The sequence below is a fragment of the Pyrus communis genome, chromosome 4, assembly GCF_963583255.1.
Source record: "Pyrus communis chromosome 4, drPyrComm1.1, whole genome shotgun sequence".
NCBI lineage: Eukaryota > Viridiplantae > Streptophyta > Magnoliopsida > Rosales > Rosaceae > Pyrus > Pyrus communis.
This window is the reverse complement of record NC_084806.1, coordinates 25,687,961-25,760,049: the sequence shown is the minus strand read 5'-3', so window position 1 is coordinate 25,760,049 and position 72,089 is coordinate 25,687,961. Positions and strand designations below refer to the sequence as shown.

The window sequence follows — 72,089 nt, the reverse complement described above, 5'->3', positions numbered from 1 at the left end:
AGAATATATTAGACCGTATTCATGAATATCAGCAAAACAAGACAGAAAAAAATTAAGTCGGATACCTTGCAGCGGTGTTCGTAACACCACATCATGACATCGTTAAGATAGGTACGAGCTCCTTTAAAGTTAGCAGGGGCAATAGTGGTTTCGAGTAATGTACGGGCGTAATCCGTAGTTCGAAGACTACTGGCATTTAAAGGGAGAGCAATTTGGTCATTTGAAGGTCGGATCATAAGAAGAGGATGGGTTGTCTACTCAATTGAGGAACCGAAGAAGCAAAATGGGATTCCATACTTGCGGAGGATGGTGTTGTCCCATTCATCAGCATTGGAGGAAACAAGGAAATTGAAAAAGGCAGTTCATCAACCACTAATGCAGGGGCAGAGACATTGGGAGGTGGTAATGCGAGAGCAACTGTGCATCATCTTCTCCAAAGAGGGATTTCTTCTTCCTCTCTAAGACCTTCGGAGGGCATGTCGCTAATTATCAGTTGATGCTGAGGAGTTGCAATAATTGGATAAGAAGAAGAGCTCCTATGATATTTTTGCTTTTTTGGGACAGGTGATAAACTGCCGCTGGATTTAAGGAACGAGTCAGTTTGTGGGCATTGCTAGCGTCAACCCACTCTGGATCCTTTAAATGAAACTTAGAACAATGAAAAACATCAATGTCTTTCCCCTAGTCTGAAGCGTCCAGTAGAGAATATACATTTATAGTTATGACAGATAGCCAGAATTTTCATTGCTCGACGAATCAAATTTGGATGGCTCACTCCAATATCAGGCAATTCATCTTTGAAGTTAGAAATAGTCGAATGGCCAGAATGGATCCGAACTCCGCTAATGTCTCATTTTCATGCTCCGTCAACAACTAATATGTCCTCAGACCAATCTTTATTGTGACAGAGGATGTCCTGAATATAAGTTTTCCAAGCAAGACTAGCTCTGGCCATGAAATAGTAATGGTTGTCTGAACTCGACCTAATACTATGCAGTATCCTAAACTCAAAGGTATCTAAATCACCTCGAACTACTGATTTAATAACTCGAAGCAGGTAAGGAGCGTGAAGGCGGCACGAGAAAGATTAAAAATGGCAATATTGTAACACAGCAAAATGCCCTTCATAAAAGTAGAAAGGGGAAAACACAGGCCCAAGTTCAAAAACTAAGGGTAGATTCTGGTACAGGGATGACTGGGATCAGACAACGATGGTATATCAGCGTAAATATTATGTCCAAGTTCCCACCAAACATTGTAATCGCCCAGAATGTCGTGGTGCATGTCGACGAAATATTCACCCTTTTCTTGGTTGTGAACTCTTGGTAGAGGAAAGTTGTATGGAGAAACCTTGATCGATTTGGATTTCTTACTCGAAGATGTCATAGAAGAATTATTCAAAAAGGTTGAAGAATTTTGAAATAGGTACGAATAAAGATTGGAGCCTTTTTTGACGATGAGGGTTTATGTTAGAAGAATGAAGAAGGATTTAAAGATATATAAGCATCGTTTGGAGAAATCATTTGACTGTTGAATTCTGAATCGACTTGTTTTAAGTTAACTTATTTGACGGTTAAGATAGACAACATATCAAAAGAAATCTCTTGTATCCAGTGCGCAGACATCAGACACGACATTTCATCATTGCAAATTTTATGGCACACTGCATAAAGGTACACACCTGATCTGAAATGGTGTCACATCAAAGTTAATAGTCACCTCGCATTCATGAAGACCAAACGGTACGTATTCTAACTTACTCTGAAAGGCATGGCCTTTGGTAACAATCCATCCTTAAGGGAAACAAGTTGCCTCTCAGACGGGTTATTAGGGGCAATTGTGGAACTATGATTTTTCAAGGTCGGAGTAAGGTTGATCTAAATACTACTGCCTCAGAAGTTTGATCATAGACTTCCCATCTTTAGGGGAAATTGTATCAGGCGGAATAGAATGCCATCATCATTCTGTTTTGAGGCACTAGGTAGAGCTTAAGCAACTCTGTTAGATGACCATGCTTGTTCCACAAGACACCTGATTTGATCCGAATACGGACTCAATCAAATCATCTAAATCTTGGAGTCCTTACACCCTAAGGATAGGCGTGCACCAATAGTAATCACACTCTTAAGAGAATGCAATATTTACTTATTAGATATCCTCTCGGATTCTCCCAGCTTAGAACAAGGATTATATCCTAAAAATGTCTATCTCCCACGGTATAAATACACCCATCTATGGTTCATCTACGGTAACACAATCTATACACTTCAATTCTCTTGGCCACTACTTGATCTCAAATCATTCATTAACTTAACCCCCCGACCAAAAGTTTGGTTACAGTTGTTTATTGTTTTACAGGTTGTTCCAGACTACACGGATATGTGCTCAACCACCACTTACAAAGGTGTACAGATTTGGTTCCAACACTCAAAAGTCTGGTCGTGGACTCAACAACTTCGGGTGGAGATGGATTAGATAGATCATCAATACCACCATCACCCTATTCTAGGGTAATAGACGAAGTTCGAGCGACTTCGTTGGATTGACCATGCTTGTTCAGCAAGACACATAATCTAATGGATATGGACACGATCAGATCCTTTATGTCTTGGACATTCTGCTATCTAGGAATTGACGTGCACCGCAAGTAACCACAACTCCTAAAATGGTGTAATATCTACTTATACATACATATCCTTTTGGATTCTCCCAGACTAGAACGAAGATTCTATCCTAAAAAGATCAAACCTTTGAAGACATAAGCAATTAAGACTAGCCGGACTTGGTTAGCTCTGAATGACGTAAGCAGTTCAAAGGCCATTTCGAAGAAGTTATTTTGGGATAATCCACTCATGGTCCATTGGTAACTATCCATCTTCAAAGTAGAGTACACTTTTAGAAGCATATTTAAGGGTAATTGTGTGACCATGATTTTCTGGGCCCAAGACAAGTGGTATCTTAGGTGGCAAGAAAGACCGAAATGCCTATAGCATGTGATAATTAGGTGAATAAGCTGAGAGGCCTGAAGTAGATCAGAATAGGTTAATTTTATAATAGAGAAAACTAGCCTTAGTCAGATATGAGTAGCCTCAATCAGATCTAAGCAGCCCTAGTCAAGTCGAAATGGCTTTAGTCAGCTTGGAATAGCCTTAGTCAGATCGGAGTAGCCTTAGTCAAATTGAACTAGCCTTAGGTAGACGAGGTTAGAATACCAAGCGAAGTTAGACGAGGTCAAAATACCAAGCGAAGTCAAACATACTAGGTTTAAACTCATTGAGGACATTGTCTCTCAAGTAAGGAAACACTAATTAAAGTCAAATTAGGATATCTTAGGGATTAGGCAACATAATTAAGATTCTAGTAAGATTGTGTATCTTTATCCAAGATTTCCTCCAAGATAGTCTCTTGATTTAATGGAGATTGCTCTCCCTACAAGGACTCTCAAAATCCTTATCAATACACTGGCTTGGGTATTTATCAGCATATGATCACTTTATTCTCGACAAGACTACCATAGACAGACATATCTCCCTTTACCTATCTTTCTCTCAGACATATACACACTTATGATTGTAGCATGTTTGTTTTCTTTTGCATGAATTCGTTGTTGTGCTTGACGTGTTGCATGGAAAAAGTTCACTAAGTCACTCAAACTTGGCATAAATCAAGAACATAGTGATGCATCATAGATGAATGAGGGATCATGAGTGTATCGAAAAATTAGCCCCCATGTCCCTAGCATTTCCACAACTATTATGAGTTTTTTGTGGATCCTTCCGGCATGAAATGTATACATCATTAGTGGCGAACATTGATGTTTCACCTATCATCATACTTGGTTTAGTTCGGCAATTTAATGGTGCTTGCTAATAAAGATTTATTATGCTAGCATGAGCATTATAAACTTTAGGCACCAACTAATGTACCTAGAATTGTATTTTAATAAAACTATGTGAGCGAACGGAAACCATCCTACTATGCAATTTAGGCTTTCCATGTGATCATGTGTAAATATATGCAAGCATATATATGACAAATGCCATGTTACTAATATATGCAAGCATATATATGACAAATCCAAGTAAATATATGCAAAAAATTAGCTTTGCCTAATACAGTGTCATTTAAGCATGTTATCTCTAATTTCTTGAATAGGATAATAGAATGATTTCCCAAGATTGTTGCATTGAGCAACAGGTAGAGTCATTTAAAGTACCTAGCCTTTTCAAGATGGATAACCAATACGCTTATGTAGTGTTCCATAACAAGCTAACAAAATATAGGCAAACATAAAAACATAACAGTTTAAAATAGCATGGCAAGGAAATTAATTGATCTTGGATGAGATGAGAGAAAATCATATCTTGCTTGTCCAACCTGAATGGTGGAAAATAGTAGGCATAAGCTTTAGTACCGTTGCCTAGACTCTAGCGGTGATACAGCAAACGTCGAGCATGGGCAGTTGCATGGTGGTGTCAACCTCTTGGAAAGAAACCCCAAGCATGTGAACAAAAATGACTAAGGAAATGAGGATGATGGTGTCCTTATATCTTGCTGTGGAAAGTGAATTAACCATGGTGACTCTTTTTTTTCTTTACATGCATGAAATCCCCAAGTTGCTGGATATGCAACCAAATCTAGGAACTTTCTATAGAATTTTCCGACATCCAAGTTCCATGAGTTCTAAAGCCACTAAAAGGACTTGTCACAAAATTTGTATTGCTTGAGGGTAGACATCTAAAGCTTAAACCATAGAAAATGGTAAATAATATTCATTCATAGTTGTTTGACAGAAAGTATACGCAAAATAAAATTTGAGAGAAAAATCTTATCTTTCAATTCTTTTTTGCAGCTTATCAAAAGTCTATGAAGGTAGGAAACCCCAAGTTGCTAGATCTTGTAGTTTGTCACTCAAATGACGTTTTCCATTACCTCAATACAAGGCATATTTGTTTTTCTTCAGCCCATGTGGGCTTTCTTGTAAAATTTTGTTTGCCTAAGGATGAGCTTTCACTACACCAATAAAGGGAAAATAATAAGCAATGTTTGTGTATCATTATTTTGACTAGAAAATGACCAAAATGAAACTGAAGAAAGGATGTTCTTATCCTTAGTTTCCTTGGCATCTTGTGCATCTGAAATTTTTGAAAGCAAGGAGCCACTGCAAAAGTAATAACCTAGTCCCTAGTGAAGTCGCCATTTATGTTTAGGAGGGTTGTGTTGAAGGGATTTGATAGGCTTGTGTTGTAAAGAGATGAGCTAAAACCCTCACATCCCCTATTTCTGAGTTAGTGAGGTCTAGGCCCAAAGCATTCTGAAGGAAAAGCAAGTCCTAGGGAATGCTTTGTTGGCCTTCTAGCAACTCCTAGGTGCTTGGTCTAGCTGGAGTTGTGTTGAGTTCTTCTAGCATTGATGAAGTGTCTCCCTAGGTAGTCAGATGTTTCATTTATTGATGATGTCTTTCCCTCGGCACTACTGGAGTGTTTCCTTAGGCGCTGATTGAGTGTTCCTGCAATAATTTTAGTGACTTTGAGGAGTATTTGTCATACTAAAAGACACTAGGAACAACTATGTAATCACAATAAGTAATGACTCATATGAATGATGCGTGGAAGCTAAAAGCCCACTAGTTTGGCATGGGAGAGAGGTTGTTCTTAGCTGTATGGTTTCGAAGTAGCTGATCTAGGGTTTCTAATGGTTTTATGGTTTTGTAGAAGTTAAAGAAGCTTATTGAAAGGCTCAAGATGAAAGTAAAGTGTTGGAACAAAATTCGCGCACCACCGTGTGTGGAAGAAGTGCTTTGAAGTAGATTACCTACAAAATGGTAAACAACCATGAGCAAACCTAAGACCCGATATGCCAGCCAAAAGCTCTCTGAAGGTCGAGTTAATGAACAGTTTTAAACTCAAGCAGTGGCCAAAAGAATTCAAGTGTTTAGGTTGCGTTACTAGAGATGAACCCTAGACGAGTGTATTTATACCATGCGAAGAGAGACCTTTTTAGGATATAATCCTCGTTCTAAGCTAATAGATTCCCAGAAGATATCTAGAAGTATATATTGCATCCTCTTAGGAGTTATGTTTACTTGCAGCGTACGCTAATTCCTAGATTGTAGGAGCTCGAAGACTTAAAGGATCTATTTATGTCCATATTGCGTATCTTGTGGAACAAGCATGGTCATCTAGTGAAGTCCCTAGGACTTCTCCTTTTGCCCCAGAACAGGATGATGGTGGCACTACTGCTCTATTTGATCCAACTCCGCTCAGAGTTAGTGAGTCCATGACTGGACTTTTAAGGTATTTGTATTCAGACCAAGCTTACTTCAGCCCAAGAAAATCATGATCCACATTTGCCCCTAACTAAACATCTACAAGGCAACTTGTTCCCCTCGAGTATGGATTGTTATCTAAAGGCCATGCCTTTCAGAGTAAGCTAGAATACATACCGTTTAATTTTCTACTTTTTTATATGATCCGACTTTTGGCATTAAAATGGTGGAGTTTCGGATCTAGATGTGCACCCCCAAGTACTATGCCAAATCCCCCAAATTTTTTCCTATAACTTTCCACTAAAACCAGGAGAAAAGCCAGACCTTCATTGAAAATCATCAAGATCTTTTGGGCTAATGTGGAGTATGGTGGGAATTAGGTCAAGATATTCACGCTGCACTGTAATAACATTTGATCCTTAATATCTCTGCACCAGGATTTATCCTTAGTTCTTGGACTTGGGTCTTCGTTTCCTTCTATATGATTTCTTGAAAAGCATATAGTTGTGCTACGACATAGCCATTTGTAATCATTCCCCAGTGTTATTCAAAGTTATCACCTGCTTCGGATTACTAAATCAATGGTATGGAGTTGAGCTGGGTATTTAAGAATTCAGAATGCTGCACCACCTCATGATAGGTTTTGACGATCACTACCACTCCTTTGCCAGACCTAGCCTCGTCTAAGAATCATACATTCAGGATGTTCTTTTTCAAGACAAAAACTGGTTTAGGGACATCCTGGTTATTAATGGGAATTGGGAGAGATAGATAGATGGAGTTAGGGTCAGAGTTCTTTATTCTCGCAATTTGGAATATAGCAACTAGGTGGAAGACATCCAGGTATGCCATCCAAAATTGATCCATCGTGAAATGCAAATTCCTGCCACATGTAGCAACTGGAAGTGGCTGCTCTCACCTAGACACTTAACCAATATAGGAAATGATCCTACCATCAATCACTACTTAAAATTCCCTATACTGAACCTAGACTGGGTCGAAACCCAGGATGTCCAAAGATGAAATCGATCCTCCCAACCGAAGATTGCTTCGTCTTCTAGCCTAAAAAAGTGGAAACAACCCAAGAGCTCCTCTTCACAACTTTGGTTGTTCCTTCACAACCTCAGTTACTGATCAGGGAAACAGTGCCCGAAGGCCTCGAAGAAGAGGAAGAAGTCATCATTCGAAAGAAAAAACGCACAGCGTTTCCCACCTCTGCAATTTTCAGGACATCTGCTTCATTACCCTTGGTGAGCGAACCACTAGCTTCATCTTCCTTTCTTTTAAAGCCAGCACCACTGTAGTCACTTGAGCACAAACCTAAACTTTTGTCCTCAACGTTTCCACTACCACAGTTAAGTAGAGTCGCCACTTCTACTCCTACATCATCATTTGCCCCTGTCCTTTCATTAAAAATATTGTTGAAGGTTCTTTCACAAAATAATAACTCTTCACCTATAGCCCCCAAAGAGGTCTGAAAGAACGGCATAACCTCCTCTTGTGATTTGGTGTTCGGTTGATCATGTTGCCCTTCCTTCTGGTGCTAGAGGCCTCCAAAATATAGACTACACTCGAGCCCCTCTTAGAGCTGCAATTTTCCATATGGACTATAAAGAAATATGCATGTCTCTCAGGGACGTCTGATGCGATGCTATGGAAGTCGCTATGAGGTGATTTTTCGTTCCTTTGTTTCCTTTTCATGAGTATATTTTAGTATAACTATCTTTCCTTATAACTTATATTTATTAGGCTAATGTATTGATGTAAGTAACCCTATTTCATCAAGTGGGGCGAATCTAAGAGCTTGAATGGACATCATGTTAAGAGATGGAGGTAAGGTTGGAGTTGGAGCAGCGATTGTCGTCCTTATTATAAGAGCTTAAGAGGATGCAAGCCAACCAGCAAGATTGAAGGATGCCCACTAGGCAAAAATACATAAATACATCGATGTTGTTATGTTTGAGGAAATGAAGGCCATGAACTACTAAGAAGACCTTATGAAGGTGAATGACGAATTGAGATTGAAGCAGCAAGCTAGGGCTAAACTGGACCGGGCCTTGGCGGGTTTGAGGGATGAATTAGAGCATGTACAGACTTTAGGGCAAAGTGTTTGGGCTACGGAGTAGACTGCTGTTCAGTTGGAACTTAAATACCATCGTCATGAGGTTAACTAGAAAGAAAACACTCGCATCGAGGACCTTCAACAGCTCACTGACGTGCACATCTCTAAAATGTCAATTCTCCAGGAAAACCACCAGAATGGGTATCTTATTAGTTATGCTCGATGAGATCACCTTAAGGGTTGAGACCTTTTCAAGATCTTGGATGAGATAAAACACATGGATTTTCTTGTTCTAGAACATCCGTTGAACGAAATTTTGGACTTAGAAGCAGAATAAGAGGAATAGTCTGATTTTGATGACGATCCAGCACCCGATGCACCTATAGATTTTTCAACCCCTACTGAGGGAAAGGAAGTGGCAAAAGAAGACCAGCCTTGAAGTTTCCTAGTCAAGATATAGGTTTGTCCCTTCTGTGATTCAAGCTTTGTTTTTCATCCAATATACATTTTATAGAAAAGTCCCAATCCGATAAATTTATCTAAAGTAAATGAAGTTTATAAGAGAAATGAGTGACGAAGCGGAATTGAGTAAACTTGTGGGCTCGAAACAGAGCTCAAAGGCCCCCCGACAATGTTGATTCGGAAAAACGTTAACCTCCCAAACTTATCATTCATAAAATATTTTCATTGCGATTTCTGGTTACCAGGAATTAGACATCAAACCCATGAGAAAACTTATGCTCTGCACTCATTGAAACACATTTATTGGATTCAGAGTTTTGAATTGTACCTGAAATTTACTCGTAGATAGGGGTTAATTATTCTATGCCTTGCCCCAGTTCTTGGGCCAAAGGCTTCAATACTTGTAATATGGTGCCAAGGAAAGGGGTCTTCTCTAGCCCGAGTTGCGTGTCTATTTCTAGTTAATCTTAAACAAAAATTCTTTGCAGGCTTGGTCATCAGCATGTAGGTTGAAAACATTTTCAGATTTTTTTGTCAGACTCTACGCAGCGGACCTAAGCGTTTTCAATTACACAACCTTGACTGGCTTGGTCAAAATCATTTTCACATATTAGAACTCCAATGGAATAAAGTTCCTCTTAAGTATTTCCTAGTCCAGATGCCCCTTTCGGACCTGCTAATATATGATGCTTTAGAACATATTTTTCTTAGTGTGTTGGTCTAGGATAAACGTAGTCGTACTCGGCTACGGAGTTCAAAGTACACTTTCAAATGATTTTCGAATCGCCCTTTTGACTATTCCCTTAAATGGCTTAGAGCCTGGAATTGAATGTTATAACCCACAACTTTGTTAGTTGCATAAACTTTTGAATGTTATAACCCACAACTTTGTTAGTTGCATAAACTTTCTTGAGGTCTGATGGTGTATTGAACTTTCGAGTCAGAACGTCATGTGCCCATGCTCATAGCCTGCTAATCGTTACCACACTTATTACGGTTCATAGTCTCCCAAGCTGCTAACCGTTCAACATAGAATGGGCTAAAAGAGATTCCTCTGACAATGTTACATTGAATTTTAGAGTTGTATTCGTGTGAAGTCTTCAAAGTTTTACGTTTCGAGTAAGTTATTCCCTGCATCACCGGAAAGAAAAGAAAGAACGTAAATTGAAATCAAGAAGGGTAAAATTTCTTTATTCATGGAAAAATAGGATTAATTAACAAGGGTGTGATTGAATCTAGAAATGATTGCCTACATATATTCGGGAAAGATAATCAAATCACTAGTGTAATTCTAAAGAAAAATGATATAATGCAAGAATTACATAAGGGATCACTTTTGACGATAAGCCTATGGTAAGTCGTTGGGTGATAACTTTTCCAAGAACTTATCCTCATGTAGACAGGATGCTATTAAGTCTAGAATGGACATCTTACATATCCAAGGAAGGGAATCAAGCAGCATGTAGTTCGGATGGTGCTTTACATAGACCACTTAGTGAGCTCTGTTATGGGCTCACCTCTTGCTAGTAGGGGCTCTTCCTTCCAACATCAGTTCTTCAGTTCCCTCAGGGTTCGATCTTCTACTGTTTGCCCTCATGGATGGATAGCGGGGCAAGAGATTATCACCCAAGGGAATCTTATTTATGCCATGTAACCATTCTCGATCAAGGATGGCATTGTAAAGAGATAGGCAATTCATAACATGGAAAGTCATTAAATTTTCAGACGATTTTGCTTGTAAGATAAGTTGTATTGTACCCATAATGTAGAGCAGAGTTCCATCAAAGGCTTGGATAATAACCCTTTTAAAAGTTGACTTTCCCGAGGATGCTTATCCTCTTAGTCAAGCCTGTGAAAAGATGTTGCCTTCTGATACATTATCTATCAAAAGTCGGCCTACCATGGCATCAGAGATTTACAACTTGATGATGAGAGTGTCGTCTAGGGGAAGGTGGGCAGTTTTTGGTGTCATGATAAAGATCACGGGAATCTTTGGTTGGTCTCTTTCACGCGCTGCCTTCTTCCCCTTCTATGCTTTGTGGAAGCGTTCTTGCTTTCCTCTTATACGGTTGACTCGGGGAGCCGACCTCCTTCCAGAATATCGGGCCAAATGTAAACCTTGTGTTCTCTGTGGCTTTCCATGGGGTGGTTTTGGGATGAGTTCTCGAGTCAGTATGTTTGGACCTTGACTGATCATCTTTGAGGTTACTTGGTTGGCCGAATTTTTGAAATGGGCGAAAGCGTCTTCAATGTTTTTCATCCTCTCGTCTAGCTTGGAGAGTCTTGCCTATTTCCTGGATAACAAATTCTTCCAGAGATCTTTCATTGATGCACGTATCTTCAACGTGTCATCCCAGACTTGATTCATGAAAAAGGCGTTATCAAAATTCAGGTCTATGACCTGACCATAAGATGACTGTCTGAGTAAAGTTTCCATAAGGTTGAGTGATCTAGTTGAAAGGAATAAGAGTTCACTCTCAATGAAAGTACCAATTGTTAGAATCAAATTCGCGCACCATTGTGTATGGAGGAAGTGCTTCAAACCTGACTACTTGCAAAACAATAAGTGTGCCAGCCAAAGGCTCTTCGATAATCAAGTTAAAGAACAATTTTAAACTCAAGCAGCAGGGAAAATAATTCAAGTGTTTAGATTACATTACCAAATATGAACCCTAGATGCAATGTATTTATACCATGGGGAGAAAGACCTTTTTAGGATTGAATCCTCGTTCTAAGCAGGCAGAATCCCAGAAGATATCCAGAAGTAAATAGTACATCCTATTAAGAGTTATGATTACTTGTGAGGCACGTCAATCCTTAGATTGTATGAACTCTAAGACTTAAAGGATCAGATTGTGTCCATATCTGGATCAGATTGCACATACTACGGAACAAGCATGGTCATCCAGCAGTGTCGCTAGGACTTTGCCTTTTGCCCCAGAACAGGATGATGATGGCATCTCTGCTTCTTTTGATCTAGCTCCGCCTGGAGCTGGTGAGTCCATGATCGGACTTCTGAGTTATTTATATTTGGATCAGCCTTACTTTTGCCCTAGAAAATCATGATCCCACATTAAACTTATCCTTAAAGAACTAGGGTTTCTTACACTTAGAGAAAGCTTGCTCTGCATGGTGCATTCTTGCACTTGTCATTCTTCTTCCCCTACGTGGTTGTGCCCCTCCTCTTTTATAGCATACTAATGGCTTGTGTATATAGAAGCAGGAAGTTTTCCAGGCTCCAGCTAAGGAATCTCTTGGTCTTTTCTCCTTTTCCAATTTAGTTAAGTCTTCCTTTCATCTTTCCATGACTACAACTTCATGTTTCCCTTTTAGTATAACGCTACAGAGGCTAGGAGCCCCGTAAAGATTGTTTGAGCACACTGCCCAAAGTTTCTCCTTTCCTGGACCAAGTCCCACAGCACGACTATATCTTTGGTAATGCCTATTTCTGCTTTCTCTCCTCTTTTTCCTTTGTGAACTTGGAAAGGAAAGATTCTTTTTTGCACAACAAAAGGCGCGCGCGACTCTAGGTAAACATGTGATTTGTTCTTATTTGGTTAGCTCAACTTTGGGTTTTGGTCGATTCCAAAGTATTCTTGTTGGTTTGTAAGTGAAAGGGTAAGGAGAAAGCTATTCTCTCTCAAGCCTTCCTACTGAAGCCAAAATCATGAGCTCTAACTTTTAGTTCTCCCAAGAAACCCAAAAGTCTTCCACAATTCTAATTTCACACATGCCTAGTGAACTTCTGTAACCATCCACACCACGAACCACTCAGCAAGTCCTATTACGTGGATTGAGATCATTTAAGTGTGTCGCATACTTGGCGTGACTCATATTATAATATTAATGTATTAATATCACAATATGGCTTGGCATGGTAGATATGCGTGATTTTCTTGGACTTAAGCATCTAATAAACTATTATTTTGTTGACATAACATGATCGTAAATTGGCATATTTTTCATTTAGTACTTTATGCATAGATTTAAGCTCGGCTTGTGGTACTTCCACAACTATTTGGTCTTGAGACATGAAGTAAACTCTATCCCACAACGAATGTGACTGGTAGAGACGTGTATCACTAAATTACAACAATTCAACTTTACATCTCGTTATAATATAAAGGAAATTACAAGATTTGAGACTCATATCACTAAATCTCTAAGAATCGAGAAATTATTATATTTAACTATTTCTTGTCTGCTTCACCTGTTCTTTCATTACCACATTTACCTATAAAAGAAATCGAATGATTAATGCAAAAAAAATAATAGAGGACAAAAGTCACTTTCACTGCTTGTCATGAATCCATTTCTTTTTAACAAGTTGGAGAGCAGATTATTATGATAAATAACAAGAAATATGGCAGTGAAGGAAAATACATAACCTGCTGTTCGATAAGCATCATTTTTGTTGGCTAGGTATGCATCTCTGGAGCTTAACCATAGTGCCCTCAAAACCTCTTCAAACAATGGCCAAACTTACAGTAGTAGATTTCTCCAATAAAGACCGCTTCAAGCCAGGGACCAGTTCTTGGTTCTCAATACGCAAAGACAAGTGTCATGTACTTGAAGAGCTTGGCTGTTTCGTGGCAAAACTACCCGACATAATTCCTTCTGAGATTCGCAGTCTCTTGTTTGGTACGTTGGATGAATTGTCTGATTTCCCAACCGAAACCAAGCTGCAAAGATTCTCTCTTACGATCCTACGTAAACCCAAAACAGGCCTATTTTGTCAGGTTTCACTAAAGAATTTGCAATGATGTAAACTCTGTCCTGTTAGGTTTTTTCCATGATGTGAGTAATAATAAAACCATAGTTTAGAGTATGTCAAGAAAACAAATGGATTTATATTAATATTGGACTTGTAGTAATTTAATTATGATAAATTACAGAGGAGGGAAACAATAGAACTCAAACTTTTGAATTAGAGTTGGTTTCAAACTCTAAAAACTGACATGTAACTTCTGCCACGATAGGAGGGGCAGTTATCATTTTAGACAATAAATATAGCTTGGTCCCTCTTCTCAGATTACCATGTTCATATAGCACTAGTCCTACTGAAAGTGAGAACTATTACGAATCTAAGAGAAGGGAAGAACCTTGCTGCTAGTTTTCATGGCGAATCCTGCAAGTAAGCTTATTGTCTTGTACACTTAAATGGAATACTTTTACTGAGTGATAATTTTGTGTTGATGTATGGTTGATGATGTTGATAAACAATGAATGTTTACATGTGGTATCAGAGCAGGTCAATCTGAACCATAAACTCACACTGACAATGATATATTTCAATTTAATTCATGATCCGCTGCAAGATTATTAAATCTTTCCTTGTGTTTTATACTGTAACCAATATTACTGCAATCTGATGAATTAACTGCTACAATGAGCATTCTGTGTCATTATAATTTTTTCTCAATTGGTTGCTTGAGTTCCAATCAAATGAGAACAAATTGAAATTGTTCATTTGAGGGCAATATATAAATATTTATACTATCAGTTGATGAATCTGCAAAACGACATGAATGAGTCACCAAAGTGATCTGCATACTATTAAGGTTTTACAGTTTCAATGTAGTAAAATGGTTATAATTTGTATGCCTTATCAAGTAGAGAACTTTCCAAAGAAATAATCTACTGGGACTAGCTATGAATTATTGTACAGTGAAACATGGAACTTGCAATGTCTGTAACCCTACTTGCCCAAAGGCATTGTATTTACATAACTTTCAGTGTTTATGTTTTGCTGTGCATGATTGGAAATTCATCTTTTGTATATATATAGACAGTTTCTTGCTCAAAAAGTGTGACTGGTTCTATAGTTGTTGGATGACAAAGAATATTAAGTTTCTTTTCTTTGTCACAAAACTCATGAATTTCGAATCAAATTTCTATAAAAAATTGCAGGTTTCAATATGCTCAACTTGATGAACATTGAGAAACTTAACGGCAATAACTTTAAGACTTGGAAGCAACAAATTGAAATGCATCTGGGGATGCTTGAATTCAGCGTTGCTTTCTCCCAGCCTCAACCAACAACCTTGACTGAAGACAGTACTGCTGCAGAAAAGGAGACATTTGCCAAATGGGAAAGGGCTAATCAAATGTCACTGTTAATCATGCAAAATGCAATGGAGGAGCATATTCGGGGTGGTATTCCAAAGTGTGACTTGGCCAAGTTGTACATGGCCAAGATTGAGGAAAAGTTTAAAAGGTCTGATAAGGCTGAGACTGGTGTTTATCTTTCAGAGTTAATCAATGCTAAGCATGATGGCGTTGGGAGTGTTAGAGAGCATTTGCTCAAACTTGTCAACCTCTCTAACAAACTGAATGCAATGGACATTGCCATAACTGACCAATTCCTTGTTCATTTGGCTTTATTCTCACTGCTAAATGATTATGAGCAAATTAAGGTGAGCTATAATACTCAAAAGTAAACATGGAATATCAATGAACTGATTTCCATCTGCTGCCAAGAAGAAGAGAGAATGAAGAAGTCAAAAATTGACAGCGTCAATCTGATTCATGCTGGAAAAGGAAAGAATAAAGCCACTGGAACTTCTAAGTTTGACAAAGGGAAGTCAAATTACACAGGTTCCAAACCAAATGCTGCACAAGGGTCAAGAAACATGGTTCAACTTCTGCAGGACCTAATAAAGGTTATACTCCTTCCACGAGTTCTGGTCTTAAGATAAATAAACCCCACTTCAAAAGGTGTCATCATTGCAATTCTTTCGAGCACTTAAGGAAGGATTGTGCAGAATTCAAAGCATGGCTCATTAAGAAAGGGATTTCAAAGCCAGGAGAGCCAAAATAAGGAGCATTACAGTGTTTATGTTGGAAATGGAAGTCGTGTCAATGTTGAGTCTGTTGGTCAAGTTATGTTAAAACTCTCTTCAGGTTATGTTTTGGTGTTAAATAATATCCTTTATGTACCTTCAATGAGAAGGAATTTTTTGTCAGCTACTAAGTTTGTACAAGATGGTTTTTCATATGTTGGTGATGACTTAAGTATTCGCTTTTATTTAAAGGATCAGTTGGATAATTTGTTGGGTTATGCTTATCTTAATTCTGATCTTTGGCAAATCCAGTGTACCTATTTTCATGAATGTCATAATGTTAGTCATTCAGCCCCAAAGAGAATGCTCACTAATGATAATTCTTCTATGTTATGGCATAGGAGACTTGGGCATATATCTAAGGAGAGAATGATGAGATTGGTGAAATTAGGTTCATTGCCAAATCTAAGTTTTCACGACTTAGAAAATTGTATTGACTGTTATAAGGGTAAAACCACTTCATCAAATAACAAGTCAAATTCGAAGAGAAGCAGTGATCTTTTAGAAATTATTCATACTGACGTTTGTGGTCCATTTCCAACTAGAACGATTTATGGCAACTATTATTTTGTGCTCTTTATAGATGATTTCTCTCGGTATACATATCTTTATTTGATTTCTGAAAAAACACAGGTTTTGAATTGTTTTAAAATCTTTAAACTTAAAGTGGAAAAGCAATTGGAAAAACAAATTAAGGTTGTAAGATCAGACCGTGGAGGAGAATATTTTGGTAGGTTTACAGAAGCTGGCCAACAAAAGGGACCCTTTGCCATGTATTTGCAACAAGAAGGCATAGTTGCTCAGTATACTACACCTGGCACACCCTCCCAAAATGGAGTTGCAGAACGTAGAAATCGAACCCTAAAGGAGATGGTTAGGAATATGTTTTCCCATTCACAACTCCCTGAGTTTCTTTGGGGAGAGGCTATAAGAATAGCTAATTACATACTAAACCGTGTACCAAGTAAAGTTGTTTGTTCAACTCCTTTTGAACTTTGGACAGGATGGAAGCCCAGTTTTTCACATTCCCATACCTGGGGTTGTCGATGTGAAGCTCGTTTATACAATCCCCATGAGAAGAAATTGGATATGAGGACTACAAGTTGTTACTTTATAGGGTATCCTGAGAAATCTAAGGGCTATCATTTTTATTGCCCTAATGCACACACTCTTTTGGCAGAAAGCAACAATGCCAAGTTCATTGAAGATAGTGGAGCTTTGTACTCACATTCAAGGAATAGTTATGTGTTTGAACAAATGGAAGAGAATAATCAATCGTCTACAAAAGGTATGAGTGTTCTAACCTTGCCAACAACTATTCCATCAAATAGTGCACTTTCACAGGTCCGTGGGCAACTTACTCCAATGCATGAGCATCAAGATGTCGTTCACAACATTGACGAAATGTTGTTCCCTCAAGCAATTTCAAGTCAACACGCAGCAACACCACCAATATCAAGTGGACATGCAGAATCATCTAATCCAATAACACTGATGAAGGCAGCTGTTCCTCTTAGGAAATCACAAAGAACCAGAAAGTCAACATTATCAAATGATTACATGACCTATTTGAGCGAGGTAGAGTATGATTTTGGTGATGTTGATGATCCCACCACGTATAATGCAGCCATAGAAAGTCCACAAGCCTCCTTATGGCATGTTGCCATGCAAGATGAGTTGAATTCCATGAAAGAAAATTGTGTCTGGAGCTTGGTTGAATGAAGAAATGATATAAAGCCAATCGGGAACAAATGGGTGTTTAAGACCAAAAGAGACAGCAATGGGAATATTGAAAGACATAAGGCTAGGTTGGTGGCTAAAGGTTTTACACAAAAAAAGGGACCGGACTACACAGAAACATTTTCACCTGTTTCCACCAAGGATTCCTTTAGAGTTATCATGGCTCTCACAGCTCACTTTGACCTTGAGTTGCATCAAATGGACGTCAAATCTGCTTTTTTGAATGGCAATCTTGATGAAACCATTTATATGAAACAGCTACAGGGATTCGTTGAAAGGGGGAAGGAGAGTTATGTATGCAAGCTCAATAAGTCGATCTATGGACTTAAGCAAGCCTCTAGATAATGGTACAAGAAATTTGATCAAGTAGTGACTTCACTTGGCTTTGTAGAAAATAAAATTGACAATTGTATATATATGAAGTTGATGAGATCAGATTTCATTTTCATGGTTTTATATGTTGATGACATACTTTTGGCTAGTTCAAGTGTTCAATTGCTTAATGAAACCAAAAGTATGTTATTCAACTGTTTTGACATGAAGGATTTGGGTGAAGCACACTTTGTTTTGGGCATTGAAATTATGAGGAATAGGTCAAGGAGAACCATTGGTCTTTCTCAAAAGAACTACATTGACAAAGTTCTTAAGAGATTCAACATGGCAAATTGCAGCAATGGTGATGTACTTATGGGCAAAGGAGATAAACTTTCCTTGGCTTAGTGTCTAGTTACAAACCTTGAGATTGAAGACATGAAAAGTAAGCCTTATGCTTCATTAGTGGGAAGTATGATGTATGCACAAGTATGCACTAGACCAGACTTGGCTTTTGCATTGAGTGTCTTAGGGAGATTTCAATCGAATCCAAGTGTGGCACACAAGAATGCAGGAAAGAAAGTTCTAAGGTACTTGAAGAAGACCTGAGATTATGTTTTGGGGTTTCATGGAGTAGAAAATTTGGAAGTGGTATGCTACACTGATGCCGACTTAGGTGGTTGTATGGATGATAGGATGTCAACAAGTGGATATATTTTTATGATGTGTGGAAGAGCAGTCTCATGGAGGAGTAAGAAGCAAACTACAAGGGTTGTGTCAACAATGGAATCGGAATACATTGGTTGTTTCGAGGCAATGAAGCAAAGTAATTGGCTAAGAAACTTTATTTGTGAAATGGAGGTTGTAAGGATCATTGAAAAGCCTTTGAAGATCTATTGTGACAATGTTGCAGCTATTTTCTTTGCTAAAAACAATAGAAGATCAGAGGCATCAAGGCTCATGGACATCAAATATTTGAAAGTACAAGACAAGGTCAGTGAGAAAGTAATTGAGATAGAACATATTGGGACTTTCAACATGATTGCAGACCCATTGACAAAGGCCTTACATGTGACAGCTTTCCAACGACATGTAACTAATATGGGTTTGCACGGATGTCTTGATAATGTTTGAATGTGGGAGTAAGGTATGATAACTTTACTTATATTGATGATTTGATGTTTATAAAGCTATGTTGTTTGGTATAGCTTCAGACAGCATTTCTTATATGCAATCTGCATTTTTGGTTATTTCATGTGCTTCATGGAATGTTACGTAATGCAGAAATAATGAAGGATACATAAAGGTATCAAGAGGACCAATCGAATGTGGGAGCAATACTGGTACCATTTAGCTCTCTACTGAAGCTCTCCAATTTTGCGATGCTTTCACTTGATTTGATCAGTTTGTAATTCTGGAGTACTCATATGATGTATTATATATGAAGTTTTCTTGAGTTCAACTGATGAGTTATTGTGGATGATTGTAAAAGTCATTATGATTAATAAAAGTCAGTGATCACCTTCGTTTGCTTGAATATATATGTTGTGTATGGTTTAATTATACTCATGTGGGAGAACGTTAGGTTTTTTCCATGATGTGAGTAATAATAAAACCATAGTTTAGAGTATGTCAAGAAAACAAATGGACTTATATTACTATTGGACTTGTAGTAATTTAATTATGATAAATTACAGAGGAGGGAAACAATAGAACTCAAACTTTTGAATTAGAGTTGGTTTCAAACTCTAAAAACTGACATGTAACTTTTGCCACGATAGGAGGGGCAGTTATCATTTTAGACAATAAATATAGCTTGGTCCCTCTTCTCAGATTACCATGTTCATATAGCACTAGTCCTACTGAAAGTGAGAACTATTACGAATCTAAGAGAAGGGAAGAACCTTGCTGCTAGTTTTCATGGCGAATCCTGCAAGTAAGCTTATTGTCTTGTACACTTAAATGGAATACTTTTACTGAGTGATAATTTTGTGTTGATGTAGTTTATGGTTTGGTTGATGATGTTGATAAACAATGAATGTTTACATGTTCCACAACAAATGTGACTGGTACAGACGTATATCACTAAATTGCAACAATTCAACTCTACTTCTTGCTTATAACATAACGGAAAGTACAAAAATTAGGACGTAAATCACTAAATCTCTAAGTTACGAGAAATTATTATATTTAATTATTTCTTATCTGCTTCACCTGTTCTTTCATTACCACATTTACCTATAAAAGAAATCGAATGACTAATGCAAAAAAAATAATAGAGGACAAAAGTCAATTTCACTGCTTGTCATGAATCCATTTCTTTTTAACAAGTTGGAGAGCAGATTAATATGATAAATATGAAGAACAACCCGCCCACTTCAGATAGACATTAAAGAAATATGACAGTGAAGGAAAATACATTACCTGCTGTTCCATAAGTATCATTTTTGTTGGCTAGGTATATGCATCTCTGGAGCTTAACCATAGAGCCCTCAAAACCTATTCACACAATGGCCAAACTTACAGTGGTAGATTTCTCCGATAAAGACTGCTTCAAGTCAGGGACCAGTTCTTGGCTCTCAATACGCAAAGACATTTGTCATGCACTTGAAGAGCTTGGCTGTTTCGTGGCAAAACTAGCCGACATAATTCCTTCTGAGATTCGCAGTGCCTTCTTTGGTACGTTGGATGAGTTGTTTGATTTCCCAACCAAAACCAAGCAGCAAATTACTTATGAAAAGCCTTTCCCCATTGGCTACATACCTTATAGCGCCGCTACTGAATGAATCACGATTGGTTGTGCTACAAACCCTGAAGAAACTAAAAAGTTTACGCATCACTTTTGGCCCAATGGAAACGATCAATTTCGGTATAAAATCTCAACTGAAATCCATCATAAACATCCCAAGTAGATCGTCAAAATGCTACTTTTTCCTTTCTAATTTTTACTCGTTTACACTGTTATAATTTGTTCTTTGTTGGGCAGTCAAGGCGCTGATTTGTATGTAAAAGTGATGGAAAAACTAGATCATGCTGTGACAAGAATGGTGTTTGAAAACTATGGCGTAGAGAAGTACCATGATGATCACATTCGATCAGTTGTTTACCTCCACAAATTTAGTAAATACAATGATCCTGAGAAAACTGGAATGGATGTGGGTATCCACGGCCATACAGACAAGGACTTTAGCACCGTACTCTATCAAAATCATGTCAAAGGTCTGGAAATAAAGTCAAGGGACGATGAGTGGATTTCTTTTGATCCTGTGCCTTCATCCTTCATCTATATGGCTGGTGATGGATTTAAGGTATGCCACAAAATTATGTGATATGTATGTCACGAGTCTGGTAATAAACTAAAGTTTAAAATTGAATAACAAAGCCTATGATCATTTGGTCTATTGGTACAGGCACATGCTCAACTAATGATTGATATTCGTCAAAAAAAAAAAAAAAAAAAAACAAAACAAAACTTACGATTGATATCATTGTATAATTTATATTGCAACATGTGCTAAATCTTAGTGGGTGTGTTTCTGGTTTTGGTTGACCTAGGTTTGGAGCGACGACGGAATTCATACTTGTAAACATCGAGTCACTTTGAGGGAGAATGATGTAAGATACTCGTTAGCTCTATTTTCATACAAGGAAGGGGAAACATGCGTACCCTATGAGCTTGTAGACAAGGACCACCCCCTAAAGTATAAGCCATTGCATCTGTTAGAGTATGTTCAATATTTCATGAAGAATTACCGCACACTTGGACCTAACTTTTCCATCAAGACATATTGTGGTGTTTGATCTGTCGGGTCCGAGACTCCAAGTCAATCCCTCTCTTATTGTTTTACTTAATTAATATGCGACGTGTATTTTACTATTCTATTTTCTCTGTGTGTTTGTTTAGTATATGTTTATGTGGTGGACATCATGTTATCGCTTCTTATTTAATGTCAATTGCTTGTTGGATACAGTTCTAGAGTAATGAGAGTGTTTGTTTAGTACATGCTTATTTCATCCACCTCGTGGCATTGCTTCGTATTTGTTTAGTATATGTTTATTATTCATGTGAGGAAGACTACATTTTTTAAGCCACATTGTCCTTTAGTAATTTTAGGCTTTTACGTAAAAACGTAAATTTTCAGGTCAAAGCGTAATACACAAAAGTATCAAAATTTTATGTAATTGCATAAAAACTCTAAAAGTACGCCCATTATAGGGGTGGCCGGATTTGGTGTGTATGTAAGAGAAGTTGAGCACATTTCAAAAATGAAAAGTAATTGGTATGGTGTTGAGTGAAAGGTGAGGTAAGAGAGGGTGAGCACATTTCAAAAATGAAAAGCGATTGGTATGGTGTCGAGTGAAAGGTAAGGCGATGAGTGAATAGTGAAAAGTACCAATCAATTCATATCAACTTCAACAAACAAATTTCAAACACAAATTCAAAACAATTTTTGAATCAAACACCCAAACTTTATGTTTTTGTTATGAACAAGAAGAACAAAACAAGAACATTGAAGAACATCCCTGAAAACCCATAAAAGCTCCATGAAAATTTTTCACCTAAAACACCCGAAGACCTCTCAAACTTAAGGTAAATAACATATTAATATACTAGGGTACTTACTGGGTTCCTAATGTCACTTTAAAACTCTTTTCACAAGACAAACAAGAACCCAAAAAATCTACGCATGAATTTGGCCAAATTTCCCAAAACAAAAGGCACCAAATTTTAACTCCAAAATTCATGCTCATATGAACTACATCTACAACATTTGAGATGACAAATTTTTAAACAAAATTTTGCATTCAAAGAAGCAAGAACATGTTTGTAATCATTGCAACATTCAAATCAAAGACTATGAACAACAAAACCCAAAAGGGTTCACCAACTACTAGACCTAGGCTCATGATACCACTTGAAGGAAAATTTTTAGAAAACTAAGTTCATTAAGCAACATAATGCATGCATTCAACAATTAAGTGGCGGAAGTATGCTTGTATGCACTTTAAAACAAAGCTTGAACCAAATCCAAAGCCTAATAGTTGTGGTGAACCAAGACTCAACTCAAATCTTAAAGAAATGAGAGATTTCTTTATACCTTTGGAGTTCCTCTTTACAAGAGCAAAGACTAATCGCCCATGGGAGAGCCTTCATTCCTCTTCTTGAGTTGAATTCCATGGCTGCCATCTTCATCTTGTAGCCTTCTTGGATTCTTGGATTTAGATGCCTGAATGATTCTCCAAAAGTCCCCAAAGTTGGTGACATCTAAGTTCTGACAGCTAGGATAGTGAAGGAAGAAGATGAGTATGGATGACGAAAACACTAGTAATCTTCAACCATAGTGGCCGGCCTCTTAGAGAGAAAGAAAGAGCAAAATGTTCTATCATCTTTCCTCGAAGAAACCCTTATAAGGGATGGAGCTATAATGTTGCTTTATAGTCATTCCAAATGAGTGGAAAATTTGTAATAAGTCCACCATCTCCTTCCCTCTCTCTATGGCTGGCCATTCTAGTTAACTTAGGGTAATTTGCTCATTTTGTTTTAGTTGTCACACAACTTAAACCTTATGTGCCTTATGGATCAAAACCCCTTTGTGTCCCGAAACTCGAAACTAACTTAAGGCCTAAAACAAACCTTTCACCCTTGATTAACTAACTTTTAATTAATCATTGTCATGTACAATTAAACTATTTAATTTTTCTTACCCATCTTCGTTATTTCCTTCAATCGTTACCTTACACAGTGTGCGATCCATTATGTTCCTTTTAGCTAGGTAATGGGCGATTAAAACTCTTACTAATCAATTATGAATTGAAACTTACTTTCAATTCTCCCTTTAGCGGTTATACATCTGCAAGACTTCCACAAGCCATGAGTGACACCTAGCAGTATGTCATGGTTACCGAAGGTAATCAGAAAAGGTTGGAGAACCTATTCAGTTTGGATTAAAAATGCAATACGGTCTTTCTATAATACAATACTCTTACCAAATTGTTTGGTTTGATAGTTTATTTATGTCTACTATCCAATGTGATTCACTTACTTATATGATTACCTTGAATGTGATTAGGAATGACTTCCTAAATCTCATTCATACTCTCGCCAGAGATTCTTAATCATATCATAAAGTATTTTCCCTCAAAGGTTTGAAGGTTAAAGATCCCTTGTTGCGCATTCACCTGCCTCTATGGTTAAATGGCTTAACCCTAACTATGTCGTGGACACCCTTTGATGGAGTGCCCTTAACACAGTCAAAGATCAAGGATCTAACATAAGACAACTATGATGCCAGGTCAAAGGACTACTTTGCATTATCCCAACTATGAGTTCTCTTGTGACCTGATTATGAGAACTCTTCGTTGGTCGCGTTCAGTAGACTCATTCTCTTTTCAGCACCTACATACTTGTCTTGGTGTCAGTCACACCAATAGCATGTGTTGATCTTAACAGACCGTCAATGCCCAATTGACAATCCTATGACCAACAACGTTTAGGATGTGCATACGAAAGAGAATGGTCTTATGAATCTAACTTCTTTAGATTACATTTTCCTAATTACATATTCCTTGGACTTGTTGTTTAAGTGTATAACAGTTATATGAGACAACTTTAAATAATAATTTTTGCCCTTATATTAAACTAGTTCGATTTAACATGTGAAATGTCTGTAATATCATCATATGATTGGGTTTAGGGCACATTTCCAACAGAAATGAATGCATAAAAGCATATGGCACAAAACTGAAACATGAACATGGAACACTATTAAATCCATATATAGGAACAACATCGCAATGCAATAGAAAAAAAAAAAAAAAAAAAGGGGGGGGAACTTTAACGAAAAGCTCCCGATACTGTTCACTTTAACGAAAAATCACATTTTTACACTAAAAAGTCAATCCTGGTACTATTTACTTTACCCTTTATTTTGTCCTTATCATTAAAATTCAAAGTTTTCAAACCATTTTCATCAGTTTTCCTAAAAAAACATACACCATAATCTACACCAGCAAGAAAGTTTTGATTCCAAGTATATATGATGAAATAATTAACAAATGCAAGACCAAATCTTCTCATAAAATCAATAATAACTACCAACATGAACATATGATTGCAAACATCAAAAGGACATCAGAAATGTTTTGCATCTTTGCAGGAATACATCGGAAGTGATTGAATTTACCTTTTTCCTTTGATTAAGCTGCACCTTAGCAACAAAGCATCCAAGGGGTTTCTAAGCAGCAATCCAACAGGCGCATCTAACACCTTAAGTTCAAAAGAAAAAAAAAACCAGACCCAGATCACCAAAAAAAAAAAAAAAAGAAAAAAGAAAATAACCTAAATCCCACTTAAATCCAAACACCTAGATGACCAAATCCCCCAAATATCACCAACTAATGATCAAAATCTAAAACCCACAACCCAAAACCCTTAAGAATTGAAAACCCACGAACCTGAAGAGCGCAACAGGCGAGGTTGAGAAGGTTGGCGACCCAAAGAAGGGCATAATAGAAAATCATGATGTATGATCCTCCATTGGAGAGCTTGATGACATTTTTCTTGGCGTGGAACGCCACAGTACACCACAAAAATGGCTGCGAGAACTAGGCTTGGCAATTCCTGACACGATTCGATAACCCAACACGACACGACACAAAATTAACAGATGTTCGGGTTGACACGATAACGAATGGGGTTGTTATCGGGTAATCCGATAAGCACCTGTTAAGATAACATGTTGGTTCGAGTATACACGTGAGTAACACGATACACGATAAGCAAAATATTAATTTTATAATTTTATAACCCTAAAAAAATACTTTAATAATTATATATATATATATATATATATATATATATTAATTTAACACTTTTATACCCCTAAAAACTATAATTATATATATATATATATATATATTAAATTAAATATTAAAAATTGGTGACCATTGGATCGGCTTAAATATATATACCATTAAATTTCTTAAGTGTTATATGACACACCCCGATCGAGATCAGGGCATGCTGGCCGTCACGTGGAAGTGACGTAACCATGTGCACAATGTGGAAGCTAAGAAATAACAATAAAAGTATGAATAAATAAAAACCAAGCTATACACTACGTAAATAACATACATGTGCAAGCGTAAGTGTGAAAAACGATGTTCAGAACACGGAAGACTTAGTGCAATCCGGGAGAAACAACACTAAATAAACACACCCAAAGGTGGTCCTACATTAGTGATAATATGTCAGATATGCCGTGAAACCCTCGAGAGCCACCAACAGAGTTATCCAAACTAGAACCTGGAGGGGCGCAAAACAGAAAGCGTGAATGGGCAAAAACAAAGCTTTTCAAAAATCATTTCATAAACAAAGTTCTAACCCCTCGCCATAAAACCTGTATACTTCCTAGAAAAATAGAATATATACACATATATAGAAAACATGCTCAGAAATGTGCCATGTTGAATGCCTCAAAATAAAATGCAAGTACTCAGGTAATGTTAATCAATACCATGTAAATTGTCAGCCGGAGTCACTTAACGTGACTTGTACGGCTAAATCTAGAGCTCAAATCTCCAACTCACTAACTACACCTGCACACGAGTCAGAACCACCTAAAGTTGTCCGTACGACAGGATTGGGTGTAAATAAGTATGCTCAAGTGCTACGATCACGTGAAGACTGGGCGAATAATTGCCGGTCACCTACGAGTCGAAACCACCTAAAGTGGTCTGTACGACAGGATTGTGCACCTAACTTGGATCCAAGATGAGCGTGTGGTGCGGGAGGTGAACATCACGTGAAGGACTGTGCCCAACTCTGGGCGGGAGCACTAACACCGGGGGTGCAGGTTATGAGCTCTCTATACATCGCAAATCACTACTAAACATAAACATAAACCATAACTTACCTGGCACTTACCTATGCGCCCGCAGCACCAAGCATATATATATATGCAACTAATAATGCATAATTAAACGGGCAAACATAATGCATGGCATATAAAACATATAGATGCTTCATTTCACTTTCTAGGAAAAACACAAGTATATAGGTATATAAGGAAAACCAAAAGCCCACTCACCGGTATGTAGAAGGGTCGTAACCCCCTTGCCTCGAGTGACTGCGCTCGTCCTCGGAATAGGTCTCATCTATATGCGAAACAACTATAAAAACGTTAATTTTAAAGCACATAACCAACATTACGAAATAACTTCCCATACAATGCTCAAATGGGGTGTATGAATACACCAACGTGATCTACTCAACCTCACGAACATCCCTATATTTTTAAAATAATTTTTTGACACCGCACGCCCCCCCACACGCCGGCCAAGGCACGGCCACACGCGCCGCCCACGCGCAGGCACGTGCCTGGCACACTGACGGCGTCAGTTAACGCCGTCAGGAATATTCCGTTAACTCTGACGGATTCCGTCAACGCCGTTAGAAATATTCCGTCCAAACTAACGGAATATTCCGTCCTCTTCTTCGGCCAAACTCCGGCGCCATCGCCGTCGCCGGAAAACCGGGAAAACTTCCAAACTTTGTATCTCACTCGTTTTTCACCCAAATTTCACGAAATTGGTACCAAAATGAAGCTTACAACTAGAGGAACAAATCCTTACCACTTTTAAGCACTAAAACCAACGAAATCTTGCTGGAAAAACTCCACCAAATCCGGCCAAACCTGTAACTCACGATCCCGACGTCCAAAACCTTCAAACGAACCACCCTGAGCCTCCTAAGGACCTCACCAAGCTTCCTACAAGCTTGAAATTCCCAAAAACACAAGAATTAACGTGTGCATGAACAGTACCCCGATTTGAACATCTCGGGTTTGACGTGAAAATGATGGTTCCCTTACCTGAAATGGGTATGGTTGAACTCCTAAGGACTTCACAAGCACAAATATGTAGTTTTCTTCCTCGATCCATGATGTTTTCGAGCACAATGGGTCTTGTCCGTACGTATGGTGAAGAAAAGAAAGAAAGAAAGAGAGAGAGAGAGAGAGAGAGAGAGAGAGAGAGAGAGACAGGGATACGAGACAGGGAAAGGATGAGGGTGAGTGTGGGTGGTCCAAAACAGCCAACCAAAACCCCCAAAATAACGACACAACGAAACAAAATACTAGGGGCAAAACCATCATTTCACCCCGGTACGAAAAATCTAGGACAGGCTGTCACATTATATGTACAAAATAAATAAATTTAAATCTACTTAATAAATATATATATATATACACACACACCATTGAACTTGATGGGATACGAATTCTACGAAACTAATTTCAACGATCCAACCGTCAAACTTGTTTGTATATGCTTCGAGATCACATCAGCAAAAAATCACAAAAAACAAACATTCAGAGATCAAGTAATGGGACAAAAAATTTTGACAGTTATGAACGAAAAATCACGATTTAACAGTTATTTTAACTCCGATTTTGATCACAGCTACACTTCTTAACCCTATATGAATACAATGAATGAACTCGGTCTTCAATTTAAAATATTTACACTAGTGGATACCACAAAATTTTATGTTATACTTAATGAAAGTATGAATAAACTCGTGAGTGTTAGTGAATCTATTGTTTTGATGGGATACACATTCTACAAAACTAGTTTCAACGATCCAACCGTCAAACATGTTTGTATATACTTCGAGATCGCATACGCCAAAAATTGCAAAAAACAAACATTCAGAGATCAAGTAACGGGACAAAACTTTTCAACGATTATAAACAAAAAATCACGATTTAACTGTTATTTTAACTCCGATTTTGATGATTTTTTACAGCTACACTCCTTGACCCTATATGAATACAATGAATAAACTCGATCTTCAATTTAACATATTTACACTAGTGGATACCACAAAATCTTATGTTATACTTAATGAAAGTATGAATAAACCTTTAAGTGTTAGTGAATCTATTGTTTTGATGGGATAAACATGTTTGTATATCCTTTGAGATCGCATATGCCAAAAATTACAGAAAACAAACATTTAGAGATAAAGTAACAGGACAAAACTTTTCGACGGCTATCAACGAAAAATCACGATTTGAGTCCGTTGTATGTGGACGGTATACCTCTAACTCATTCCGCATACCTTTTAGACTTCCAAGTAGCTAAACAAAAAAGGTTTTCCATCTTGTTGCATGCTCATGATATCTCTTTTAAGTTGGAACACACAGGCTGCATTATTCTGATTTCCATACATTTCTTGCACGGACTTCCATAGCGGAAAGGATGACTCAGAGTAGCTGAATATCTCAGCTATCTTTCTCTCCATAGAATTGAGGAGCCAGGACATGACCAACTGATCCTTGCTAAGCCAAGATTCATAAGTGGTAGAGGAAGTATTAGGAGCTTCAATACTTCGATTTATGAACCCTAGCTTTGATCTTCCTCCTAGGGCAAGTGAAACTGCCCTCGACCATGGTAAGCAGTTGAACTCATTTAGAAGCACTAAACTCAACCTTTGATTTGGATTTACATTAATCTACGGTTGATTTTGATGATTGGCTCCAGGTGAGCTATCAGCATCGGACTAAAGGATGGGGTTTTCGTCAGCCATGAAAGAAAGCTTGAAGAATAAAGCAATGAATATCACAGAGACAGGTTATTCCTACTCTGATACTATGTTGAGTTTTAAGTGTTTGTTTGTATTATCTTTCATAGAGAAACAACAACACAAGAATAAAAGATATATAGGGCAAGGTGGATCAACACACTGATCACCCTTGAATCACTCCTACACGGCAACTCCATAAAACAGAGAGCAGAAAGAAGGTAAGGCAAAAAGCTTCTAACCACCTTACAAGTATGGGAAAGAAGATACAAGATCTAACTAGAAATAAGGTGACAAATACACCCTAATCATCCACCTAACCAATAGCTTCGGATACCCACTCTTGACTTTTATTAGACGATATGGGATGACTAATACTGTATACTGATGCTGCCTAAGACTGATGCTACATATGGAATACCCAATACCCACTCTTGACTTTCAATAATTTCCTCAAACCTACCCTTAAATTTGCACCCAACCCTTTTTCTTTCTCTCCCTCAAATCGTGTTGTGAAGCCCTCACATCATACCCTCTCTTTTTCTCCCCCAGTTCGTGCAGCCCCTACCGACACAAAAACCCCCCCAAGTGGAAAATGACCAAACTGACACACCCCGATCCTGATATCCTCCAAACACTAGGGTGACGAAGCCATTTTAATATGCATGTAAGTTATGAAGAAAGGACGAACGTAAATAAAATATGTAAATTTAAAATATAATGAAATATGCAAATGCGGGAACGTGTTCAGAGCATACAACTAATCAAGAATTCTACGAAATGAATATTATATAACAATGAGATAATCTCTACTAATTAACAAAACACTCATTGTCAACCAAAACCCTCTGAAATTACCAGTTTAACCCTCTAATTAAAACAAAACATGAATAAGAAATATGGGGCAGAAATGTAATTTCACACAACCAAATTTTGCTGTTTTTTTTTTTTTCAAAACCTCACCTACAGGTAATCCTAACATATCTTTAATTAAAAATAAAAAATAAAAAATAAAAAAAAAAAAAAAAAAAAAAAAACTTCCCAATAAAAAGTTTTCTCACACACTTTGTGTGTGCCCATATGCTAGTAATTAATAATAATAATAATAATAATAATAATAATAATAATAATAATAATAATGATAGTTGTAATAATAATAATAATAGTAATAATAATAATAACTCGTAAATCATAAAACAATGTACTTAACTAGGGGTATCATTGTGACAGCCCGTCCCGAATTATTTTTTTATCGACAGTGTGAAATGTCTATTTTGCCCTTGAACGTTGTGTGATGTGTGTTATTGGGCTAAGGAATGGGACCAATTATTTCATATCGTACCTTGTTGGATCCATTTAGAAACTGGTATTGTTTTGTATGGATTTGGCATGCAACCCAATTAGAGCTTAGGGTGGTTTTTAGGTGCCCAATCTGAACACACATACACACACTCGCACACACGTGCAACCTGCATCTTTCTCTCTCTTTCTCTCGAACTCTCTCCATCCGTACACTGGTTGACCAACCTCCTAACCTACGTTACTCTCACGGATCGAGTGTTTGGAAGGTACCATCACTTCCCTCGTGGTCGCACGAACTTGTACATACGAGTTACGCGAAGTAAGGACCTCGAGAACCCCAGAACTTTGAACTCCGACGAGGAGTCGATTTCGCTTCGACGTGATCGTCGAGGTTATACCAGATTTTAAGAATTACAAAGGTAATCATTAGTCTTCTGTAGCATGTTAGGTTAGTTTTGGTTAAGTTTGGACGTCGAAATGAGCTTGGTTATGGGTTTACAGGATTAGCCGGTTTTCAAGGATTTCTCCGGCCATTTTTCCGTTGGTTTTAGGACCTTTGAAAGGTAAGAACGTGTTCTACTCGTATAGAGCTTCAATTTGAGACAAATTTTATGAAATTTGGTTGAGAAATGGCGGAGATATCAAGCTTTGAAAATTTTCCAGTTTCCGGTGATACAAACGACGACCGGCAGCAGAGTCCGGCGATTCACAGGAGAAGAAAGGAGAATATTTCGTCAACTTTAACGGAATATTCCTAACGGCGATTAAAAGGTGTCAAGTATGTTTAACGGAATATTCCACGAAATATTCCTAGCGGTAGTTAAGTTTCCGTCAGGTTGGCTGAGAGTGGGGGCGCGTCTGGCTGTGCCCTTGCCGGCGCATGGGTGGTCCAAAAATTATTTTAAAAATATGGGGATGTTTGTGGTGTTGAGTAGATCACGTTGGTATATTCAAACACCCCATTTGAGCAATGTATGAGAAGTTATTAGCTAGTTTCGTTTATGTGCTTTAAATTAACGTTTATATAGTTGTTTCGCATATAGGTAAGACCTACCCTCAGGACGAGCACAGTCAATCGAGGCTTGGGGGCTACAACCCTTCCACATATCAGTGAGTGGGCTTTTGGTTTTCCGTATATACCTATATACTTGAGATTTTTCCCAGAAAATCGATTTAAATGAAATTATGTTTAGAAATGCCATGCGTATTGATTTATACGTAGATCATTGAATTAATATAGTGTGCATATTGTGATTTGACGCAGTGGACGCTCAGGTAAGTACCAGGTGAGTTGTAGATTGTTTATGTTACTTGATGATTATGTGAGATGTGTTGAGAGCTCATAAACCTGCACCTCGATGTTAGTGCTCCCGCCCAGAGTTAGGGAACAGTTCTTCATGTGATTTTGACCTCCCGCACCATATGCTCACCTTGGATCCAAGTAAGGTGCACAGTCCTGTCGTACAGACCACTTTAGGTGGTTCTGACTTGTGTGCAGGTATATTTGTTGAGATGTGGATTTGAGCCGTACAGGTCACGTTAGGTGACTCCGGCTAGATGGATGAGCTCTAGATTCAGCCATACAGGTCATGTTAGGTGACTCCAGCTGACATATCATTTGCATTGATTTATATCACCTGGCTTACAAATTTTATTGCTAAGATATTTGACATGGCATATTTATGAATTTTGCTATTCTGAGCATGGTTGTGGTATAAATATGTGTTCTATTTTCTGGGAAATTATACAGGTTTTACGGCGAGGGGTTACAATCTTTGATAAATGAAATGGTTTTGAAAAGCTTTGTTTTTGCCCACTCACACTTTCTATTTTGTGCCCCTCCAGGTTCTAGTTAAGAGTGCTTTTTGGTGGCTTGCGAGGAATCCACGGCAACTCTGACAGATTATCACCATTGTAGGTTTACCTTTGGTGTTGTGTAATTAGTATTTGTCCTGTTGGACTGCACTTAGGCTACTTATACTCTGGTTGTGAATTCACACTTATTTCGTCTTGCACCTTATCTTATTTAGTGCTCTAGTTAGTTTGGTTTTTATTTATTCGCATTTCTTATATTAATATTGATTCCGCACCGTGCACATGGCTACGTCACCTTCACGTGACGGCCAACACGCCCTATTTTCGGTCGGGATGTGTCAATCATAGTCGCCCGAAAGCATAACCATCACTCGAGGATGAAGCTGTACAACACTGAGTTATGTCATTAAAGAAACATGGTAGGTCCCATCACCCAAAGGTGAAGTTGTACGACTCTGGGTTACACTAGAGAAGATATATACATAACACACTGACACTAGTTGTGGCTAGTGAAGTTGTCTGACACTGATTTTGCTAGTAAAGCTAGGAGTATGTCGTAAATATCTCACTGTTCATCCAATTGTGTCTTATGGCCATAGACAAATACATACTCGTGTTGTGTATATCTGTTGTATGATTACCCACTAAGTAAGCACCGAAAACATAAACATAATCTTTCCAAATCATATCATCGGAGCTCAAAAGCTCGAGCATCATATCATAAATCAATAGGAGCATTCTAGCTCAAATCATTATCATAAACTATAATAAATCAATCATGTGAAACCATAAATTCATATCCTTAAATCCATCATATATCGTAGGGCATAAAAGTAATAGCTTGTAAACCTTTTATAAAACATAAGTTCGGTACATCATAAATAATGCGTAAAACATGAAATCATGAAATCATGCTTTTCATGAATGCAAGTCTAGTATTTAATAAAAATCATGCAATTTAAGAAGGTGTCTACTCACAAATACTCCGTCGCCGAGGAGCCGTGCAAATTAGAGAGGACATGATTGCCACTAACAAACGCATCTAAGCACATAAAGGGACCAATTAGTAAAACCCTACTAAAATGATTGAATTTGGGAAAACGGAGCCCAAATTTGGAATCAGGGCATTGAATTAGGCTAAGAGGGGTCCCAGGCAAATTTCATGACAAGTCAACGGTCAACCCAAAAAGTCAACTGAGACATCGAGTCGGCCAACTACGTTAAAAATTCAAATTTTCACTAAACAAATACTAAAAACGGACTCAAGGCGTCGAAATTCTAAAGAATATTCTAGAGAATATTCCATTCGGGTTGGCTCATAGGGTCAGATCTTGTTTTGGATTGCAAGTTGGATTGACCTGATTTCAGGCCTTGAATGGGTTGGTTTCTGCAAAAAATGGCTGGAAAACAAAACAGAATTCGATTAGCTCCATATTGCAACCCTAACCAACATCCTATATATGGATTTGAAGCTACGGAGGAGAGGAATAGAAATATACCACTGGTGTTCCGTGGCCGAAGTTGACCGAAAACCGCTCGAAGGTCGTCGAAAAACTTGGTTTGTCACTCTCGCAATTTCTAGTTGGAGATGGTGGAACTAGCCGGTGAGAGGGGTATGCTAGGCTCAGTGTTGCTGTGCTTCATAAAGAAGGAGAGAGGGACAATGAGGCTTACGAAGGAGAGTCGCAAAAGGGAAGGAGAGAGAAAGAAGGCCCACAGATGGTGGTGGTTGGTGATGCATGCTGAAAAGTATGGCAAGTTGGGGGTCTTGGGCCTCGGCTCGACAGAGAAGGAGGAGGAGTTTGAGAGAGTGAGGGGGAAAAGAAAGAGAAGAGAGTGTCGAGAGTTTGGGCGAGGGGGAGAAGGGGGAGGGGGGAAGGACACGGGGAGAGGATGAGAGGTTGAGTGGGATGTGGGTCCCACATGGCACACAAAACCAGCCCATAAAAGACAAACATGAAAATATCTCCTAACGTGAAATTACCAATTTACCCTCAACATTCTGAAAATTCGTATAATTAAGGACGAGTCGTTACAATCGAACTGCCCCCAAATCATGTCCGTTTGATCTGGATTGAAGTAGGCAAAAGGGTAATTTCCCCACCCACTTGACAGCCCACTCCGGGCCCAAAATGCACCAGCCCAAACGCTTTTTTTTTTTTGTGAAGAAAGGCTCAAAACCAAAAAGCCGACGACAAAATGGTGAGTAAGTAAAAATGAAGCCCCAATTCAGTCAAGATGAATAATGCATTTAAATTTTTTTTTTTTTTTTCCAATTTTAGACTTAAGTAATTTATTTAAGAGCAATTCCAGCATTGGAGCCCTCCCCCCTGGCACTATTCAATCCACCTAATGAACAGTAATTGCCTTTAATGAACAGTAAGTAGCCCTCGCAATAGATTTTGTATCTCCACCGTTACACTTCAATAGCCCTGGCAATAGTCAATAAAATATTAGTATTTTTTTTATTTATAAAATAATACAAAATAATTTTAATTCTAATATCGGATAAGATTTTTAATCGTTCTCGTTGCGCCACGTGTCATTATCCGAAATATTATTAAATAATACAAAATAATACAATTATTGGTGATGGATTTCTGATAAGATTATTAACCAATCACGTCGCGCCACGTGTCATAATTTGTTCAAAATCTTTGAGGATAGATTTCCATCAGATTTTTAACGAATGACGGCATGCCACGTGTCATAATCTGTTCACAATCTTTGAGGATAGATTTCCATCAGATTTGTAACGAATGACGGCATGCCACGTGGCATTATGCACAACCTAATACTTTCTTAATCCTCTATATAATCCACCATCCATCCTCACAAATCTCACACCAAAATTCTCAAGATCTCTATCATTATTCATAGTTTCTGCTTCCTTATTCACAAAAATCTGTATCATTATTCATAGTTTCTGTTTCTTTCTTTCAATGTCTTCTTCTTCTTCCTCAAGGATGATGTGGGAATTCAATCAGGAAGAGGAAGAATTGTTTAACGAATCAGAAGCAATGTTCAATCACCAGGGGGTAAGAAATGAGAGGGAAGAGGATGAGGAGCGTCAAAAGAGAGATGACGAAGTAAGAAAGGGCAGAGCCTCACATTCCCGTCGAGTCATCCAAGCTGCTGCTCAGATCTGCAGGCCCAGCCGTTCCGGAAACCTTGATAGAAGCAGGCAATGACGAGGTATGGAACTCTTGGATGATTATTTTGTTCCTAATAGTGCATTCCCTGATACGTACTTTAGACGTCGTTTTAGAATGGAACGACATTTGTTCAACAAAATCATGATTGCTGTTTGCAACCATGATTCTTATTTTGTGCAAAAAAAAAGATGCTTTTGGTGCTATGGGTCTACTACCTGAGCAAAAAATTACTGCTGCCTTGCGGATGCTTGCATATGGAGCATCTGCAGACCAAGTGGATGAGATAACGAGGATGGGGAAATCAACCATTCTTGAGTCCCTGATGAGGTTTTGCGGAGCAATCGAATCTATCTACACCGCTGAGTACCTCCGCAAACCTTGGTGCTATGGGTCTACTACCTGAGCAAAAAATTACTGCTGCCTTGCGGATGCTTGCATATGGAGCATCTGCAGACCAAGTGGATGAGATAACGAGGATGGGGAAATCAACCATTCTTGAGTCCCTGATGAGGTTTTGCGGAGCAATCGAATCTATCTACACCGTTGAGTACCTCCGCAAACCTACACACATGGACTTAGAGCGGCTGTTGAAGAAGGCGGAGATGCGTGGCTTTCCTGGGATGATTGGAAGCATTAATTGTATGCACTGGACGTGCAAAAACTGTCCAAGTGCATGGCAAGGCGCTTACGAGGACAGAAAAGGAGCAAAAAGTATCATTCTGGAGGCGGTGGCATCTTTTGATACATGGATTTGGCACGCCTTTTTCGGGGTCCCGGGAGCTCAAAATGACTTCAACGTCCTTGCCCAATCCCCAGTGTTCAACGATGTCATGCAAGGAAAGGCACCAAAAGTTACGTATGAGGTCAACGGACGTATGTACGACGGGCCATACTACCTAGCTGACGGCATCTACCCGCGATGGTCAACATTTGTCAAAACAGTGCCACGTCCGCGGAGTGCAAAGGAAAAACACTTTGCAAGCTGTCAAGAGGGGTGCAGGAAGGATGTGGAGCGTTGTTTCGGTATCCTCCAAGCTCGTTGGGCGATCGTCAGGGGTGCTGCCAGATTGTTTGATGTAGAGTCGCTTCGATCCATCATGATGACGTGCATCATTCTTCACAACATGATTGTGGAAGATGAGTACGATTATGAAGCTGTTGATGAATATGAGGCAGACCCGATGAATAATTCAAGAACACGTATATATTGTGCTCATGATGCCACCGATGAGCCCGTGCAACATGAGCCATTACAAAGGGATGGACGTTACAATGAAAGGCTCATTCAATGATATACTGCATTTCAAATGCCAGACATGCACAATGCCCGACAAATTGACTTGATAGAACACCAATGGGCATTGAAACAAGCTGAAGATAATTAAGTTCATTTAGTGTGCTTTTTTGAATTTGGTATGTTTATGTTTATGTAATTCTTAGTATATGTAATTCTTAGTATGTTTATGTTTATGTTTATGTTTATGTAATTCTTAGTATATGTAATTTTTTTTTGTTTATGTTTATGTAATTCTTAGTATATGTAATTTTTTTATGTTTATGTTTATGTAATTCTTAGTATATGTATTATAAGAAGAAAATCACTTTTTTTTTTCAATAAAAGAAAATATTACAGTGGGCTTAAACAATAATAAATCACAATTGGCATAAAGCAAGGAGGCAGAGGGTAATTCTTAGTATAAATAACTTACCAAATTAATTTGAATAAATATTCAAGAAATTGGAAACAACATAAATAATACAAACAATAAATAATAAATTACAGCCCAAAGTGATTGGAAAATTATGGGATCCGATTACAAAAAGTACTCTATTCATCATCACTTAACCAATTTGTGGTGCTAGGATGATCTTCTCTTGTGGTGCTAGAACCACCTTGGCTTGCTATCGTTTCTCTTGAACGCCTCCTTCGCACCACGTCCGCTTTCTCTGACTTCCAAAAATATTTAGAATTTGGAGACTTCCCTTCTAAAGACATGTTCATAATCTCACGATCTTGTTGAGCCCGTCTTTCTTCTTTAACATGTTCCCTTTCTTGCCTAAGTAGCTCTCTTTCTCTCTCATTAGCATAAAATTCTCTCTCAACAGCTGCTGCTTTTGCTGCCTCTCTAGCCTTATCAGCATCATCTTTCGCCATTTCCCTCGCCAAAGTCAATTCACCTTGGCGAGTAAGTTCTTCCATGAACTTTACATAATCATTCTTGGAAGCACCCCCTTTTCTCTTTGAAGCCTTCTTACCTTCAGGCCTCATTGGATAACGGGTCGAACCCGACGCTTGTTCAAGGAGGGACGTTTCGGGCACTTTTTCTGCATCATCTTCATGAACATGATCGGGTGTAGAGTGTAGAGGGGTGTTGTTTGTCACATCCCGGCCCGGAGCGGATCACTTCCCGGGCCCACTCCACCACCATAGCACGATATTGTTCGCTTTGGGCTTACCATTCCCTCACGGTTTTGTTTTTGGGAACTCACGAGCAACTTCCCAGTGGAACTTCCCGGGCCCACTCCACCACCATAGCACGATATTGTTCGCTTTGGGCTTACCATTCCCTCACGGTTTTGTTTTTGGGAACTCACGAGCAACTTCCCAGTGGATCACCCATCATGGGATTGCTCTATCCCCCCTCTCGCTTAACTTCGGAGTTCCAACGGAATCCGAAGCCAGTGAGCTCCCAAAATGCCTCGTGCTAGATAGGGATGAGAATATACATTTAAGGATCACTCCCCTGGGCGATGTGGGATGTCACAATCCACCCCCCTTAGGGGCCCGACGTCCTCGTCGGCACACACGCGGCCAGGGTTAGGCTCTGATACCAAATTGTCACATCCCGGCCCGGAGCGGATCACTTCCCGGGCCCACTCCACCACCATAGCACGATATTGTCCGCTTTGGGCTTACCATTCCCTCACGGTTTTGTTTTTGGGAACTCACGAGCAACTTCCCAGTGGGTCACCCATCATGGGATTGCTCTAGCCCCCCTCTCACTTAACTTCGGAGTTCCAACGGAATCCGAAGCCAGTGAGCTCCCAAAAGGCCTCGTGCTAGGTAGGGATGGGAATATACATTTAAGGATCACTCCCTTGGGCGATGTGGGATGTCACACTGTTCATGTGCACTTCTGGACCGACTGGCACAACTCTAAATCTAGGACAATCTTTGACAATATTCCAACATTCCCACCGGTTGAATGATTTATTTTTGCTTTTGGTTTTGGCAGCGTACCAAGCTTGTGCTTGAAGTTCCTACACAATAAAAATAAGTAACAAATAAATAATACAAATAAATAATTATAATGAAAATAAGTAACAAATAAATAATACAAACAACATAATTATAATGTAAGTCGGTAACAAATAAATAATACAAACAACATAATTATAATGTAAGTCGGTAACAAATAAATAATACAAACCATAAATAATAAATTATGTAGGTAACAAATAAATAATACAAATAATAAATAATAAATAACAAATAAATAATACAAACAATAAATAATAAATTATGACGGTAACAAATAAATAATACAAACAATAAATAATAAATTTTGTACGTAACAAATAAATAATACAAACAATAAATAATAAATTATGACGATAACAAATAAATAATACAAACAATAAATAATAAATTTTGTACGTAACAAATAAATAATACAAACAATAAATAATAAATTATGACGGTAACAAATAAATAATACAAACAATAAATAATAAATTTTGTACGTAACAAATAAATAATACAAACAATAAATAATAAATTATGTAGGTAACAAATAAATAATACAAACAAATAATTATAATGTAAATTTGGGTATCAAATAAATAATATATTGTTACCTGATCCGAGTAATTTTCCCCACTTCGAATATTACTACTAGCTTGTGCCAAGGCGTCTCTCCATGTACTAAACGATTGGCTAAGTAATTTCCAACGACTGGACATCGATTCCTTGGTTCTTTTCCCACCAATTTTCTCAAGAAAATTGGTATGAATAAGACTCCACATTTCTCGCAACTGCATCTCATTACCCGTAAGCGAACTATGAGTAACTTCAACCCAGCTAGTACACAACGCAACATCTTCAATAAGCGACCAATTCGTACCTGCACCAGTGGTCATTTTGTTGAAAAAAAAGGATTCAAACTTTGAGACAAAGAAAGGAATGTGATTGAAAGTAGTTGAGAAAATATGAAATTGTTGTGTAAGGTAGATGATAATGAGAAGGTATTTATAGAAAAGTAAAAACAATTTTTTTTCAATTTTTTTCAGATTTTTCAAATCTTTTTTTTGAATTTTTTACAATTTTTTTACAATTTTTTTTAAATTTTTATTCAATTAATTAATCTCTGCCGTTGGATATAAAAAAATTTGAATTCCAACACTCCAGATTGTGCCACGTGTCACAACGGTAACTTTTCAGATTTTTAAAACTATTTTTTTTATTTTTTATTTTATAAAGCATTTTAATATCCACCGTTGATCTCAGATCGAACGGTGGATATTAAATTTAACTTTTTTTTTTTATTTTTACCGTTGAGATCGAACGGTCTAAATAAAGTGACCGTTGAGATCTAACGCACCGTGGGAAGCCACGTGGCTTCCCAACGGTAACTGACAGAAATTTTTTTTTTCTGATTTTTGTGTCAGCGACGCGCCCCCACGCGCGGGTGGGGTGCACGCGCCTGACACAAAAAAAATTAAATAATGCGCTGACGCCACCCTGGCGTCAGCCTTGCGTCACCCCCACCTCGGGCTCTCGGGCTGGCAATCCACCACGGGCCCGGAGCTCGGGCCTCCCCCTTCCATCGGGCTGGGCTACGCTGGACCCTCCCCCCCAGCCCTCGGGCCCTTCGTTTCTCCCCTGTCCCCCGAGCAATACCCAACGGTGGGCTTGCCCTAATGAATTTAATTAAATCAGAAATGAAATATCCACTTTACCCTCATGTGTATCGCGTAGAGCACTTAGAGCCTGTTGACAAGATTGTCCTTTTAGTCATCAAAAGGTGCTTTTACACCCCTGATCAGGGTTTTAGAAGCAAAGCGAAGACTGAGTGAGAACCGCGGACGGGGTGGCCCCTCTCTCTCTCTCACACTCTCTCTCTCTCAACCGTCTCAGTCCCTAGGGTTTGGTAGCAGCTGGAATAAAAAATCGAAGGTACTCCTTATCTCCTCGACTTCTTCCAGAGCTTGATAATTATATTTTCTTGTATTTGTGCGCTTGTTTAACGTGTTGGTACAACAAATTCTGAAGCTTTTCAAGTTATTTCCTTTGTGTTTCGTATGTCGATAGTTTTTCATTTGTGGAAAAATCAAAGGGTTTGATTGATGCGAACAGTAATCTGTTTAGATAAACAAGTTGGAAAACTAATCACCGTTGTGTCTGGTTTCATGTATGTGTGTGTCTAGAAGTTACTGGGTAGGAGATATGGTCGTTCATATGCTACCAAAACATGCCGCTGCAATGATAACTTCTGTATGTTTTGTATATCCTGTGTATAGGAAAGGTATTATCACTGAGCATATAATCTACATCTGTTGTGAGTGATGATTAATGAATGACCAAAACAAAAGACAAAATAATAATGAGGTATTGTCTAGAAAATTTCCCAGAAGCGAACTTCAATTTGGTGTTGGCGGTACCTGCTGTTTGTGTTTCGTTGGAGTTTTTCTTAAAGAAAATGAGCGATATTTTGTTCTGTCTAATGTGCAGGAAATGGTTTCATCTGATGATGACCGATTGGCCACTGAGGCTGTGGAGAAAGTGACAGATTCAGAGAAGAAGAAGAAGAAGAAGAAGCATAGGGACAAAGACAGCGATTTTGACAAAGACTTCATGATCAAGCCCCAGGGCTCAACTCCCTCCTTGGACACCTCTCAGTGGCCTATCCTTCTCAAAAACTATGACCGACTCAATGTTCGAACTGGACATTACACCCCTCTACCCTCGGGGTTCTCCCCACTTAAGCGGCCTCTTGCCGAGTACATCCGATATGGTGTTCTCAATCTTGACAAGCCTGCAAACCCCTCTTCACACGAGGTAGTTGCTTGGATTAAGCGCATCCTTCGCGTTGAGAAAACTGGCCACAGTGGTACTCTGGATCCTAAGGTTACAGGTAATCTCATTGTCTGCATTGACCGAGCCACACGACTTGTCAAGTCCCAGCAGGGTGCAGGGAAAGAGTATGTTTGTGTTGCCCGCTTGCATTCAGCTGTGCCTGATGTTGCCAAAGTGGCTCGGGCCCTTGAATCTCTTACTGGGGCTGTCTTTCAGAGGCCACCTTTGATATCAGCAGTCAAGAGGCAGCTTAGGATTAGGACCATCTATGAAAGCAAACTTCTTGAGTTTGATACGGATAAACATTTGGTTGTTTTCTGGATTTCTTGCGAAGCAGGAACCTATGTGCGGACACTCTGTGTGCATTTGGGTCTGCTGCTTGGTGTGGGAGGTCATATGCAGGAGCTTAGGAGGGTCAGGTCTGGGATTATGGGCGAGAAAGACAACATGGTCACAATGCATGATGTCATGGATGCTCAGTGGGCTTATGACACTAATAGGGATGAGAGTTATTTGAGGAGGGTCATCATGCCTCTTGAGGTTCTCTTGACCAGTTATAAGAGATTGGTTGTCAAGGACTCAGCAGTGAATGCCATTTGCTACGGTGCCAAGTTAATGATTCCAGGGCTGCTTAGGTTTGAGAATGATATCGAGGTTGGAGAGGAAGTTGTGCTGATGACTACCAAAGGAGAAGCCATTGCATTGGGAATTGCCGAGATGACCACTGCTGTGATGGCAACTTGTGATCATGGTGTGGTGGCAAAGATTAAGAGGGTGGTAATGGATCGGGATACTTACCCAAGGAAGTGGGGATTGGGACCAAGGGCGTCTATGAAGAAGAAATTGATTGCCGAAGGGAAATTGGATAAGCATGGGAAGCCCATTGAGAATACTCCGCAAGAATGGATGAGGAATGTGGTTTTGTCTGCAGGTGGGGATTCTATTGTTGCAAGAACTGCTGCTGCGCTTGACACTGAACCTGCTGTGGCAGAGAAGGAGACCGCTCTCGTAGACAAGGAGAAGAAGAAGAAGAAAAAGGACAAACATAAGGATGAAGAGGAAACTAAGGAGGGGCGTAAACGCAAACTAGAGGAACCCACAGAGAGCCCTGTTCCAGTTGCTGTAAAGAAAAGCAAAGGCGAAGAAGTAGAGCCTGAAATTGAGAAGTCCGAAAAGAAAAAGAAGAAAAAGGACAAAGAGAATGGCACTGTGGATAACGTTGAAGCTGGTTCACCTGAAACAGAAAAGTCAGAGAAGAAAAAGAAGAAGAAAAACAAAGACGCTGAGGACAATGGTGCTGTGGCTTCTGCCGGCGCTGGTGATGGTGAGGCTGATAAGAGTGAGAAAAAGAAGAAAAAGAAGAGGAGTAAAGCAGATGCAGAAGATTAGAGGGACTTTGGATTAGAATCCTTGAGTGGCAGAACTTTTCAATGTATGCCTTTCTTTTATTCCATCTACAGTAAGAGTTTTCGTAACAGACTTCGGAATTTTCATCTCATATGTGTAATTTTTAATTGTTTTCCGCAGGACTAGTTTTTGTAGTTTAGGTTATGTACTGCAGGCTGTTTTTTCTTGGTTCAAGTATTTTCAATTCACCATTTTACTTGTTTCCTGCTTGTTTCTACTTTCTCCCTGAAAGAGGAAAATATGAATGAAAATACAGTTGCTATATGGTTTCTGGGGTCTAACAATTTAGTGATGCTACTGGTTACAGTTGTCTACCCTTTCAGAGTGACCCCAAACTTCAGCAGCATCATTGTCCGAGTCGAGTAAACTCATGGATGCAGGTATGGCTTCAACTCCTAATCTGGTTTCAGCTCGATATATTGTTCTCCTTTTTTTCGTTGCACCGCTCTTGAAAGGACATTTCGGTAGCAGTGACAGATGATGCTCATGAGTAATTCAGTAGCCTGCTTAAGACTAGCTCAGTTCCATCAAGTACCATATTATCCATCAAACCAGGCTCTGTCAAATGAGGTTCATTTGTGTTTTGGTGACCGAGATTATTACGTGGTCCCTCCGAAAGGACTTTTGGTGAAAATAATTTTAAAACCAATTCTTAATAAAAATCCAAGTAGATCCTGAAAATATATTTGAAGTGCTTGTAAGAAACACACATCTGATGCTTTTTTCACCCAAAAAAAAAAAAAAAAAAAAAAAAAAAACACTCAATTTCCCCAAAAAGACTTATTCAATATAAAAGCATTTTAAACGAGCCCAATTAAACATATTTTTTCTCTTGTAATTCCTTGGAAGTCAATTTGCCTGTATTTCTTTGCTCAATTAAACAACAATAATATTATGGGAGTTTTAACGAAACACTTTCGGTATTGTTCACTTTTAATGAAAAAAGTTACTCCTAATACTATTCACTTACAACACATTTTTGACCTTCTGACTAAAACTTAAAATTTTCAAGTCATTTTCATTAGTTTTTCTTAATATTATACAAATAACAGATATTTAATCTAATAATTACAAAGATTATTTAGAAAATAAAAACAATTGACAGATTGATAGCATGGAACAGAAGAACCGAGGGAAAAGTTGATTAAAAATCTCAAAACGGATCGAATGACTAGTGATTGCGTCCTTTTACGAGCAGTTTAACTCCTCGTACTCCACGGCCAGGACCGGCCATAGTGATTCACTACTTGTTCACCCTTTGCAGGCAAGGCAGCTGCTGCTCGAAATGAAGCGCCGCCATACACAAGATGCAAGCGGCAACCAGCTAAGGCGATTCGATCACCAGAAAGAAGAAAAGTATAACATCACCCATTAAGGCCCTGTCATAACTTTGAGTGCTGTCTCCAGGGGCATCCGCCTTCAAAAGCCTGCTCTAACACATCTTCCATTCGCTTTGCCAGTATTATCTGTTATGGGAAAATATCACAAATTATGTTGCGACCGTAATCACACATCACACCTTTGGAAACCAAACACGGTATCTACAGGCAACAGTTTGCCGCCAAATAAAACCAAAATTACCTCAAGACCGGAAAGAACCGCTGATGGTACTTCAGTTAAGTCCTTCATATTCCTCTCCGGAAGAATGACTCTTTTAATACCACAACGGTGGGCTGCCAATACCTACAACAACATAGATTCAGATGATCAAACATAGCCTCTGGCTCATTACTGATATGCACCAAGAAAATCAAGCAGAGAATTTTGCTGCAGTTTTTTTCACATGTGGTTTGTAGATTCCTTTAAATATTATATAAGAAAAAAGGTGCTAAAAGTGTTTTGGGAATGACACAAGTTTCTCGAAATATGCTTAAAACGTTTCTCAAAACCTTTCTGAAAAATGGTGTAAACATTGACGATCAAGAAGCCCAATTAAAGACAAATGAGAATGAGCATATTCCAACAAACAAACCAATCAATTTTCCATCAAACATCCCACTTCTCTAGATGACGGTTATTGAAAAAGATACTAAATGGAATGACTCTTGAGTCGTATAGCCAGGAGATTTAAAAATGACAGGTACTAAGAAAAGTGAAAATCTGTATGCCAAACAAGTTTGGTGATGGTATACTACGTCTCTACAAAAAAACAAGGTCACATTAATGATAACGCCAACATGCCCAACAGGATACAAGTCAAAACACCTGACAGGGCAGTAATTGTAGTAAAGCATGAATATGACTAGACCCCAAAACCATTCAGTTCATATAGCATGTGTTGTACATGCAGACAGACTTACTTAAAGAGTCACGGATTATCATAACTAGATTAGTACCATGAGGTGAGTAAGCATACCTTATCCTTGACACCACCAACAGGTAGTACAAGACCCCTCAATGTCATTTCTCCAGTCATTGCTGTATCTGCTCTTACTCTTCTCTGACTGAACAAGGAAACCAGTGCAGTTACCAGAGTAACACCCGCTGAGGGTCCATCCTTGGGTACAGCCCCAGCAGGAAAGTGTATGTGAACATCACGACCTTCCAAAAGATTGGCTGCCTCAGCTGTTGACAAGTTAAGATCCCTTGCCCTGGCTCTCACCTGAGACATAAGTAAAATCCTCAGTATCAATAAATCATAACCTTAACTTTTACAGGGCAGAAATGTTTGACTCGTGATGAAGAACAGGCATTAATAGTAATACTTCAGATAAATAAAATTAATTAGAAGGCAAATATTACCCATGTCAATGCTATTTGTGCTGATTCTTTGATAACATCTCCAAGTTGACCAGTGAGAAGTAATTCACCCTTTCCCCCCATTGCTGTAGCCTCCACAAATTGGACCTCTCCACCAAAAGCAGTCCAAACAAGCCCAACAGACACACCAGGTGTTGCAACTCGTTCTGCAGCTTCTTTGTCATCAAACTTTGGAGGCTGCATTACAATACAAACAGACTACCTCAGAATCTCTCAATCAATATTACATGTCAAGCTGGAATCTCTTGAGCAATATGATCATGTCAAGCTGAAAATTTATAATATGGTAAAACCATGATACGTTGATCATGAAAAGTATTCCTTGAGCCCAAAACTCGCTTCAAAAGTATCCTACATATTCATTTACATATACATTTTGACATTATAAGACTCGTCAAAATGGTACAGTATCAAATCCATTTACAAGTCAAACTAATCGAGTTTCTAAATTCCAAGGAAACACTGCTAAGTCCAATTATGAAGCAACTTTTTTTTTTATTTTTTTTAATGATTTTAAAAAGAGAATAATTACCCCTAATACTTTCTCCAGCATATCCTCATCCACAGTCAATGGCGAAGCAATCTTGAAAGTGCTTGATATCTCATGATTATTCACACCCATCGGAATAACCTCCATTTCCACTTCAGCTCCATCAGCAAGTCTGTTTTCGAGTAGTGGTGAAGCAAGCGATTGCACATCTTTGCTCAGAGAGACAGCTTGTTCTTGCTCTGCAACTCTTACTGCAGCTGCACGAGACAGGGCAGCCAAGTTTCTCTCCAGATTCCGAACACCAGCCTCTCTAGTGTACCCTTGAATGACAAGTTTCACCATGGCCTGCCACAGTAGGCAGACGACTCTCAATGTGACATTCTCATATACACCAACATTGGTCATGAATGTAACCGTTATTTTGTGAGTTGTGACATAAAATTTGATACTGGACACCAGAAAGAGGGTGCCTATTTTAGTATTTTTAGATCTAAAGAAGAAACTCTGGACAAACCACAAGTTCAACACCATTACTACTTGATACAAGGCCAGAATGAACTTACCTCCGGGATTCTAAGAAATTCAGAATTCAAACCATGCTGATCAAGAACTCGGGGAATTAAATGGTGCATGGCTATCTTCAGTTTTTCTTCAGGTGTATATCCAGGCAACTCAATAACTTCCATCCTGTCCAAGAGTGGCGGCGGAATAGGCTGCACCCTATTTGCAGTTGCCACAAAAATCACCTTTGAAAGGTCGAAGGGAACATTCAAATAGCTATAGGTCTTGAATTAAGGAACCACTTTCACGTAGAAATCATGCTTGCAATGGTATTTGAAATGGATCTAGGAAAAGCAGCGTCCTTACTTTTCTAAAAGAAAAAAAAAATATATATCCCATTAAAACTAAGCAACCAAGTGACATTAAGCCAAGCAATCATATCATGGGCCATTTTGATAGCAACTATATCTTCGTTTTATGTAAAAGAAGATTTTCTGCAAGAGTTAAGCGTAAGATATGCATATAGATCAAACCCAAAATCACTACAAATTACAACATGAGGACGTTTTCTGATTAATAAAATAAGAATTTGACCGAAATAAGGCATAAAAAGAACAGGATACTGATCATTGAATGTTTTATTTTGTTCAGGATCAAGAACCTCCAGTAGAGCTGAAGCTGGATCACCGCGCACATCAGAACCTGTCTTGTCAATTTCATCTAGCAGCATGACCGGATTGCAAACAGCTACTCTCTGGAATACAAAATAATTAAGAATAAATTTAGCATAAGTCCTACTACATCAATCCTATACTCTGCTGGGGGTGGGTACGGATACGTAGTTTTTGTTGTTGTGTTCACTAAGCCACATACAAAAAGAAAGCACAAAAGAGGTTTGCTCAATTATGAAAATTGTTTGTTTAAAGGCAGTGACAAATGAGATAGACAAGCATTATCACTTATCAATTACAAAAGACTCTATTTTGTCTTCTTTTTTTTTTTTTAATGGTTCGATACACTTAAGAGATAGCATTTTATTTATGAGCCATGACTGATCACACCATAAGTCCATGAAAATGTTTACTTGAATGAAAGTATACCTTTAATCCATCAATGAGTCTACCCGGCATGCTTCCAATGTATGTCCTCCTGTGTCCTCGAATATCAGCCTCATCCTTAACACCACCAAGGGATATGCGTATAAATTTTCTGCCCAAAGCAGCAGCAATAGATGATGCCAAAGACGTTTTTCCAACACCGGGCGGTCCAACAAAACACAACACAGGACCTCTGGCATCTGGTTTGAGCTGCAACACATAACTAACATATGAACATTAAATTTTAAATACAAAATACTTAAATAATCAGACAAAAACTACACAATCATCCACCTTGCGAACAGCCAGATACTCAATAATCCGCTGCTTGACCTTAGTTAAACCATAGTGATCACTGTCAAGACGTTCTTTTGCAGCCCTTAAATCCAATTCATATTCTTCACTGGCCTTCTGCCAGGGAAGATCTGCAAGAAGGTCTAGGTAAACACGTGAACTATTATATCCAGGTTGTTGGGGTTGCATCTTTTTCAGCCTCCTGAAACATGAGGAGAAAATTTTAATATAATAAATGATATGAGACCCACTAAACTCTAAAACTTGAAGTAAAAGACTCTGTACTGGAACAAAACAATGAAGGCAAGTAGACCCTCTTGGCTTTACAACCAAATCTAGATCCAACTTTACAAAACCTAAATTCTTTAATCTTAGTACCACTGACGCCCAAGAATTAGTGGCCCCAGATATTGTGTAAAGCTGCATATTTGGAACTGGCTTCAGATTTTAAGTGCACTATTATACACTTGGGGATATCTTTTCTACTATCTTAAGAACAATAAATTCAAACCAACTTTAACATGCCAACATCCGCAAAGAAGTCAAGATAATATGATACCGGGCACCAATAATTGTGAGATCAGTCCATTTTCTCCAAAACCCTTGTTGGAAGACACTTTTTTGTCAGAGGAATCATAATCATATCTTACTCAATATTAAGATTACATCAAAGTTTTAGTATACTAGTATCTATAGTATGACAATATTTTTAGTGGGAAACAAAAGGAAGAGACTACTTTACTGGCACACTAGAATGCAGTAACCCTTATTCCTTTATACTAACCAAATCATACCTCAACTCCCTCTGTGCGTGCTTCCAAATGTTTGAAGGCATTCCTGAGCTTTGCATCTTTCTTTCCAAGGCAACTACATCATCTTCATCGTCATCATTGTCGCCAAGCTCCTCTTTTATAGCTCTCATCTACAATACATTTCATAGAGCAGAAAAGGAATTGGAACAAAAGTCAGTCAACTAAATGATAAAAGAAAACAGTATGTGTGTCCAATTCAGAGGAAGGTTTATTTAGATTCCAAAACATCTAACATGTAAATCTACCTAAAGTCCTCAATAATATTTGTTTTTTTAACATCCACATGCATCATTGTCCATGATATGAACAGAAAAAAATACAAACTAAATATCTTGCACCCCTTAGGAGAAAAAAGCACTACTAATAACTCTATAAGTAAAAACTATAAAGTAAATTTCATCCACTCAAGAAGCCTCTAACTTTCCACGAATAACAAAAGATGACTTGTATGCTTTTCAAACTTTCCATGGCACACATGACAAATCAGAAATACCTCTGAAATAATTATCTTTTTTTTTTTTTTTTTAATAAAAAGCCCCATTAGATACCCAAGTCCTCCAGCACTACAATATATTGTGCCAACCTAGAAATTTTTACATGTGCATGATTAAAGCTAACTTGTCAACTGACATATATTTACATTTAGAACTTGTTAAATTTTTCTAGTCTTACACACAGTAAATTAGAAAGACATTGCTTCATTCTCACAATTCTTTTGATTTTATTTATATATATATAAAAAAAAAATCCCTCGTTGAGTTTAAACATCATAAAAATGGAATGTTTTAAAAGGCTCGCCTCAAGGCGTGCCTAGGCGTCCTCTAAGGCTGGGCGTGAGGGTTGCCGCCTCTGTTTTGAGGGAGTGGGCGGAAGACTTCGCCGGAGCTTCCTGGGCGCGCCTTAGGGTTTTTTTTTTTTTTTTTTTTTTTAAAAAAAAAAAAAAAAAACTCGCAAACCCAAATTTTGGGTAGAGTTTTAGCTGCATCATACCTCTTCCTTGCACTATTGTCTCTCTGCCTTTTTTTCTGATTTTTATTTTTTTATATAATGGATGTGTGTGTTGTCTGCGTGCATTGTTATATGTGTGCTCATTGTGCTTTTCATCCTCTATTATATATATATATATACATATATATGTATATATGTATATATATGTGTGCAAATATATTTATAATATATATGTGTGCTCAGGGTGATTATTGATTAATAATCTTCTTTTTTTTTAATATAATATACGTGTACCCTCAGTGTATATATTAAAAAATTTAGGTCCCGTAAGGCTTCGCCTCACGCCTAGGCCGCGCTATCCCTCGGATGCCTCGCCCACACCTCATGCTTTTAATACATTGTAAAAATGTGAGGGCAACTAATTTGACGGATAAAAGCTTTTGGGTTGCTTGAGAAAATATAACTATTTGGCCCACCCTCACCACAAAATTAGCACATTCACCTTCATTCATAAATTAGTATTTTAGAAGGAAAAAAAACAGTTTAATAGTTTCCTGTAAAGACCAAATTTGCACATAATCAATTAGTTCAGGAAAATTCTAACTGAATTGCTTATTCGTTCCACCCAAAATTTGCCAAGGCACTTCAAAAATAACAAAACGCCTGAAAATACTACCAAACAAAATTCTAAAAAAGAACAGAACTAACAAGAACAATACTTTTATCACTAAAAACCTGATTACCCTAATATTTCACTCCCTCAGAAAATCGAAGCTGATGTGAGAGTGCAAACCTGCTGACGCAAAAGAAACTCTTTCTGTGATTTTGACAATTGACCCTCAACTTTTTGTGTAATCTTCTCTGCTACATGTATAGACTGTCACAAGGTAACATCAACATGACTGCTTAAAAACTTGTGGAAGTATAAAGATGATAAGATGTGACATGCTAAACTTCAGCACCAGTGAATCAATAATTACCTGCAAATGCCTGTCAACTAGCTCAGTAGCTTTGGAAAGTCTTACTTTCAGATCAACTGAATCCAACATAGACAATTGCTCCTCAAAACTTATCTCAAAGCTAGCAACAAATATGTCTGCCAACTTGTGAACCGGAACTGTCTCCAGAAGAACTTTTTTTCTTCCCCCAGTCTTTTGTTTCTGCAACACAAATGAAATGGGAGTTACCAATTTAAAAAATAAAAGGCTACAAAATTTTTTTATCAGCAGAGTTAATACTATCAGCAATAACATGTAAATAAGTATATGGATATGTCTAACAATATCAATATTTGGCTAGAATATATAACATAAGCCTAGTTGATGCTCTTCAACTAAATTAAGGAATTTCAGGCAAACGATATTCCCTACAAACCTTAAGCATGAACCACAACAAAAAACGAAAAACAATTTGAAAGACAGGAAATTTGTCAACCAAGGGCACTCAGCCTCACAACTTGAAAAGGAGGTCAAAATTTTTTAGAGAGGGTACATATACATACATACGTATTAGTGTGTCGAGTTTTGTAGTTTCCTATATGTACCTACATGACTTATTACTTTGAGTAAATTTGGTATGATACCACCGAGCAACTCAGAACTAAATATTCACAAAACACCAAACAAAAAAAGAAATAAAAAAGAAAAAGGCAAGACTTTTCGTGTCCACGTGATTTTATTCACTTAAAGATGCTAACATCACAAGCATTACCTGCTCAAGAACAGAAATCAGCTCCGTAGCAGTTGCTTTGAATTGGCGAGACAACGATACGAAGTCCGGATCTTGCTCCACTTGCTCCATTTCTCATTAAGATAAGAAAGATAAAGCAACTCAACGTATTGGTAGATAAGGGCACAAAAGTCACCTAAGATTCTACATATAATGTGATCATGACAAACTCATCACAACCATAAAGCACTTTAGGGACAACAATACCTCAAATAAACCACATGACACATTCAGATCAATACATTGGAAGATACAAGAAAATTTACATATTTTAAGGATAAAACATTGAAAAAAAAAAAATTATTGTTTAGAGAGGAAAACATAGTAACCAATGATATCTAACTAGCTCTTTGTGAGAAACAATGATTAAGGAATTTATACCTTCCACATCGAGAACCTTCAATAATCACTGACAGATCAGTTATGGGGCATGCCTTATTCAGTCAGATTCTCAGGAACAATATTAATGTGGTTTGTGTCCGTGTGTGCATGTGTCTGTGTGCCTGTATGTGCGTTCGCACGTGTGTGTGTGTGTGTGTGTGTGTGTGTGTGAGAAAGAGAGACAGAGAGAGAGAGAGAGAGAACTTTCACCAACAACCATAGTCATGGAAAGCATGTCGCTAATGAACTAATGAACCAGGACCAAATACATAACGGAATGTGATATACGTGCAGAGGTAACATTAAACAAACACTAAAGATTTGAAGTCTGAAGACAACTTCATGTTACTGTAGCAGAAAAGAAAATTCAAACCAAAGAAACAGATCTTGGGGCGATAATGTAGCAAACTAACCAATAAACCCGAATATCTTCTACTGAAAACAAACCCACATACTAAATTGACAGCATACCAGTCTTTGTCATTTCAAGTGGAGAAATTCGTGCAGTATAATATGTTCCTCTTGTGCTAAGTTCCTGGACGTTGAATCTACACAAACCTTCAAGGACAACTACATACGTAACCCTCCCACTTGGCTTCTCAACTCCTCTTGAGAGATGTAAAGCCCGTGCAGCAACTCCCCTAAGGATATCAATATAAATTTTAATCAACATAATTAGTTTACGAACACTGTAAAAACAGAAAGTCAGTGAAATGTAGGATGAATCCAAAAACCTTGTAAATGGCCCATTCCAGTGTTAAAGAAAGTTAAACTGATTGAAATAAACAAAGTCGCAGCGCATGACATAATTACATGGACTGCCATGTTATCTGTAATGTTAAGTTGTAATATAGCATAAAACCCCAATGCACAAGAAACAAATTTAATACCTTGAATGCCAATGAATAACTTCCTGCTGATTTTTTCCATCAAGCCTGTGAGAATCAGATGCACCAACTTGAACTCTAGAGCTTCTTTCACCAGAATCAGTTCCCACACCTAAAAATAGACACGTTCCCAACAACAATGAAAAAAACCTCTTAGATGTGCCATTAACTAAAGGCATCCACCCATCCGTATCAAATTGTGAAATAAGCAGAATCACCTTGAGACACCACAGGATCCACAGTTGCTGCATCAGCAGCATCTCGAACGGGAAGAATACCAATTAACCCCTTCTCTTCGCGCTGCCACAACTCTTGCTCCACCAATTTGACACTACATTAATCAAATTCCCCAATTTTATCAATTCCATAATCAATCACTCAGAAATTCACAGTTCAATACCCATATAATGATCAAAACCTAGAAAAAAGAAAAAAAAATTCGCATTTGAAATTACTGCTGACTAAGAACACAATATGCAACATTTTCAGTCGCGGGAATGTTTGAGCTGAGCTGAGTAATTGCAGAGCTATAAAGTTTGAGCTGAGCTGAAACAGCTATCAATTCCAGTAGATGCAAAGTAAATTCTCATGAATCAAACAGAAACCAATCAATCAAAAGAGAAAGATTTAAGGCTGAAAGGTACCTGCTGGGTGAAGTGCAGCGAATTCGAATGATGGCGCCGGGTAGGAGGACCTTGTTTCGGAAAGGAAGGATGCCAAGGCGAGTGGGAAGCTCCACCGATTCCGCCATGTTTGCAAATTGCAGAGACAGAGAGAGAGGAGGAGGTAAGAGAAGGGAAGGTGGGGAATGCAGTGTGCTGGAGTTCGGTTTATTAGGCTTTTTATTGGTTCGCTCAGAATTTCTGTTTTATTTTCAAAACGGCGACGCTTTGTGTTCAACTTTTAATTTGGTGTATATTTCTCTCCTGGACCTGCTTAAAATACTTCTATTTTGTTTTCTTTTGTTGTGTGATAAACCTTACTTATCTCCAAACAACAAAAAATGTCCTAAAAATCCAAACATATTTGTTGCCCAAAAAAGGGCAAATTCACAATAGAACAAAATAAAATAAAAATCTTGCAACGGTTTTTTTTGTTTTACCCAGTTTGTAACTCAGAGCATCTCTAAAGAATATGTTCAAATGTTCAAATCAGTATTAACAGTAAATAAAGCAGCAACAACGTTCTCTAATCGAAAAGTCATATTTGATGTTACATGACATGGATTGGTGTGACATCCCACATCGCCTAGGGGAGTGATCCTTAAATGTATATTCCCATCCCTACCTAGCACGAGGCCTTTTGGGAGCTCACTGGTTTCGGGTTCCGTAGGAACTCCGAAGTTAAGCGAGTAGCGCGCGAGAGCAATCCCAGGATGGGTGACCCATCGGGAAGTTCTCGTGTGAGTTCCCAGAAACAAAACCGTGAGGGCGTGGTCGAGGCCCAAAGCGGACAATATCGTGCTACGGTGGTGGAGCGGGCCCGGGATGTGGTGGGGGCCCGGGCCGGGATGTGACAATTGGCATCCCTTTTTAATTGATTATTAAACACATTTTATTAATTTTGTTATTGTTTTTTATTTTAAAACATTTATAATAATGCAAGTTTTATTTGACATATCGGGTAAAACCAAAACTTTAAAATATGTCAAAGTACCGCATTAGTTGTCAAATTTGAATTTTATGTTTAAAATTTGACATTTCCAAATCTTAAAAAAAAAACTAGGAACGGCTTTCAAGTTTGCTCAATGTGGAAAGATGATTGTGCCCTTCACTAATATTTAAACACTCTTTGAGCATCTTCAAAAGAGATCAAATATAATACGTCAAAAATTTATTTGCTTTTTGATGTGACCAATTCAATATAGATGTTAAAGAGAGGATCTCCTCCGGATCCTCACAAACCAATTCAATAGATGTTAGAGAGAGGATCCCCTCCGGATCCTCTTTGTGAGGATCCCGGGGATCCTCCAATCACATATGTTCATCGTACATCGTGTAGTCAGTTTTCATCAGATACTGTTTATATTCAATTTTAAATAAAAAAAATTATAATGATTTATAACCGCACAATATACGATGAAATGATGTGATTGGAGAATTCTCATAATCCTTACAAAGAGGATCCTCATTCTAGATGTTAAATCTTCTTTTTCTGTTGAAATGTTAAATCTTCTTCATTTTAAATGAATGTGTCAAATATTATTTTATTAAAATATTGGGTCCCATATTTACATTAACTATTAAAAAACAATTAAAATTGATTTTAGTTTTCATCTACTAGTTGTTAATGGAACCCATGCATTAAAAACTTAAATTAAAACCATTTAACTCCATATTTGTTTGTGAGAGCTAGAAAGCAACTAGTCAAATAAATTGTCATGTCATATGTGACATCTCCCTTGAATATGGTCTTAGGGCCCAAAAAATTCAGCAAAGAATTCAATTATATTTAGAAGCCCAATCATTATATATTCATCACAAATCATGTTGGAATTGGTACCAGGCGGAATATTCTGAAATTAAAAACACGGTATGATAGACTGGCTAGTCAAACTCATCAGTCAGCTAAGTACAAAACCGTTAATCAACCAGCACAGTTCAAGTAATACAACTTAGGCTACTAGAAGATATTATAGTCAACCATGGTCTAGTTTATTACTTATCGATACGTTGTGTGAGCATGGCTAAAGGCATATAATAGTTAGCAAGACTAAGTGTGACAACCTGTTCCTAAATTTCTATGTAATTTTCTCCCCGAGTGTGTAAATTGACAATTATGCCCTTTTTGGCAAAAGTGGAACCTGATGTGGACATACTTATTCAACTTTTAATTATTTTTCTCGTTATCGTAATTAAATAGTATTCGTTACGATCGTGTGAGCATGAGTTAGACTCGAATCGGACTTGTAACGAAAAAGTTACGTCTAGTTAAAGTGCGTTAACAACGGGTGAAATTAAATTGTACACGCGTGTGAGCTAATTTATCAGTGTAGGAAACTACTGTTTTTGATAGGGTAAGTAAGATTTCATCGGATTTCAATTGTACAACCCTATCTCTTTTTCCTCTTTAAAAATATGTCCCGAGTTCCCCATTTCACTCACCAACCAATCAGATTTTTCCCATTTCCCCTCACCCAATCAAATCACACTCTCTCTCCTTTTTGGACCAATAAGAAAACATATATATATATATATATATATATATATATATTAATATATCTTTCTCATCTTCTCCCTCTCTCTCCTCACCCGTCACTTTCTCTTCTCTGCAACTACAAGGACCACCTTCAAAACCTCACAGATCAAACTTAAAAACCCCGCCATCGTGTTCCTTTCAAACCCACGAACCCAACTATACAAACCGATTCTCAAATGGACGAGTTTTGACTCGCCAACTCGGAAGCTCTGACTCAGATGAGTTTGCTCCGATGTGATCCTGGCCGAGTTACGATGTTTGAAGGTTGTGGAAGCACCTAGTCAACTCCCTAGAGTCCCTAGACTAAGTTTGGAGTGGAGTTGACGGGGAGAACACATGTTTTCAAGGAATCGAAAAATAGGGCGAGCCTTTTGAAGCTTTTTTTAGGCCACGTCCGTCCACTTTTTGGACTTTTGAAAGGTACAATCTTGTTCTCCTCTTCTCCAGTTTTATTTCGGCGAAACCAGACTGAGGTAGATGATGACATTCTACCGGAGAAGACGAAGAATATTCTGTCAAAGTTGACGGAATATTCTAACAGCGTCAGGTAACGTCGTTAAGTTATGTTAACTGTTTAACGAAATATTCTGTTAAATCTGACAGAATATTCCTGTCTTTTGTCAGTCTTTGCCAGGCACGTGTGGTCGTGGGCTAGGCGGCGAGTGGTTAATGCGTACGGGTCTGTGACATCGAGTAGAATATTTTCGTATATTTAAACCTTCCATTTGAGCAAGCTATGGGGCGTTTTCTTGGCATTTTCATATATGTCCATATTAATTAATTATTATTAGTGTTTCGCATGTAAGGGAGAATTATCCCAAGGACAAGCGAGGCTAGGGGGCTACGATCCATCGATGTATCAGTGAATGGGCATTTGTTTTCATGTGTGTATGTGTTTGTATAAAAACTTTATAGTTTCCGTAAATGCTTTGGAATTGATTTATGCATATCATGCCATGATTAAATAACGTTATAAGAAATGTTGTACTGTTGTGAAATGCTAAAATAATCCTTCGGGATGTGTAGGTAAGTTTATTATGTTGACTAGAATTATTGAATCGTTATGACATGCTTATATTTATGTAGTATGCTCATCATTGCTACACCCCGATGTTAGTGCTCGCCCAAGGCCAAGTTTCACCTCTGCACCGCATGCTTGCCTTGGTTCCAAGTAGGTGCCAGTCTTGTTGTACAGGTTGCATTAGACAACTCCAACTCGTAAGTGCCTGTGAATAGCGCCTATCTTCAAGTGATTATAGCACTAGAGCATATATTATGATTACACCCAGTCCTGTCGTATAGGTTGTATTAGGCAACTCCGACTCATGTGCTAGCATAGATTGATGAGCATTAGTTCAGTTGTATAGGTCGAATTAGGTGACTCCGACTTGTGTGCTAGTATAGATTGATTAAACACCTGATTTTATTTATGTTACTGTTGAGATATTGTGTGTGGCATACTTATGGATTTACTATTGATTTGCATTTAATTTCATACCTATACGTTATATAATTTTCTAGAAACTATACATGTTTTACGGCGAGGGGTTAGTATGCTCAGAAAATAAATGGGTTTTTATAAACTTTTGTTTTTGCCCACTCACCCTTCTATTTTTCACCCCTCTAGGTCCTAGATAGTTGATTTATTCTATGGCTTACGAGGATTAGCCGACGATTCTGACATACCCCTAAATAATGTAGGGACTTTTCCCTATTGTGTACCAAGTATTTTAATTAGTTCCAACTGCACTATTTTTGTCATCTATGCTCTGAACATTTGCATTCTATGGGTTTTACCCACTACTGTGCGCTCACTTTATTAGTTTAAATAAGTTCGAGTTTCGGTTTTAAATTATTCAGCATGCCTCGACTCCGGTCGGGGTGTGTCACTAAGGATGCATGTGGCAAATGCTAATAAATGAGATTTGATTTAAGCAATAAGTAACTCTAAACACAAGATGTTTTGACTGGAAAAATCCACCTCTAGGTTAAAAAAACTAGAAACTCCACGAAGTCCAATCCACTAGTGTAAATAAGGTTCCTACAAACTGCCACATCAAGCTTATTTCCTAGATCTAATCTAAGGAGCAGCTTTACCCTTGCACAAGATGGAGACCTCTTCAGTCTTCACGAGGAGGGAGCTCCAACCTTGAACTCTTCTCCTTATGGCACCGAGCGTAACACGTCAAATGCAAAATGATGACTTGATGATGATAAAAATTTTGGACTGAACGGCCAAGTCAAATTCTCCAATCAAATAGTTAAAGGGAGAACCCAATGTGAATCCAAAAAAGAAACTTGGTCTTAAAGAAGGATTTGAAACTTAATCTAGACCAAGAAAACAATGCAAACCTATATCTCAATGATTGGGTGTTTGATGCATTAAGAAAGGTTTGGCAGCTAGGGTTCCATAAATGAAGAAGAAGGGAAGCTCAACAGCTTTGAATGCACTCTGGCTCTCTAACAATATAATTTGGACAACCAAAGCTAAATGGAAACCAAGCTAAGGTTTTAAGCAAAAGCACAAGAGACACTTGTCAACCTAGAAAACAATCTGAGCAAACTAATGGCTAAAAGCTAGCTACCAGCAAAAAGATATCAGTTAGCCCACATGGCAGTCTTAATTTGTGTGCCCAGCCCACAAGAAGTTAGCGAACAAAACTGACGAGACAACTAAGCTCGTTAGAATGTAACAGGAATTTAGACGTGAAATGCATTTGCATGCATAAACCTTGAAGGAGATGTGCCACAACCTTGAACACTTATTCCTAGTAACAAGGGCCCTTAAGGAAATATTCTAACACCTAAATAGAGTATGTGTGGTACAATTACAATGTTGATAAGGAAAGCCAAAGACAAAAGTCTAGACTTCACACATACATAGAGTACAAAACGAGGGTATGCAAATTCACAATCGGGCCACGACAATAAAAATAATAATTTCTAATTCAGACATTAGGAAAATCAAGCTAAACTCACACAAAATCACACATATTTATTATGTCAAGTTGTATTTTAATATTAATACATTAACATTTTAATTCAACCCAAGCCAAGCACACCACACACGCTTAATTTCCCAAGCCACATAATGAGGCTTTCTAAATGAGTTGTGATGTGGACTGTTACAAAAGTTACTGGCCTACATGGAGTTAAAGTTTGTGAAGATTTTAGGTTGCAAAGGAGTACCAAAAATCCAAGCTCATAATCTTATCTCAAATGAAAAGGTTGTGAGAGACAATTCTTACCTATTCCTTATAAACCAACTAAAACACTTCAAAATTCCAACCAAAAAGCTAAAGCCTAAATTGACCAATATCACGTTCTGACAAACAAAACTTTGGGCCGCGCACCTTACTGTGCATGAGGAGGTTTATCATTCTAAGTTCATACATTGGAAAGATAAAAACATCTTCTTCAATGTTGTAGAAGGAAATTTTTTCAATAAAAATCACCTTCAATGACTTATGGCCCAAACAAGCTCGAAAGGTGAATCTGTCCATCATTGTTCTCGTGTACTGTTTTTATTGCCACGACCAAACGATTTATAATTTAGAGTTGAGATTTTGATACAATTAACTTCAATGTCCTGAGAATTTGCTGCAATTGAAATTTCTCATAAACTCTATCAGTTCGCCACTTTCCCCTCAAAGTATATTCTGCTGCACCTGTAACGAATACAAAAGAGAAGTGTAAAAAATCTCCAAAAGTGTATTTAAAATCTAACTAAGAATAAGGTAATATATAGTATAATAATAACTCATCACCTAATTTCACATGTTTTCAAGCCCCTATAAAAACTGTAAAAATCATATCAATTTTACTAATAATACTAGCGGCAACAAAAGTATATTACTGCTAGAATTGTTTAGACGATGGTGTTGGAGTTTTGAAAATAAAAAATCATTGCTAATTTTAGTTGCCAAATAATTTGACATATAAAAGCATTTCTAATGAAGATGTCAAATATTAAATATGCGATTGTGGATGCAAATTTCTTCCTTCTTGATCTTGAACAAAATTGCACCAACAAAACAAATAACATCTTAGGTTAAGGCTAAGAGCCTCACGCGCCCATGATGAATGGGGGGCTTTGGCCGAAGAACCTCCGATGCCAAAGTTAGAATTTAGAGAGAAATGTGTTTGAGAGTTTTGGAGAATTTTAGCAAGAGTGTGGAATGATCTTTTGGAGAAAATAGGAGCCTATTTATAAGGATAGGCCGGTCCTCTTTGGAGAAAGAGTGGCCGGCCATTAGGTGGGTTTTTGGGTTTAATTTTGGGTTAATTAGCCAATTTTAATAGGTATTAATTGGCTAATTAAACATAAGGGGAATGTTTTGGTGGTTATAGAATATTTAGAATAAATAGATAATTAGGTTATGTAATAGTTAGCTAATTGATTTAGCTAAAAAAGGGAAATTAGGTAAAAGATATATGGGGTGAAATAAATTTTAGGGATTACCTTATAGAAGGATTTGATGATGAACTTTTGAATTGCTACCTTTTTTGGGCATTTCTAACTTGGTTGAGGATGATTACCCACTACTCGTGCGTAGGAATCTTGATATGCCTCAAGGGTATTTTTGTCTTCTTCATCCAAAAATCCACGTGTCGCCTTGTGAATATTTTTGGCTCCATAAATGCCCCCATACCTGGTGGGCTGCTCGTAGGAAAGGGCATCAGGTGTAGAGGTCTTCTTGCTTTAGGAAACGTAGGATTGTTTCCTATTTTGATGTCGATTCTCTCTTTAATAGGAAATTAGATCTTTCTAGGAAAGGGAAATAAATTTCTCTCAAAGCCTATTTAAGTCCACCTTAAGTGGGTTATTAAATCAACTTTGGAGAGCGATTTATTTTACCCTACAAGAGAGAGGGAGAGCTTAGAGGATATTTGTTCCCCCTCCTCTAGCAATCTTCTACATCTTGCCCGTGCAAAGGATCGTCTTTCGTTGCTTTCTTTGTTTTCTCCATGCCGCATCGAGGTAAGAAAAAAATTAATTTTCCTTATCTTCTCCTTGAATAGTGTTGTCACGGGGCAACTGTCGGGGTCGTGCGGCACGTCGGCTGGCGGGGGACAGGAGTCGGCTTGGCATGGGCTGAGAAGGTGTTGTGGCAGGGACCATTACTTGGGCTGCTTGACTTGGCTAGAGCCAAGGGCAGCTTGCGCGGTTGGGGCCACGGATTGAGGCGCTGGGGTGCAATGCTAGACGAGTCACATGGCTCATGTCTTCTAGCTTCTTGGACCTGACGAGGGCCAGGCCTACGATTGAGAGAGATGAGGAGGTCGAGGGCCTCATGGGTTGCTGGAATACTGGGCATGCAGGCCTCCTGCCTGCTGGTTTGAGAGAAAAAATGATATTTAGTTCTCTTCATCGGGAGAAATGTGGGTTGTTTTCGAGAGAGAAGGTAAAGAAGATCAAGGCGAAAGAGATCTTCCCCGTCTACTCAAGAGATGCTGGTTAAGAAAAAACTAAAGACTTCATCCGCTATTCGTGAGGGGACACCTACTATTGACAGGCCTGTGATTGACATGACTTTTTCTAGTAGGAAGAAAAATGAGGCTGCTAGATTTGAGCTTGTGGCTCCTGCTATGTCGAGAATGGCTAATTCAATTGTTGACAGTACTGATCAGTGTGAAGGTCTTGTCATGCCCCCAGTGCCGAAGTCTGTGCCAAGACATCCGTTAGAAGCTAAGTCCGGTTCTCATTCGGAAAGGCTTGCTATTATGAAGAGCGATAAGGTGGACTCTGCTACTAGAATGGTGCTAAGGCTCACTTCCTTTGCTGCTGAGATTGATTCGCCTGCTGGGAAGAAGGACACTGCTCGTGTGGGCAACTGTGAGAAATCCATTAAGCCTGCTTCTAGGGAGGCTGCTGTGATATGTGTGCTTTTGAAACCAGATCTACTTGAAGACATAGATGTTTGTGCCAAGTTTGTTGATGGTGTTAGAAAGGTTTGTTTGCCTAAGTTCCTTTGTGAAGTATACGACCCAATATAGAAGGACTGCTCTGCTTGCTATGATGTATATATCGCAAGGCTGCCAAGGAGATGGTGAAGACTATGACAGCTGAAGTTTATTCCTCATTCGAGGAGATTAAGAGGTTAGACTCTAAGCTCGTTGCTTTGAAGGGGTCTATTATTTCTGTCCTTACTTCTTTGCAGCTTGAGACCGTTCGCCAAGTGATCGTTATCTTGAAGACTAGTCTTGACGCGATCCAAGTTAAGTATGAAAGTGCAGGAAAAGAGATTGGATGTTATTTACCTCAGATTCAAGATCTTGAGTTTGTAGTTTCTGAGCTTAATTTAGCTGCTTATGCAAAGGATGAAGAGTTGATTGCTGCTTATGATCAAGTGATCCACTTTAAGAGAATTGTCGATAGGCTTGAACCCCAAGTATTGGAACTTTGAGGTGTACTGAAGATCAACGAAAGTTTGAAGAAGGAAGTGGATGAGCTACAGCGTATTCATGTTGGTCTGCTCGAGGAGAATGAGCAGTTGAAGGGTGAGAATGGTGGGTTCGAGGTTTTGAGACATTTTCTATTTCTCCGGAAGACTTGCTTGTTTTTACTTTTGAGGCTTCCATTGGTGAAGTGGTTGAAGAAGTTGGTGCCCAGGCTAGGGCAGCCGGGGGTGAAGCGCTGGATGATGCCGCTGCTAAGAGTGTCATTGCTGCTGAAGGTGTGGTGACCGAGTAATCGTGGGATGTCTAAGCTACTGGAGTGTAGTCTTCTAGGTAGCCTTTAGGATTTTCTTTGTTTTTCCTTGTAGTTCTTGTTTTTCTTGAACTCCTTTGGCCTTTTCAAGTTGTTTATAAACATCATTCCTTCGCTTTCTTCATCTTTGCTTCTTTTGTTCATGCCTTAACCAAGACTTTATAGACCAATGGCAGGCATGCTATTTTTCCAGAAATAGACAGGCCTGCGTAGTCTATGCAGTCGTAGGTGTTGGTATAGAACTTTGCAAAGTTGTTAGCCATAGGGTTGGCAGCCGGATGCCTTACTTACAAAAGCAGACAAATCCGTGTAACCACTAGGCTATTAACTTTGGCTTTCTTCAATTCCGTAGGTTACGAGCAAGTATCACAACACTTTAGGACTTGGTGTAAGTTGTTCCGCACTTGGCAGAGGTGAAGCTTATCGACTACGTAGCATGTCGGCAGTGGATAAAGCTTCGTATATGCATTCTAGCTTATTGAACCTTTCACAAGAATGTGCGGTTGTATAAGTCTAGCATGGCTTTACTGCTCGAAGGGCAAGCTGTAGGCAGTCCTCTGGAAACCGTAGGCTACCTTAGTGTACTCGGTAGCAGCTTTAGGGTTCCAGGGCAGCCGTCCATTGGATGTATTGCGTAATGTGCCCCTCCATCTCTTGGGCTTGGTTCCCCACAGATTAGGCCAAGAGACCGAAAATCCTTCAGTTAGCTAAGCCTTGAAAAAGACTATTGTGGCTACTTCTAGGAATCCCGGCTCAAGCCATTGTGCATCTAGTTATACTAGGGCAGCCAGGCTCATCCACGTCTAGATGTTCAGAGTGTAGAGTTTATCCTCATATCTTAGAGAGCTGACCCATGTGGGTGTTGGGGAATTGGTTTGCCCTTTCGCACTGAAGAGCATAGTTGGTCCCTCGACGAGCGCAATTCATGCGATGAGTCCCTAAGAAGGGCACAGTCTTCTTTTGAAGTCCAGGAGTGATCAGTTTTTGTAAGCATGCAGCCGAGCCAAGTTGTGATTACTTCTGAATTCCTCATTGAAAAACGAGCAAAATGAACGAGAACTTAGTTGTAAGGTAGAAACTACATAACAACTGGATAGTCCTCGGCTTGTGAGGTGGTCCCCGTCGAGCTGCTTGAGTCTTCGGGCTTTGATGAAGTGGGAGGTCACACATGGTACTTCCTCAGATTGTAGGCGCCCCACTGTTTTTCAATCTTTTTGTCGTTTCATGGTAGCGAGGGTGTAATTACTCTTGCCGCTTGCTCTGCTGATCTTGTACGGACTTTCCCATATGGGATCCATCTTTTTGGAGCTTTTTTTGTGGGCAATGATGAAGGTTTTTCTTAGGACTAAATCTTTGAGCTGGAATTGCTAGATCTTGGCCCTTTTGTTATAGCTGGAGAGAAGCTGCTGCTGGTAGGCAGCCATGCGGGTGATGGTCTGCTCACATTTCTCCTCTGCTAGATCTAAGCTTGTGGCCATCTTCTTACTGTTCTGCTCAATGCTTGGTAGTAGAGTGGTGATACTTGACTTGATGACATTGGGATGAATGATTGCTTCTGAGCCAAATGCCAAAGAAACGAGTCTCACTGGTTACTCATCTTTTGGTGATGCGTTATGCCTGTAAACATCAGGGGAGTTTGTCTGGCCATTTTCTTTTCTTGTTGGTGAGGGATTTCTTAAGACAGTCGAGGATCATCTTGTTGGATGCTTTGGCCCGCCTATTGCCTTGAGGATATCTTCGAGGTTTTAAGGCTCGAGGAAGCTCCTAAACAACTTTATAGGAACCTTAGAAGAGATTTGGGACAAAGTTGATGTCGGAGTAGGTGTTTCCGAGAAGTTCCAATTTAGCCGGATTTTCCAAGAGTTTTTCCGACTGTTTTTTGTCAGTTTTAGGACTTCAAATAGGTAAGATGATGTTCTCCTTGTTGAGAGCTTCAAATGGATATAAAATTCGTGAATTTTGGTTGAGAAATGAAGTAGTTATAAGCTTTAGAAAATTTTCTAGAATCCGACGTTGCGGGCGGCAGTTTTCGACGAGTCACCAAAGAAGACAAGGAATATTTCATCAACGTTGACGGAATATAATGACGGTGTCAGGTAACTCCGTTAATTTTTAAATGGAATATTCTAATATTTAACGATATATTCCCTAACGCCGTTAGGGATTTCGTCAGCGTGCCAGGCACGTGCCTGCGCGTGGCTGGCGCGTGTGGCCGTGCTTTGGCCAGCGCGTGAGGGCACGTGGGACATCATAAATTTTTTCTAAAAATATAGGGATGCTCGTGGTGTTGAACAGGTCACGATGGTATATTCAAACACCCCAATTGAGCAACGTTTGAGAAGTTTTTACACGGTTTGGTTATGTGCTTAAAATTAATGTTAAAGTAGTTGTTTCACATATAGGTGAGATGTTTCCAGAGGACGAACATAGCCAGGCGAGGCTTGGGGATTATGACCCTACTACATACCAGTGAGTGGGCTTTTGGTTTTCTGTATATACATATATATGCTTTACATTTTCCTAGAAACTGTTTCAAATGAGCATATTCATCTAAATGCCATGTCATGCTTGCACTCCATTTTATTATATGCATTAGCATGTGTATGCATAACATTGTATGACGCTACGAAGGCCAGGTAAGTTTCAGGTGAGTACTATGCGATGATAGTGGTTGCATTGTTTATGATTATGCGTAGATGCATTTAGAGCTCATTATCCTGCACCTTGGTGTTAGTGCTCCCGCCCGTGGCCAGGGCACAGTCCTTCACGTGATGTTCACCTCCCACACCGCACACTCACCTTCGATCCAAGTTTGGTGCACAACCTTGTTGTACAGACCACATTAGGTGGTTCCGACTTGTAGGTGACCCGCGATTATTTGCACAGCCTTCACGTGATCGTAGCACTTGAGCGTACTTATTTACACCTAGCCCTGTCATACTGACCACAATAAGTGGTTCCGACTCATGTGCAGGAATTAGTTTATGAGCTATAGGTTCAGCTGTACAAGTCACGTTAGGTGACTCCGGCTGGCATATCATTTTATATTGATTCACATCACCTTGCTTACATATTTGTTACTGAGATACTTGGCATGGCATATACTTTGGTTTTCTTTGCGCTCAAGCATCATTTTTATATACGTATGTATTATTATTTTCTGGGAAATTATACGGGTTTTACAGTGAGGGGTTATTAATTTTTGAAAGAGAAATGGTTTTAAAAAGCTTTGTTTTCGCCCACTCACGTTTTTTGTTTTGCGCCCCTCTAGTTTCTAGTTAGACGTTCGTGTTGGTGGCTTACGAGGACTCTACGGTGGTTCTGACAGACTTCAACTAATGTAGAAATTTCTCTCTTGTCTTGTATAATTAATATTTATCCTGCTGGACTGCCTTTAGGTTACCTACTCTTTGAGTACTTGTATGACTACTTTAAACATTCTGCATCCTTTTATGAGTACTTTAAACATTCTGCATCCTTTTCTGGTTATCTTAGTGTAAATTAGTTAGTTAATTTTGGTTTTTAATTACTCACATTTTCATATCGCTGTCACTTCCGCACTGCGCTCATGGTTACATTACCCGCACGTGACGACCAGCATGCCTCGATTCCGGTTGGGGTGTGTCAGTTTGGTATCAGAGCTTAGGTTTGGCAATCCTGCATATTTTATGGGTATTCTAATCATTTTGATGTCTTATGTCAAAACCATGCCGCCTCGTAGAGAGCCACGTGCTTCATCTGAGTCTAATTTTCCCGATGTTACCCAACTTGGTGAAGCCATTGCTAGTGCCATTCAGTCCTCACTTCATCTTCCCCAGAGGACTCCCCTGGAAACTGTATATAACTTAAAGTTCAATAATTTTGTTGGCACTGAAGGACCTAAGGAAGCTAAGCGTTGGCTCAATCATGTCGAGAAAACTTATCGAGTGATACAGCAACAGGGGAATTTCCTTCAGGATAGATGGGTCGAGACGACCACTTGGTTTTTGGGTAAGGAGGCTGCATCCTGGAGGAGGCAGAAATCTTTTCTGTTATCACCGGATGAAGTCGCAGATTGGGAGGTTTTTAAGCAATTATTTTAGAAGAGATTTGTACCCTCATAGTATGTGGATCGTAAAAAGTAAGAATTCTCCCATCTAAAGCAAGGGGAAAATGTCAGCAAATGAGTATTATTGAAAGTTTACTGACTTGTCCCAATATTGTTCGGAGATTTCTGCAAATCTTGCAGAGATGCTTCACAGTTTTAAGTGGGGTACTCGAAAGAAGTGGTGTTCTATGGCGACCACAACTCCCTGTTCTACATATTAGGAGTTTTATGAGATTCTACTTCGGGTTGAGGATTCTAAGAACGCTCTAGATGATAGGGAGGAGGAGGAAGAGAAAAATAATAACCAAAAGAAAATTAATAATAAAGATAAAGGCTAGTCATCATAGGGACCTTGCAAGATGCAGAGTTTTAAGAGAAGTGGTACTAGTTTTGGTTCTTCTAGTGGGAGCTTGAGTTCCACTGTACCGTGGAGAGGCGACCGATTTTCAGGAGGTTCCCGATTCCAGAGATATAGAGATTCGAGCAGTTCAGGTGCTACACTTTGTTATAGGTGCAATAATTAGCATTTCGGGAATTGTAGACTAGGTAGCAGTGGATGTTTTACTTGTGGCTAGATGGGACATCGGGCTAATCAGTGCCCACAGAGCCAGCAGAAGCCCCAACCTGCCTTACCACTAGCAGTTCCACTTTAGTAGGTTCCAAGGTCTAATGGTTATACCCCGACGGGTTATGGTGGAGCATATCATTATCAAGGTGATATAGCTCCATATTCTGGAAGACAATATCAATACCCACACAATCTGTATCATCAGAGTGGTTACGCTTAGTATCCAGAAGGTTACACGCCATATCCAGGTGGTGGATCATAGTGGTATCCCGGAGGACAATCCCAGAACGTTAAGGTTGCTTCTACCAGTGCTAGATCGACTAGGCAACCTAACCAGCCTGGTTAGGGACGAGTCATGCAAGGACATGGAAACCAAGGTAATAGAGGTCGTGGAAGTCGACAACAGGCGCAGGGTTGTGTCCAGCATATCACTTTGCAGGATGCTCAGAACAACCCCGATCTGATTATGGGTACGTTGAATATTCTTGGCCATTTTGCTAAAGTATTAATTGATTCTAGTGCCACACACTTTGTTATTTCTCATACGTTTGTTCAAACGATGTAACCCTACCCCACACCTCTCGGTTATGAGTTAGAGTTTTCAATCCCTAGAGGTGAAACATGTTATGTTAGCTGGGTATATCAAGGATGTCCTGTTCTGGTGGATGACATCGTCATGCTAGCTAATCTTGTTCCATTATATATTGTTGATTTCGATGTTATTCTGGGCATGGATTGGTTACATTACAATCGTGCCAAGATGGATTGTTACGAGAAGGTGGTCATTTTCCATCAACCGGATTTGTCTGTGGTTACCTTTGTGGGTGTACATAGTGGATTAAAACATGGCATCATTTCTGCTATGAGGGCCAAGCGGCTATTGAGAAAAGGTTGTCAGGGTTATTTGGCTCACATGGTGTTGAACAAGGATACTCTTATCCGTGTAAAGGATGTACGGTTAGTCAGACATTTCCTGGTGTTTTCTCAGATCATTTACCTGGATTACCACCAGATAGAGAAGTAGAGTTCATTATTGATTTACTTCCAGGTACAAATCCTATTTCCTTAACTCCTTACCGAATGGCTCCTGCTGAGTTGAGGGAATTGAAACCCAGTTGCAGGAATTGGTTGATAAGGGTTTCATTCAGCCTAGTACTTCACGTTGGGGAGCTCTAGTTTTATTTGTATGGAAGAAAGATGGGACTTTGAGGCTGTGTATTGATTATTGATAGTTAAATCAGGTAACGATTAAAAACCTTTATCCGTTGCCGCGTATAAATGATATATTTGACCAGCTTCAATGTTTTTGTGTGTTCTCCAAGATTGATTTGAGGTTTGAGTATTATCAATTAAAGAGCAGAAGTAAAGATGTTCATAAGACAACTTTTATGACTCGATATGGTCATTACGAGTTCCTCGTAATGCCATTCAGGTTAACGAATGCACCTGCAACTTTTATTGACCTGATGAATCAAGTATTTAAGCCATACCTCGACAGGTTCGTTATTGTCTTTATTGATGATATTTTGGTGTATTCTAAGTCTAAGGCAAAGCATATTCGACATCTCACCCTAGTTTTGAAGAAATTGAGGGAACACCAGTTATACACTAAGTTTAGTAAATGCCAATTTTGGTTAGATCAAGTGGCATATTTGGGGCACGTAATATCAGCTCAGGGTATTCAGGTGGACCCACAGAAAGTAGCTGCAGTTGAAAATTGGGAGCAACCACGAACCGTCACCTAGGTACGGAGTTTTCTCGGCTTAACAGGCTACCACCGACGATTTGTTAAAGATTTTTTAACCATAACTTTACCACTGATGAGGTTAACTAGAAAAGATGTTAAATTCGAGTAGGACGATGATTGTGAGTGGAGTTTCCAGTGGCTAAAGCATTGTCTCACTCACACACCTGTTTTGGCACTTCCAGATGACAGTGGTAATTTTGAGATTTATAGTGATGCTTCTTTGAGTGGCTTGGGTTGTGTGTTAATGCAGCATGGCAAGGTGATTGCTTATGCTTCACGACAACTGAAGCCCCACGAGATGAATTACCCCACACATGATCTTGAGCTAGCCGCTATTATTTTTGCCTTGAAGATTTGGAGGCATTATTTATATGGGAAAAAGTGCAAGATTTTCACAGATCATAAAAGTCTCAAGTACCTTTTTCACATAGAAAGATCTTAACCTTCGACAGTAGAGGTGGATAGAATTACTCAGTGACTATGATTGCACAATTGAGTATCGCCCTAGTCGTGCAAACTTGGTGGCAAATGCACTTAGCAGGAAATCACGTGGCCGACTTAATACTTTACATGTTTGTTGTGTCCCTCTTCTCATAGAATTGAGATCTACTAGAATTGATTTGGGAGTGGTAGATCGAGAAGAAGCCATACTTGGAAGTTTTCGAGTCAAACCAATCTTGATAGATCATGTTCTCGAGCCTCAAATGAATGATGAGGAATCTTAGGAGTTAATTTAGGCAGTTTCAGAAGGGAAAAAGAAAGATCTCAGGATTCAGGAATCTGATGGCATGCTTATGTAGGGAAGTTGAATGTATGTGCCGAATATTGCAAAACTAAAGAAAGATATTCTTGATGAGGCGCATATATCGGCCTATGCGATGCATCCTGGGAGTACCAAGATGTATCACACTATTCGACCTTTCTACTACTGGCCTGGCATGAAAATAGAGATTGCTGAATATGTGAGTCGATGTGCAATTTGTCAACAAGTCAAAGCTGAGAGAAGGAAACCTTTTGGATTAATGCAACCACTTCCTGTTCCCCAGTGGAAATGGGAAAATATTACCATGGATTTCGTGTATAAGCTTCCTCGTACATGAAATGGTTATGATGGCATTTGGGTGATAGTGGATCGACTTACTAAGTCAACACACTTTACACCAGTTCGAGATAATTATTCTTCAAGCTGATTAGCTGAGCTATTTATATCAGGGATTGTTTAATACCATGGGGTTCCGGTTAGTATTATTTATGATCGAGATCCTAGGTTCACTTCTAAGTTTTGGGTAGCCTTCCAAGAAGCTCTTGGTTCGAGATTGCTTTATAGTACGGCGTACCATACACAGACAGACGGCCTGATAAGACCATATTTATGTGACTTAGTTAGCTTGTTTTCTTGCATTTACATAGTTAGTTTCTATTTATAGTGATTTAAGCTATTTTTGTGTGTTTGTAGGTTCAATTGACAAAGTTGGCAAGAAAGTGCAATTTGGAGCATTTTAGAGTAGTTTTGGACGTGGAATGGATTGCACATGCATGGAGCAAGGTGGATGGACGAATTTGAAGATCAATAGAGGCTAGGAATGTGCTTAATATCTGGAGAAACAAATTTGGAAGCATTGAAGATAAGGAATCAGCTACAAAGAAGGAACATTATCCAAACAACCTTATATTATCCAAACCTTATCTAACCTTATCTTATCTTATCATATCCTAATATTTTCCTACCTTAATTTCAGCTGCAAAGAGGACTCCTTTTCACATTAAATCACCTAGATATTAGGTTCTAGAAGCCCTATTTTCATGCCCTAAGTTTATGCCACATGTAACCCTTTTAGAAGTCATAGAATCTGCCACAAAGACCATTCCTTGTCCTCCCTAGAATCTGATTGAAAGTGTCCTTGTTCTTTGGTGATTTGGAGTCCTAATTCCTCTCTTTTCAGCCCAATTTCATGCCTGCCCTTCACCCTATAAATACATGATGCCGCAACACTCATCAGGACCACCCTCTACCACAAATTCACACCACACCTCAAGAGCCTAAATTCAGAAAATCTCCATTGTGCCACAGCAAGGAAGGAAGGAGGAGCCACTTGGAGCCGTGACATCACATTCAAGTTTGGATTGCTGGAACGTCCTAGGTGTATTCTATCTTTTGCTTTCAATGTTTAATTTAAGTTATCTTTGTTTAAGTGCGAACATGAGGAGCTAAACTCGTTTTAGCTAGAGGTGGATTCAAAGCCATGAATATATGATTTCTTCCAGTTATTGTTTCGTAAAACATGAATGCGATTTACTTATCTATTTGATTGATAACTTATTCTTGTATGCTGATTAAGGGTGCACACTTTGTTTGCATGCATGAATTTGATGCTAGAGTATAAGGGAGTTTCACCTAATCGTTATGAACTTATATTTACAAGTAGTGGAAGTCAATAGTCATGATTGTGTTAAGTAAATCCTTGATATGAGTATCATGTTTTTCATAGTTACGAATGCCTCATCAATGCTTATGGTTTTCAAAGAACTTAATGACCCTTGATATGTCTTTCCATCATGCTTTTCATAGTTAGGGAACTTGATAAGGATAATTTGGTTGTGATGCGTATTCCATCCAATTCAATGAATTTAGGAAAATTTGATAGTTAATTTGTGCTTTTCACGATTAATTTGGGGCATTGTCATTCATGGTTTAAACAAATAATAACTGGAAATCGATTTGTGTTGTATATATGTCATGTGTGGAGAAGGACCCTCTAGCTAGCCATTCACCCATTTAAACACCCAATTTCGTCCAAATTGTTTAGAGTCTTTAAATCTATTTGTTTTTACTTAATTTCGTCCAAATCAATCC

The 72,089-nt window shown here is 38.7% G+C and overlaps 4 protein-coding genes and 1 pseudogene across 5 annotated transcripts; 4 read left to right on the top strand and 1 right to left on the bottom strand.

Annotated features, from left to right (window-relative positions):
• Nucleotides 1–20,196: 20,196 nt before the first annotated feature.
• On the top strand, nucleotides 20,197–21,487 carry LOC137730731 (probable 2-oxoglutarate-dependent dioxygenase AOP1; annotated as a pseudogene).
• A 14,465-nt stretch (nucleotides 21,488–35,952) lies between these two features.
• LOC137732885 (protein ALP1-like) lies at nucleotides 35,953–36,927 on the top strand (the record flags this gene model as incomplete). Its single annotated transcript, XM_068472140.1, has 2 exons — nucleotides 35,953–36,742; nucleotides 36,857–36,927. Coding segments are annotated over 2 exons (861 nt in total), but the record flags the coding sequence as incomplete, so codon positions are not given.
• Nucleotides 36,928–40,577: 3,650 nt separating this feature from the next.
• LOC137730563 (H/ACA ribonucleoprotein complex subunit 4-like) lies at nucleotides 40,578–43,597 on the top strand. 2 transcript variants are annotated; one of them, XM_068469547.1, is made up of 3 exons: nucleotides 40,578–40,718; nucleotides 41,274–43,050; nucleotides 43,333–43,597. In XM_068469547.1, the coding sequence occupies exon 2, from the start codon at nucleotides 41,277–41,279 to the stop codon at nucleotides 43,005–43,007; it is 1,731 nt and encodes a 576-aa protein (XP_068325648.1). In that variant the 5' UTR covers nucleotides 40,578–40,718; nucleotides 41,274–41,276; the 3' UTR covers nucleotides 43,008–43,050; nucleotides 43,333–43,597. The 2 variants fall into 2 exon arrangements, with proteins under 2 accessions (XP_068325648.1, XP_068325647.1); XM_068469546.1 differs by lacking the exon at nucleotides 43,333–43,597 and having other exon boundaries at nucleotides 41,274–43,289.
• Nucleotides 43,598–44,037: 440 nt separating this feature from the next.
• On the bottom strand, nucleotides 44,038–53,722 carry LOC137730562 (lon protease homolog 2, peroxisomal-like). Its single transcript, XM_068469545.1, has 17 exons — nucleotides 53,568–53,722; nucleotides 53,142–53,254; nucleotides 52,927–53,035; nucleotides 52,508–52,677; nucleotides 51,638–51,729; nucleotides 50,908–51,087; nucleotides 50,721–50,804; nucleotides 48,962–49,089; nucleotides 48,168–48,369; nucleotides 47,877–48,083; nucleotides 47,400–47,530; nucleotides 46,839–47,052; nucleotides 46,318–46,620; nucleotides 45,768–45,962; nucleotides 45,382–45,627; nucleotides 44,607–44,708; nucleotides 44,038–44,491 (listed from the first exon to the last, which is right to left on the bottom strand). The coding sequence occupies exons 1-17, from the start codon at nucleotides 53,672–53,674 to the stop codon at nucleotides 44,408–44,410; spliced, it is 2,667 nt and encodes an 888-aa protein (XP_068325646.1). The 5' UTR covers nucleotides 53,675–53,722; the 3' UTR covers nucleotides 44,038–44,407.
• Nucleotides 53,723–66,540: 12,818 nt separating this feature from the next.
• On the top strand, nucleotides 66,541–69,233 carry LOC137732884 (uncharacterized). Its single transcript, XM_068472139.1, has 4 exons — nucleotides 66,541–66,894; nucleotides 67,737–67,865; nucleotides 68,323–68,640; nucleotides 68,811–69,233. The coding sequence occupies exons 1-4, from the start codon at nucleotides 66,541–66,543 to the stop codon at nucleotides 69,231–69,233; spliced, it is 1,224 nt and encodes a 407-aa protein (XP_068328240.1).
• The last annotated feature ends 2,856 nt before the right edge of the window (nucleotides 69,234–72,089 follow it).

Bases quoted from the DNA above. Each gene is read 5' to 3' on its own strand.
- LOC137730563 (XM_068469547.1), top strand. From the start codon at position 41,277: ATGGTTTCATCTGATGATGACCGATTGGCCACTGAGGCTGTGGAGAAA.
- LOC137730562 (XM_068469545.1), bottom strand. From the start codon at position 53,674: ATGGCGGAATCGGTGGAGCTTCCCACTCGCCTTGGCATCCTTCCTTTC. The intron at 53,255-53,567 runs GTACCTTTCAGC...TGATTAATGTAG, and splicing joins CGCTGCACTTCACCCAGCAG to TGTCAAATTGGTGGAGCAAG. The intron at 51,088-51,637 runs GTAATGCTTGTG...TTTGTGTTGCAG, and splicing joins TGATTTCTGTTCTTGAGCAG to AAACAAAAGACTGGGGGAAG.
- LOC137732884 (XM_068472139.1), top strand. From the start codon at position 66,541: ATGCCGCCTCGTAGAGAGCCACGTGCTTCATCTGAGTCTAATTTTCCC. The intron at 66,895-67,736 runs GTTTTTAAGCAA...CGCCATATCCAG, and splicing joins ATGAAGTCGCAGATTGGGAG to GTGGTGGATCATAGTGGTAT. The intron at 67,866-68,322 runs GTAATAGAGGTC...GGGTGTACATAG, and splicing joins GCAAGGACATGGAAACCAAG to TGGATTAAAACATGGCATCA.